Consider the following 72,089-nt stretch of genomic DNA (forward strand, 5'->3'; position numbering starts at 1 on the left):
ACTGCCTAGGAGAGAGCGCAGAGAAGCGTGTAAGACTGCGACTCTGCCTCCTGGTCTCAACTCCAGTTTGTCATGGATTAAGTCCACAGAGCCCTGAAATGTTTGCCGAAATAAGATTTGCACCTTCCAAAGTAGGATGAATGCCGTCTCTCTTAATCAGACCAGGTTTTCCCCAGAAGGCTGTCCAATTATTCACGAAGCCCACATTGTTTGCTGGGCACCACCAAGACAACCAGCGCTGAAATGATGACATGCGGCTATACATGTCATCATTGATCAGATTGGGGAGGGGACCAGAGAAGATTAGGGTGTCCGACATTGTTTTAGCATAACTACACACCGACGCCACATTAAGTTTGGTGCATTCTGATTGGCGTAAACGAACATCATTACCACCGACGTGAATAACAATCCTACTGTATTTACGTTTATTTTTAGCCAGCAGTCTAAGATGCGCCTCAACGTCGCCCGCTCTGGCCCCCGGAATGCATGTGACTGTGGACGCTTCGGTCTCTAAATTCACGTGTCTCATAATAGAGCTACCAATAACCAGAGTTGGCTTCTCAGCGGGTGTCTCGCTGAGTGGGGAATATCTGTTAGATACGTGAACGGGTTGGTGGGGACCTGCGGGTTTCGCGTTATGCCCCTTCTGAACAGTCACCCATTCTCCCTGCTGCTCGGGAGTTGCCGGGGGACGGCTAAGAGGAGCTACCTTTTGCCGGTCCGCACCGGCTAACATGGGCTTTACTGTAGCTGAGTTATTTTCTAAGATGCGGAGCCGGGCTTCTATGGCTATGATTCCCGCCTCCAACCTAACAATTATACTACATTTAACACATGTATCGGTACCAGTAAAGGAGGTAGGGGAGTAACCAAACATGAGACAGTTAGAGCAGGAAATAGCACCCGAGGGTGGGGAAAGAGCCATGGCTAGCTATCAAGCTAAAGTAGCTACCGTTAGCAAACCCGAAAAGAGTGTAGGCAACTGTGGAGTTACAGTCGCTAAGAGAAGGAGAGTTTGTGAGTGCTTAAGCTGTAGTAACGTGTGATTACAACGTCAGGCAGTTGCCGTGATCAAGAGTTTTAAAACGATCGATTAAGTTAAGATAACAAGCTATCAGCAACAGAACAGGCACACGGGATACCCGGAGATGACAACAACAACCGGAAGTTACAACATGCTTACCGCAATAGTGGTCCGTGTAGAAACGAGTGCTGCACTCATAAGATAAGATAAGATACATAGATAAGATGTATGTAGATAGTATAAGAAATGGGCAGAATATGACAGTTTAATGGTGGAGGTTGTTAGAGCTACACAGTCTTTTGCATATAGTAATTGTAGTTTGTCATTTAATTTGTTTATTATGATTTTGCTCACATTAGAAGTATATATTTGTGGTAATATTCTGTTAAGTTAATAATAATTTGTTTAGTTAATTTCTTTGCTTTATATGTTAGTCTTTATTTGGGTTAATTTATTTAGTGTGATTTTTGGTTTAGACACCTGGGGGTAGTGGTGAGCACAGGTAAGGGTGTATATAGGCAGGAAGTGGCAGACCACCTGTTTTTGCACCTGGGTAATGAGCACATGGTTTTTTACCAGCACGAGAGAGGATTGTTTGTACAAGGAGAAAGAATTGTTTGTGACCGAGAAAACAATAAAACCAGCCTCAACGACAGAACCCATGCCTGGAAATTGGTTGACTTTCTACACTGCGTACATTACCTGCCCAGGGTGCCAGAAGTGATCCGTTTGAAGGTTTTAACTTATTTTGAGTTTAAGTTTAGGACAAACGGCCACTACATCAAGTAAAAAACCCGCTCATGGATTAAAGAAAGAAGAACTTTCCTTGGAATACGATCCTGCGGACCTGCTATTGGAGTGGGCTTTCCGATGGGAAAGGAACTTGGATTGTTTTAATCATTTTTCATGGAGCATCTGCTGTTGAGAGACAAAGACCTGGTCCAGATCTAAGAAATCTCCACATGGTATGTACACTGTTTTAAAACGCCATATAGGAAGATGGTGAAAATCAGTATTTTATGAAAAGACTCAGTTATAAACTTGGACTGCTTTAATTCGCTGTGCGCTTTGTTGGATTATTGACGCAAGAGACGGCCTTCATTCATGAGAAGATAAAGCCTTGTGTAGGCCCAGCTTGTGACTTATGTGGATGAAAAAGAACTGTTCGTTTTAAACCAAGTTGTTTTCGATAGTGTTGCCACCTTTTGCTCGACTTATTGCCTGATTGCGGGACCGCAGTGTTATCCGCAAGTGTATAAGATGAGTGACGAGTCGGCGGCATCCGATGAGGAAAGGCCAGCATCAAGACGGTCAACTAAACTGACCGCAAAAGGAATATGCTTTTACATACAAAATTGTCAAGAGAAACGCACTGCAAAAACTAAGCAGGCTAAAAAGCTAATGGATAAAATACGTCCTCTACTAGAATTAAACGACAATGCCGATGCAGTAAACGCTCAGCTTGCTTTGTTCATTAAGTGTTACGAAGATGCATGCAGTTTGCACGAAGTGTTTATGGAAATGCCTCTACCAGAAAATGATCAAACACTTCAGGCAAAAACTACGAACTTTGAGAAAAAGATGAAATCATGTCGTGAATTTATTGAAGAGGTAAAGCAGTGGCTGTCTAAAATCGGTCGTCCATATTCGAAGCCAATTGAACCTCAACCTTCCGACGTAGAATGTGTTGATGAAATAAGACCTGAGGATAGTATTTCTAACATCTCAAGTGTAAAAGGAAGTTCTGTAAAATCACGTGCAACTGGTGTATCAAAGACGTCTGCAACATCCACAGCGCGCATTAAGGCGGAGGCCGAAAAAGCAGTTCTTCTCAAACGCTCTGAAGGTTTAAAAAAGATGCATCACATTGAAGCACAAGAGGAAAGTCTCCGCAGGGAAGAGGAAAGTCTCCGCAGGGAAGAGAAAAGGCTCCGTAGGGAAAAGGAGCAATTGGCGCTTGAAACTGATTTAGCGGCAACTAATGCAAAGATTCAAGTTTTAGAAAGGAACTCTTCACGGTGTGGGTCGGCTCGATCTGATGGAATGAACTCCTATTTGGAGAGAAGCAAAGCTCAAAGGTCCATCAGTTTAAATCCCCAAGCCAACACTTTTGTCCCACATGAAAATCATGTCCGAGCCCCCCTTGATCCTGCACTAGTTGTAAGGCAAAAAGAAAGATCTGCATATGTTGCACAAATGGATGAAAGGCCTGCTAAGCCAGAAGCTCCATATCTAGAAAGACAGACTGCTGGTAACAATCAGAATGACATGATGAGCATTATGCACAAACAAAACGAAATCACTGCATTGTTGGTTCAGCAAAATATGTACTCTGCTCTCCCTACAAGAAATCTCCCTGTTTTTGATGGAGACCCTATTCAATATGACTCCTTCATTAGAGCTTTCGAAAATGCAGTAGAGAAGAAAACCAACAATCAGAGCGACTGTTTGCACTTCCTGGAGCAGTACACTAGGGGGCAGCCTAAAGACCTTGTGCATAGTTGTCAGCATCTACCTCCAGATCAAGGCTATCAAAGAGCCAAAAGTCTTCTCGCACAGCACTTTGGAGATGAACATAAAGTTGCATATGCTTATATGGAGAAAATATTTAACTGGACCCCTATTAAAAGTGAAGATGTCAAAGGATTACAATCATTCGCTCTGTTTCTCCGAGGATGTACAAATCTAACAGAACAAGTGAGGTATATGAGGGAACTGGACTTACCATCTAACATGAGAAGCATCATTTAAAAACTTCCTTACAAACTGAGAGAAAAATGGAGGAATGTTGCATGTGATCTGAAGGAAAGAAGGGGGGAGAGGGCTACATTCATCGATCTCGTAAATTGTATTGAGAAACAAGTGAAAGTTGCCTCAGATCCAGTTTTTGGAAACATCCAAGACTCTCAACATAATATCCCCAAAGTCATCAAAAGCAGCCAGCCAGGAGACAGAAGGAAGGGAAGCAGCTACGCTACAAATGTCACTCCTATGAGGGAAGACGCTATGGCACGGCCTGCAGGATATACTAATAAAATCACCTCCACTCATTGCTGTCTGTTCTGCCTGCAGAGGAGCCACACACTGGATCAGTGCTGGCAGTTTAAGGCCAAAGTACAGCGGGAAAAGATCAGCTTCATCAAGGACAAGGGCATTTGTTTCGGTTGCCTGAAGGTAGGCCATACAAGCAAAGACTGCAGGAGTCGATTGGATTGTTATGTATGTCACCAGAAACACCCTGGAGTCCTCCACATTGAAAGACCGGATAAAGGCACATCCGAAAAACAAGCCAAACCTTCTCTGAGTCCTCCAAATGAGCCAAATGTAACCTCTCAGACGTGTGGCCACATTGGGGCCGGTGTGGAAGATGATTCCACCTTTTCAATTGTTGCAGTAAAGGTCAGAAGTAAACTGACAAACAAGACCATGCATACATATGCTTTCTTGGATCCGGGCAGTTCCGGCACATTTTGTACTGAAGCCATGGCAAAAAGACTGGATTTGCGGGGTAAGAAGACAAGCATCCTGTTAAAAACAATGGGACAACGAAAAGTTGTGGATACTCACGTTTTGTCGGGTCTTGAAGTGTCTGGTATGGGTGCTGAAGATTTTATAGAGCTTCCTGATGTTTTAACTCAAAGAACTATGCCTGTGTCTACTCTTAACATTCCACGACAAGCAGATCTTGATCCATGGCTGTATTTGAAGGATGTAAAACTCTATGACATTCATGCAAGTGTTGCCCTGCTTATTGGAACCGACGCCCCGAAGGTCTTGGAGCCGTGGGAGGTGATAAACAGCCAGAATGAAGGGCCTTATGCTGTCAGAACCAGAGTTGGCTGGGTCCTTAATGGTCCTCTTCATGGTGGAGGCTGCAGAAGTAAGAGTGGCTATTCTTCCGTATCAGCAAACCATATCTCTGTTGAACACCTGCAAGAAATGCTTGTACAACAATATAACCATGACTTCAATGAGAGGTCGTCAGAAGAGCAGTTGGAAATGTCCAGAGAAGACATTAAGTTCATGGATATTGTTAGTAGCACAGCAAAACTAATTGGAGGCCATTATTGCATTGACCTGCCATTCAGAAAAGAAAATGTAACTCTGCCAGATAATCGTTATGTTACAGAACAGCGCTTGGGTAGCCTGAAAAGAAAGTTTGATAGGAACAGTCTGTCTAAGGAAGAATATACTACGTTCCTAAGTGAAATGATAACACAGCAACATGCTGAACCAGTGCCTCTTGACCAGCTGACACAGAACAATGGGAACGTTTGGTACATCCCTCACCATGGGGTGTATCATCCTCAGAAGGGCAAGCTCAGAGTTGTGTTTGACTGTGCAGCCTCATACAAAGGAACATCACTCAACAGCCAGCTTTTGCAAGGCCCTGATCTTACTAACAGCCTCATTGGAGTTCTTGTCCGATTTAGGCAGGAGCCTATTGCAATTGTGGCCGACATCCAATCCATGTTTCATCAGGTTCATGTCTCAGATAAGCACACCAACTTTCTCCGCTTCCTTTGGTGGCCAAATGGTGACACCGCACAGGCACCACAGGAATACCGCATGAAGGTGCATTTATTTGGAGCTGCATCATCGCCAGGCTGTGCCAACTATGGCTTGAGGAGGACTGCAGAGGACAACGCAGAACACTTCCCTCCAGAGGTTGTGAGTACAGTGAAAACCAACTTTTATGTCGATGACTGCCTCCGTTCAGTGGCCTCAGAAGAGGAAGCTAGGAAAATGATTCATGATTTAACTGCACTCTTGCACAAAGGAGGATTCACTCTGTCAAAATGGGCCAGTAACAGTCGTGCAGTGCTACGCTCTGTCAGCGAAGACCAAAGAGCAAAGGACATGATGGACCTGGATTTGGATACAGATCAACTTCCTGTTGAGCGTACATTAGGACTACAGTGGCACGTTGAAACGGACCAATTTGGATTTAAGGCCTCTCTACAAGAGCGACCGCAGACGAGAAGAGGAATTCTTTCAGTGGTCAGCTCCCTCTACGACCCATTAGGCTTCCTTGCTCCATTCAGCATGATGGCTAAGATGTTACTGCAAGAATTGTGCAGAAAAAATCTTGGATGGGATGAAGCTATTCCCCATGTTCTCTCCAAGCAATGGGCTGGCTGGTTGGAAGATCTCCACAAGGTGGCGGAGTTCAAGATTGATCGCTGTGTCAAGCCTAAAGACTTTAGCAACCCTGTCACTGTTCGGCTTCATCACTTCTCTGATGCCAGTGAGGTCGGGTATGGAACTGTATCGTATTTAAGACTAGAAAAGGACAATAAAGTGCATGTTGCTTTTACTCTGGGGAAGGCCAGAGTTGCTCCACTGAAGCAAATGACAATTCCTCGTTTGGAGCTCACAGCTGCAGTGCTCGCTGTTAGAGTAGACCACATGCTACGAAAGGAATTGCAGATTAAGCTGGAGAAATCTGTTTTTTGGACCGACAGCACAACAGTCCTGAAATACATATGCAATGAAAGCCGGCGATTCCATACTTTTGTGGCCAATCGAATTGCAGTCATCAGAGAGGCAACTGATGTTGACCAGTGGAGGTATGTAGGGACTAAGGAGAACCCTGCAGATGAGGCGTCAAGAGGAATGAGGGCAGAGGACCTCCTGAATGGAAGGAGATGGATGATGGGACCTGATTTCCTCTACAAGTCCGAGGATGAATGGCCTAAATTGGACGTAGATGTTCAGATGATCCCTGGTGCTGACCCTGAGATGAAAAGGGACTTGACTGTGAATGCTGTTGTTAAAGACACAGACAATGCTATGAGCCACCTGATTCATCACTTTTCATCTTGGAAGAGACTGCAAGTAGCTGTTGCTTGGCTTCTTAAGTTCAAGGAGACTCTTGTGTTATTGGGACATAAGAGAAAGGAGCTTTGTGCTTCTGCTGAACTCAGTCAACAACAGGTTAAAAGCCAAATGAAGAGCTTTAAGTCTACACTTAAAGGACAGAGTCTGATACCTCAAGATGTGACCAGAGCAGAGCTGACAATCATCCAGTATGTGCAACATCAACGGTTCAAGGAGGAAATCACCTCGCTGCAGAGTGGTGTGAAAACCATATCCAAAGACAGTCCCCTGTACAGATTGGACCCAGTGATGGAAGGTGAGATCCTCAGAGTTGGCGGTCGGCTTAGCAAGTCCTCGCTGCCAGTTGAATCTAAACGTCCTGCTATTCTGTCCAAAGACCTGCATGTATCCACATTGATTCTGCGCCACATTCATCAGCAGCTAGGTCATGCTGGAAGAAACTACATATTGTCCAGATTAATGCGGAAGTATTGGATTATAAATGCAAACTCTGCTGCCAGAAAAGTCATATCAGATTGTGTAGTTTGCCGACGCCAAAGAGGAAGACTCCTTGAACAAAAAATGTCTGACTTACCTGTCGAGAGAGTGTTGCCTGATGAAGCTCCCTTCACTCATGTTGGCGTTGATTATTTTGGGCCCATTGGAGTTAAAAGAGGCAGGGGTCTTCTCAAAAGATATGGAGTGCTCTTCACATGTATGACCAGCCGCGCTGTACACTTGGAAGTAGCACACACGCTGGATACGGACTCCTGTATAAATTCAGTGAGAAGATTCATCTGCAGACGAGGCCCAGTCTCCACTCTCAGGTCTGACAATGGAACCAACTTTATTGGAGCTAGCCGTGAGCTCAAGGAGAATATGATTGCTCTGAATCATGACAAAATCCAAGGAGCCCTTCTTCAGGACGGCATAGAATTGAGATTCAACACCCCATCAGCTTCACATCAAGGTGGTGTTTGGGAGCGCCTGATTCGCTCAGTGAAGAATGTGCTTAACTCAGTCCTTAAACAGCAAACCTTGGACGATGAAGGACTCCAAACAATGTTTTGTGAAGTTGAGGCAATATTGAATGATAGACCTATCACAAAGGCCTCAGATGATGCGAATGACTTGGAAGCCCTTACTCCGAATCATGTTCTGTTGTTGAAAAACAAACCAGTTATGCCACCAGGACTGTTTGACAGAAATGATTTGTATGTTAGGAGAAGATGGAAGCAGATACAGTACATGGCGCAACTCTTCTGGAAGAGGTGGGTTTCTGAGTACCTGCCATTGATGCAACAGAGACAAAAATGGACAGCACTAAGAAGAAACCTCATACCTGGAGATGTTGTTCTTGTGGCAGACGCTACAGCCCCAAGAGGATCTTGGATGATGGGGAGAGTTTTAGAAGTCAGAGCAGATGTGAATGGCCATGTGCGCTCTGTGCGTCTCCAAACAAAGACCAGTATCCTGGAGAGGCCTGTGACGAAGCTGTGCCTGCTGCTGGAGGCAACACTGTGACCGCATGGACTCTCTATCTTTCTCTTTGCCTCTCTCTCTGTCTCTTTCCATCAATAACACCTTTCCTTCATAGGTTTGCCAGAGAAGACATCAGTGCCTGAGAATGCATGTTTAGTGTGTAGCTCCATGTTTTTTAAGTCTAGTAATTGTGATAAATGCCCAATTAGGGGCCGGAGTGTTAGAGCTACACAGTCTTTTGCATATAGTAATTGTAGTTTGTCATTTAATTTGTTTATTATGATTTTGCTCACATTAGAAGTATATATTTGTGGTAATATTCTGTTAAGTTAATAATAATTTGTTTAGTTAATTTCTTTGCTTTATATGTTAGTCTTTATTTGGGTTAATTTATTTAGTGTGATTTTTGGTTTAGACACCTGGGGGTAGTGGTGAGCACAGGTAAGGGTGTATATAGGCAGGAAGTGGCAGACCACCTGTTTTTGCACCTGGGTAATGAGCACATGGTTTTTTACCAGCACGAGAGAGGATTGTTTGTACAAGGAGAAAGAATTGTTTGTGACCGAGAAAACAATAAAACCAGCCTCAACGACAGAACCCATGCCTGGAAATTGGTTGACTTTCTACACTGCGTACATTACCTGCCCAGGGTGCCAGAAGTGATCCGTTTGAAGGTTTTAACTTATTTTGAGTTTAAGTTTAGGACAAACGGCCACTACATCAAGTAAAAAACCCGCTCATGGATTAAAGAAAGAAGAACTTTCCTTGGAATACGATCCTGCGGACCTGCTATTGGAGTGGGCTTTCCGATGGGAAAGGAACTTGGATTGTTTTAATCATTTTTCATGGAGCATCTGCTGTTGAGAGACAAAGACCTGGTCCAGATCTAAGAAATCTCCACATGGTATGTACACTGTTTTAAAACGCCATATAGGAAGATGGTGAAAATCAGTATTTTATGAAAAGACTCAGTTATAAACTTGGACTGCTTTAATTCGCTGTGCGCTTTGTTGGATTATTGACGCAAGAGACGGCCTTCATTCATGAGAAGATAAAGCCTTGTGTAGGCCCAGCTTGTGACTTATGTGGATGAAAAAGAACTGTTCGTTTTAAACCAAGTTGTTTTCGATAGTGTTGCCACCTTTTGCTCGACTTATTGCCTGATTGCGGGACCGCAGTGTTATCCGCAAGTGTATAAGATGAGTGACGAGTCGGCGGCATCCGTCTATTACCAACGTTCAGGGAGCTCTATGCAAGTCGGTGACGGGGAGGGGCCCTGACCGTCCGTCAACATGTGACGGGTTGGGAGTGAGAACATGTTGCTGTACAACAAATCACCTCTGGCTGGAAGAGAACTCTCTGCTCCATAGTTTCTCTCTTCACTTTACATTTGACATATTCAGTGTAATATTTAATATTCCATCTGTCACATAGTTATGTAAACATAATACCTTGCATATCTTGTTATTGCTCATTTGTAAATTCAACATGTATATGTGATGTGAATGTCCCTGCATGGGCACTGATTAACTGAACTGAAACAGGTGTGTTAATCAGCGGAGGGACTCACAGCTGGGAAACTGACAGCTGAGAGAGAAAAGGCAGTGGAGAACTGTGAATGGAGGTTGGAGGACGCTACATGTGACTCGGCACTCTTTTGGGTGGGAGGGTGTCGTTCGCAGCAGATAGAGCTGCCGACGACGAAGACAGCCAGACAGGAAAGACGTTCGAGTGTCAGGATCGGGAGGCCTGTTTACACCTCCTATAGATAGTCAGGGCCGGGGTTTTAGTGAGTGCGAGCCGCGATCCCTCCTTATGCACGGCGGTGCCCAAGCAACACGGACACCAGCTGTGACTTAGTTCACGTCGTTCGGCGAAGCCCATCCCCGGGGAGTTGGACGGCGTCCCAAGCGTAGACCCCAGGGGAGGGTCTCGCCAACTGGCGAGTTACGTATACTCATTTATATTGTTGTATGTCGGATTTCAGAAGTATTTTACAGTGTATGGAAGGAGAGCAGCAGGGGAGAGGCTACCACGAATTGGAGCTCTCGCCCTAAATGAAGTTCACAGTGGGTTGTCAGCAACGGCTAAAGTTAACTATATCTTGTTGAAAGAAGCGATGGCAAGATGTTTGGACCCGTGTGATAGTGACAACTGGAACAGGGCTACATTCTCTTCACGCCGGAGGTTACATAATGAAACTGTGCGAGAATTTGGCATTGCGCTGCGGCGGTTGGTTGTTAGAGCGTATCCCACGGCAGACCTTAACACACAAGGTCTGTTGGCCAAAGACCATTTTGTTGCACAGGTGGGAGGTGGAGATTTGCGCGTTAGCCTTCGCAGCACCAAGCCTGCTACACTGGATGATGCTATTAATCTTGCAGCCGAACTTGATCTTATCAGAGGCTTAGAGAGTGGTTACACAGCCCCGGATGCTAGAGTGCGCGTGGTTGCGGAGAAATCTGCCAGTGATGAGCGGGTTGATGCACTTTTGGGGGTTGTAGAGGGTTTGCGACAGGAAGTTAAATCACTGAAAGTTTCAGTACAGGCTCTAGTGGACCCAATGCAAGCTGTCCCTGTCAGTGGTGTAGTCTACTTTTTTGTAGTGGGTATACTGTAATAATTGTATTCATCCTGTCTCGAAGCAACACCTCATGAACACCATCACACTTACTAATGCATAGACTAGTCTTGAGACTGGTTATGTGTTATCAACATGTCAATGTATTATAAGCATTTGTATGTGACTTTTAACTGCCAGAGACATTAACAATAAAAAAGAACAAATGATGGAAAAAGCCCACTTATCTTCTAGGGTTGAACAATTAATCGACATTTTTATCAAAATCTCAATATGGCCTACTGCAAACACTGTCTCTGACACAGCTCTCACCAAATTTCCAACTAAATCCTGTCCACCCTTCTCCGTGAGCTCCTGGGCTATTTTGTGTGCTCTGGACGTCTCATGTCGTCTAATCTTGTTTCTCAAAGAGGCCAGAGATGTTGATCTGCTTGAATCTGAGGACTGGATCTTAAAGTGCACCCACTCCTCAGACATAGACACTCGTTGTTCTGTGAGGACACCTGTTGATTTTGTAGCGCTGCAAAGAGCACAACCTGGAAATAAACAAAACCATGACTAATTAGCATAATACAAGTTTTTACCAATAATATCTGCAGAAAAAAGCCAAGATTTACTCAAAAGTATTTAATAAACTGCTTAAAATATTTACATCATGGCTAACAAATGCATGAAAAGCAGATAAAAGGAGAAAAATGTTCCACTTTTTCAATAGCTAATTATTTGACAACTACTGATAACTAACATATAGTAATATAATGGTGCAAATGTTTTAAATGCACTTTTAACATGACCATGAATTAACTCTCATTTGCATAGTCATTGACTTTATGAATTTCTGTTGTTTAGATCAGCTTTCCTTTGCATGTGTGCTGACATTTACCTAACTTGCTGTCCCTCCACTCTAACCAAGGATGCCTGTTCTTACATTCCAGCTACTGTTACGTTAATGATAACCATGCTAATTCCACTTACCGGGTAAATTTGCGGTAGCGCCGGGCTCGTTCTCTGTCACCTTTAGGACAGCCGCCTGACCTGGCTCTTCTTCTGTAGTGGTAATAGGGGAAAACTTCGGAAAACATTAAAATATTTTCGTCTGTTTTCGTTTCATGTTTGCTTCCTGTTTAGCGCTCCGCGAACTTGAATGATGGAAGGATCAAATTCTGATAACGTTAGAGAAACGTGGGGTTTGTCAGAGCCGAACAAAGTGTGTTGCTGTTGCTTAGCAACAGGCCAAAGGCGACGGAAGCCCCAGACGTCCAAAAGTATTAACACAGAAGGGGGCGAAAGCGTGAAAGCGAAGTCACAAAATGATGTTGTTACGTATCATCGCTCATTTTTAAGAGGGCATACGGAAATCACTGGCATTTTCTAGTGGGTATACGGCGTATACCAGCGTATCACGTAGACTACACCACTGGTCCCTGTAATACCAGGGGTAGGCCCCTCCCCTCACCTAGGTCAAACACGTGTTTCTGCACCGAAGCAGGACGTTGAGCGAATGAGAGGATGTGGCTTTCTGTTACTAAAGGAGGGTGTGATTTGGGGAATTATACAGGCAGGGCTACGGCAGCAAATGGTGGGGGCATGCATATTGTGGGGTGCTGGCAGACTATGTGTCAATTTGATTCCCTTGCGCTTGTTGCAGAGTTTTTAGTCTCCGATATTCCGTCAGAAGAGATCCTGCTTGGGTTTGTTTTCTTATCGCAATATGGAGCTGTGGTTGATCTAGGAAAAAAGACTTGCCAGATTATGGGCAAGCAATTTCCCCTGGTTGATCTTAACGCATCATTAAAGCCTCAAGTGGTTATGGTGCAGTCTGAAACCATTGTTCCCCCACGTAGCGAGGCCATCATTTGGGGTCAGGTCCAGATCGGGTGGGGGGATTATGCGGAAGGGATGCTGGAACCCTCCACCTCTCTCCCTCGATACTGTGACATATTGGTAGCCCGAGTGGTTTGCAAAGTTGAACAGGGCCTGCTGCCAGTATGCGTTATCATTGTAAACAATGAAGCGCGAACATTAAAGAAGGGCATGACAGTGGGCGCGCTATTCACCGACATTGAGGTGGGGGATGAAGTGAAGCAGTGCGAAGACGGTGATAGCGGAGACGTACATCAGTCTTGGACAGTAGACATGCTTATGAAACAGTTTGGGGTGGAAGAGAAGGGCTTTTCCCCTGGGGAGCTTAGTGCAATCAGACAGTTACTGCACCACAACACCTCTGTGTTTAGTCGTGGGGAGACTGATTTAGGCAGGACTCCCTTGATCTTGCATGAGATTGACACAGGGGATGCCAAGCCTGTTAAGATGCACCCACGAAGAATTCCCCTCCACTTGCAGCAAGAAGTAACTGAACATTTAAAGCAAATGCTGGACAATGGCATTGTTCGTCCTTCCTGTAGTCCATGGGCAGCACCTGTGGTGCTAGTGAAAAAGAAGCAAGGGGGGCTTCGGTTCTGTGTTGATTATCGGAAACTCAATGATGTTACTAGAAAGGATGCCTACCCCCTTCCCAGAATTGACGATGCCTTGGATAGTCTTAGTCATGCTTGTTGGTTTTCCACACTGGATTTGGTGAGTGGCTATTGGCAGGTGGAAGTAGATCCTAAAGATCGCCACAAGACTGCCTTCATCACACGCCAGGGGCTGTTTGAGTTCAATGTCCTGAGTTTTGGTCTTTGTAATGCACCCAGTACTTTCCAGAGGTTGATGGACTTGATCCTCGCAGACTTGCAGTGGACTACTTGTTTGGTTTACTTGGATGAAATTATTGTGTTTGGCCGGACTTTTCAGGAGCATTTGACCCGCCTGGATGGCGTGCTCCAGAAGCTCCGGCAGGCCAATCTTAAAGTGAAACTATCCAAGTGTAACTTGTTCTCCACGCAGGTCCATTACCTCGGCCATGTCATATCTGCAGGGGGGGTGAGGCCAGACTCTGCTAAGATAGAAGCAGTTAGGGGGTGGCCTGTTCCAAAAACCCAGACAGAGGTTCAGAGTTTTTTGGGGCTAGCCTCTTACTATAGGCGTTTCGTAAAAGGTTTTGCGGACATCGCTCGCCCCTTGCATCAGCTCACAGAGAAAGGGAAGCGTTTCCGATGGAGTGAGGACTGTCAAAGTGCTTTTGACCGACTTAAGGCTAGTCTGATCACGACCCCTGTGTTGGCGTATCCTGACCCCAGTAAACCGTTTACCTTGGATACAGATGCAAGTGATGTTGGAATTGGGGCAGTGTTGTCTCAGGAGGAGGGAGGGCTGGAGCGAGTTATTGCATATGCTAGCAGGGCCCTTACAAAGCAAGAAAGTAAATATGCAACTACCAAAAAGGAGCTGTTGAGCATGGTGATCTTTACAAAGCACTTTAAACACTATTTGTTAGGTAAATAGTTTGTTTTGCGAACCGACCATAATTCTCTGCGTTGGTTGCACAATTTTCAGGGCTTGGAGGGACAGTTGGCTCGCTTGATTGAACAGCTAGCAAATTTTCAATATAAGATCATCCATCGTCCAGGCAAGCTCCACAGTAATGCTGATGCTCTTTCCAGGCTACCAGCTTTTCTAGAACAAATGCCACATTGTGATCAGAATCCCTCCCAGGGAGGCATAAGCATGGTAACCCAATATGTGGGTGCAATACAAGAGACCCCTTCAGCTTCAGCGCCATGTCAGGCAGAAGAGATGGATGAATTGGCTCAGGCCCAGATGGATGACACCGAGTTGCGGCGGATAATTTACTGTAAAAAGCGGGCTGACTGTCGTATGCCAGAAGACCCTGAACTTCAGAGATATTCCCCTGTGTGGAATCAGCTTCAAATGCAGGGTTCTAGACTAGTGAGAATTCCACCTTTATACTCTGATGCTGCGTCACAAGTGCAAGTCGTCCTGCCTCGGTCCATGGTGCCGAAAGTTTTGGAACAGCTGCACAATGTTTCTACTGGAGGTCATTTGGGAGTGCAGAAACTCCAGGGAAAGGTTAAGGACCACTTTTATTGGCCAGGATGGTTTAGAGATGTTACAGTATGGGTCAAGGAATGTGTGGATTGTGCTTCGCGTAAGACTTCAGGAAGGCTACCATGTGCTCCGTTACAGCCATCAGTTATGGCTAGACCATTTGAACGGGTGGCACTTGATATTCTTGGTCCTCTCCCAGAGACGGCTAGTAAAAATAAGTACATTCTGGTTGTTGGTGATTATTTTTCAAAGTGGACAGAGGCTTCCCCACTCCCCAATTAGGAAGCACGCACCATTGCCAAGGTTTTGGCAGAAGCATGGGTTTGTCGCTTTGGTGCCCCACGAAGTATCCACTCAGACCAAGGACGCAACTTTGAGTCCACACTCTTTAAGGAATTATGTGAACTGTTGCATATCCATAAGTCCCGCACATCCCCATATCATCCCCAGTCAGATGGGTTGATTGAGCGTTTTAAATCGTACTCTTTTGTCTATGCTGGCCCTGTTTGTGGAGGATAATCAGTTAAACTGGGACACTCTGTTGCCTTATGTGATGTTGGCTTACCGCAGCAGTGTACATGCTAGTACCTCTTTCACTCCATATCAGGTATTATTTTGACGGGAAATTGTCTTGCCTGTTGACATCATGCTAAATGTGGACAACCAAAAGTCATTTGCTTCAGCGAATGAGTATGTGTCTAAACTGAGGGAGACGTTGTCTACTGTAATAGAGGCAGTAAAGAAGCACCAGGCTAAGGCATCAGAACGACAGAAAACATCCTATGACTTCAGGGCTAATTTCCAATATTATTCTGAGGGGGAATTGGTCTGGCTGCGGAATAAGGCTAAGAAGCATGGGTTGTCTCCGAAATTGCAGAGGAGGTACAAGGGTCCATTTAGAGTGGTGGAGAGGGTGACCGAAGTGCTTTATAGGCTTGTGCCAGTAGAGGGGGGCCCAGAGGGTGTTGTCCATTTCAATCGACTTAAGCCCTTTACCTCTTCTTTAACAGCACCATCACCTCCAGCTTCTGGGTCCAGAGTCAAGGGACAGATGAGTCCCCAAGCGGGGACCAGTCGGCGTCCTCGGGTCCAATTCGGTGCCAGTTGGTTCCACTTTCGCTAGCCCACCCTGGAGGCCCCTGCAGGAGGGAGGACACCACTAACAAGTCGGGAGGACAGGAACCCTGTGCGGGAGGACCGGAATCCTGTTGGGGAGGACCAGAACCCTGTGGTTGAGGACAGGAACCCTGTGGTTGAGGACAGGAACCCTGTGGTGGGGGACAATGGACGAATTGCAGGAGCTTCGCAAGGAAACCTATCCACCGAGGGACCAGCCTCTCTTTCCGGGGGCCTGCCTGGTCCCCCAGTGACTTCAGACGCGGTGGCTGTGTCTGAGTCTCCAAGGGAAGAGTCGGTAGCAGCGTCGACAGGGGGTGGACGTTCGGGCCAACAGCGGAAGCTACCGGTGTGTTCTCGAGATTACGAAATGGCACCGTAGTGACTCGAGGACGAGTCTTTTTGGACAAGAGGGGGGAAAGTGTGATTTGAATGTCCCTGCATGGGCACTGATTAACTGAACTGAAACAGGTGTGTTAGTCAGCGGAGGGACTCACAGCTGGGAAACTGACAGCTGAGAGAGAAAAGGCAGTGGAGAACTTTGAATGGAGGTTGGAGGAGGCTACATGTGACTCGGCACTCTTTTGGGTGGGAGGGTGTCGTTTGCAGCGGATAGAGCTGCCGGCGACGAAGACAGCCAGACAGGAAAGACGTTCGAGTGTCAGGATCGGGAGGCCTGTTTACCTCCTATGGATAGTCAGGGCCGGGGTTTTAGTGAGTGCGAGCCGCGATCCCTCCTTATGCACTGCGGTGCCCAAGCAACACGGATACCAATTGTGACTTAGTTCACGTCGTCCGGCGAAGCCAGTCCCAAGCGTAGACCCCAGGGGAGGGTCTCGCTAACTGGCGAGTTACGTATACTCATTTATATTGTTGTATGTCGGATTTTAGAAGTATTTTACAGTGTATGGAAGGAGAGCAGCAGGGGAGGGGCTACCACGAATTGGTGCCCTCGCCCTAAATTGTTGGTTGTGTCACAGTCCAAACTGTGTCCCTGTTTGTTCCCCTGTGTGTGTGTGTGGAGAGGGTGTGGTGTCCCTTGCAGGCAGCAGCCTGATTGCTCTCACCTGGCCGTCCGACTCAGCTGTCCCTCATCATCTAATCAGGAAACAGCTTATCTACTCCAGTCTCCCAGCAACTCACCGCCAGATTGTTTTCTACACCAGTGGTATTACATCCTCCTGGCTGCCCATTCAGTTATCCTGTCTGCGTGTAAATCCGTACTCTTTGTAACTAGTTTCTCTTGTGTTTCCAGTGCAATCCCTCGGCCATCATCCACCAGAGCTTCCAGCCAACCTGCCTGCTTCTTCCTGCATCCTACCTGCCTGCCTTGTAATCAGTCCAGCCTCTCACTGCCTACCTCCACTCCGGACCTCCATAATCACCAAACCTGCCTGAGTCTCCGAAACAATAAACCATTTAAACATCTTCAGTCATTGCCTGCGCCTGGGTCCTGTTTAAAACATAATCCTAACAGGTTGGGTCATTGCAGTGTGGGTGTGCTGTGTGTGTTCATAATTGCCTCGTTGTGTGCCTCCGGCAGAGGGCGTTTGCATGCCATGTTCTTAGTGTGGTGTGCCGCGTTAAATGCTAGTAAAACTAGCCCTGCTGAAGTGTATTTAAAAGTGGACTCCACAGTCTAGTGGGGGTTTCTGGAGCCTCGTGGACTCGCTTCCTCTTGTTCTCTCCTCTCCTCTTACCAGTGAACTGTTGTGGGTAAAATAAAGATTGTCCTATATTTTGTACAAAGCTGCCTCTGTATTTATTAGAAAGTTCTGACAAAGTGTTTCCTGCCACACCTGAGCGAATCCAATATATATTACATATATGTTCTTCTTTATTTCTTGTCTTTTTATTTGTATTGTATAATGCCATGTGTTTTAATGCTGCTGCAACGCAAATATTTCCCAAATTGGGATCAATAAAGTTCTATCTTATCTTAAACCAACAACCAGAGTTCCGGATGAGGATCATCTCTTTACAAAAATATTCAAGTGCTAACCCATATTGTTACTTCTAAATGAATTTATTTACAAATGCATTATAATGCAGTGTAATGTAAATAACAAAGTAGCAAAGACGTATGCTTAATTTATATTTATTCATCAACCAACCACATCAATAACATTGTTTTTAAAACAATAAAATGGTCCTCTCTGGCAATGGTTTACTTATGTGTTTCACCACAATACAAGTAAAAGGCCACCATAAGGGTGTATGTCTTGACTCTAGAGCATTGGTGTTAGTCTAACATGAAAAGCATGGACAACAGAACATAAAATCAAGTTATGCAAATGGTTATAACATACAGTATTAAGAAATCATACAACACAACCATTTTTTTATGATTTAACTATGTATATGAAACATGTACATTCTATGTGTAAATCAAATATAACAATTTATAACAATGTATTATTTGGTTTTGAGAATAACAATGAGGTGATTCACCAAATAAACTATTTGTTGTTTATCTCAATGTCCCTAATTATACATCCTAAAAGACTGTGAATCGTACATGTTGATTGAAGTACTTCAATCAATCAGGTTAATAGCTGGAGACCAATAAGGAAATATAACTGACAAAGCAATTAAAGCAAGTAACGCAAAAGAAACAAAAATGAACAATTAGAGGAAAGCTGTTATTGGCCTGCGGTATAACAGGTGCAGTCATATAAAGTTAATGACAGGTAAATCCTATAAGAGATCGAAAATAATAATGCATAGGCATCCCGTTCTGGGAAAAAAGGGAAAGACCTCCTGCTCTTGGACAATGATGTGCTCACCAAGTTGTATGGTAACCAGCAAGATATACTTGGAGATTTAGGAATTTACATTCTAGTGTTTCAAAAAGGATCAAAAGTGAAAGGTTCATTGCTCAGGATGCATTCCAGGGACGCTGAGCATTTTCTTCAATACAATTTAAGTTGTGTACAAGTGAAATGTTTGGCCTGATGCCGCATATTCAAGGGTGATCTTCCATTGAGGAGTATGAATACAATCTCTAAATATAAAGTCAGTAAAGTATTTACATTTCTGATAGCACATCAAGTCTTGGCGGATATTCGTGCTTGAGAGCAGCAGCAATCTGGGGAAATACAGAGAAACAAAAAAGAGGGGCAGATCAGAAACCAAATTTGAGGTTTTTGAATACACAATGTATGTTTAGCATTAATGAATACAAAAGTAACAGCAACATGTCTAGGTTGAGGCTAAATCAACAAAGATACTGTACATTAATTCATAAGTAAATTACCTAAATTATGTTTCTTTCTTCATCTTCAATGGTGTCTGGACTGCTTAGGCCACTTTGACTTTCCTCTTCATGTTGAAGGAAACAAGCATCAGGACCTAAAGCAGTCTTGTACTGCTGCAGTACCACCTGCAAGCTCTCCAACGCCTCAGCATTCTTAGGGTGCACCCAAGTCGTCCATTCCCCTTGTCTACATCTGAAAATACACAAAATATTGTTATATGGACATACTATAAAGTAAGATTGCTTCACGAGGCCAGAGCACTTCAATGGAGTATATTCTCTCCCATGTACATATAAAGATGATTGTCAAGGTCAAGGGACCTCATTATGTAAAATGGCCGGGTCGAATGGGCAAAGGCCATTATACTCCATCCAATTTCTGTGACCAAGAATGATTTGGGCTGACTTTTTTTCCTTTAAAACTCATACTTTACAAGGTAGGTTAAGTTTTGCTTTCAACTTACCTTCCTCAGCCACCTTATCTTTTAGAGCAACTGCCATGTTCTGCAACCATGTGCAATGCTGCGCCATCTCCCACAATAGGATGCCTTTCTCCTCTTGCAGTCTCCGTGTAAGCATGACTTGATCAAGTATCTTTTTCTTGGCTGTAAAGTTAGCTAAAATCCAATCACAGTTATGTATATACATGAATCACATTTTCATTATAGCATAACAATATGTTTAAAACTCCAAACATGTACTTTCAAAATAATCAAATGTATACACAATAAGAAAACTTAAGATATACCCTTAAACTAAATGATCGTTATAACACTCTACATGATATGTGCATAACTCAGCAAGGTATACCTTCATATAACAGAACTTCAAATTAATTATTATGAAATATCTGAAAACTGACCCATGCCATAAACTTCCCATGGCCACAGCGCGGACATGATGCTCCCTCCAGAGAGGGAATGCTCCACCGCAGCAACATCTATGCCTCTGGCAGAGTCGTGTACCAGCTGGTTGTACTTCAGTACCTCCTGATTAAGGCGCTTTTTGTCGTCTGCAAGCTTCCTTCGAAGTCGATGGCGGAGCTTGCTGCTGTCTGAAAAAGACATGAAGTAGTGGGATAGGGATATGTGACAAACTATATTTGCAAGTGCAAAAAATATATATAATTCAGTAGGTTGAATCTGCAACCTAAAACATTATATTGTTATACCATTCTGTCGGTAAAGGGATTGCTTCCGCTGCCTCACACTTAGGTAAAGCCCCTCAATGCTTTGCTGCAGTGCTGTTTGAAGGATGTCTTCAGAAGTACCCGATGTTTCTGATGTTCCTGTAGAAATAATATTGGCAGTAAAATGTACTGTTACACAACACGTAACGGTTTTGAGAAACAAAGTTGATGGTACGACTATGGAAACTGGCACATATCAGAGATAAACATGGACACATAGTTGGCTTGCTATTGCTTGAAGATTATGTCCCTGTCTACTGAAATCCAGTGAGGGTCCCATTACATGGCATGAAAAATCAGCCTTATTGCCTTAAAATTGGCTGCTCTTTAGGATCAAATCTGTAAATTCAAACAGTCATGGACAATGATATGTAGCTTGTGTTATCTCGTCGTGCTTACCAGATCCCCATTCCTTCATGTCGGAAATCCACGTCGACACCATGTCATCTGAGACACAATGTAGCTCCGTCTTGAGTTCCTCAAGACTTGCAGTCTCTTCCAGGAGCCTCTTACTAGTCTGATAAACAGTAGACGATGGACATTTATCAAGATTAAAACTTGCTATGATTAACAACAAGCCATCTGCAAATGAAAAAGGACACAACAACACCTTTAATAGGAGGCTCACCTTCACATATCTTGTGGAAAGTGCCTGATGAAGGGAGTCACCTTTTTTCCTGTTCCATCCCATTGCATGCACTGTGAGCATGTCCAGTCGTGCTTTTGAAAGCAATAATGAGGTTATGATGTGTCATCTAAGAAAATATGCAATAATAGGGCAAAACCTTCCACTCACCTGCTTTGGACATGTATTTTGTTGTCAGGGCACAACGGGACAGGTAGCTGTTGACCTGCTCCACCTCTTCCCCAGCGGTCATCCCTGCTCCCTCCTGGTTCTTCCCACTCCATATAATCTGATGGTAAAAGGTTGCTGGAATTGTTGTGCAAAGAGGCTACATACTACTATACTAAACAGTATAGCTTAGATATTTACTACTTCAGTATTATAAATATAAACAATATAAATGTACGTGATACAAAAATATTTCACATACCTCGCATTTGGTAGCATGGGCTCGAGCATGCATTACACTGAGGAATAGCTTCATGGTGGTCAGCTCCTGGAGAGCAGGAAGGACACTTGCAGCTTTCTCCATGTACGGCCAGTACTTGCAAGCCACATCCATGGCGAAGAACTTGGCTTTGGCTGGCATGAGTTCCTTTTGAAGATACAGGGGGTAGGCGAATATCTCCCCCCTGTAAATATTTAAGGCCTTCAAAAGAAACCCATGGCGACATACAGCCACCTCCATCCCTTCTTCATCCAGCTTCGAAGCCCTCCTTGACGTCTCCCTCGCTGCTGCCCACTGGGAGTCCCCACGTGTGCCTCTTCCCTGGGTCTAAGACACACATTACATCATGACAAATCAGTTAAAAGCAATGGAATCACGATCTACACCATTTGTTCTAATTATCTGATTTTGGAGTAGATGGTAAGGAGAAGTAGCTGAATTTGAAGAAAGTCAGGGTCGGATATACATGGCTATTTTTGTGATATACCTATAAGGTAAAATGACGAATAAAAATTTGCATTTTTCAGTGATCTCTGTATTTTGTCGACAAATGCAGCCACCGCGCTGTCTTCTGCTACAAAGAGCCCATTAAAAAAGGCGCTGCCATCAGAACTGAGGAAAAAAAGATTAGCAAATATATCCATGAAATATAAACGGTAATCAAAAAAGTTAAATAACAACATTGTAAAAACAGCACCTTCCACTTCGCCGAAAGCGATACAGCTTCCTGTTTCCATCGGCAGAAACAGCCAACATCTCCGGCGTGCAGGCAGGGCAGATGAAAGGAGCACCACAGCAGAGTTGGTCTTCCTCATACGAGGCATAGGAGAACTCCAAAAAGCTACGCTGCAGTGCATCTCCGTTGACAGGTCCAGACTGGAAGATAATTACATATATTGCTGTGATTTTGTCTATTTACGGAAATGTTATAATGTATAATATGGTAAAGAATATTTACACTCATTCTTCCTCCACACTTTGTGCGATGCTCCAGCAGCTTTGCAAAGGCCTGTCTGGAGAATCCCGGAGAGATGACCTTGAGCTCTTCAAAGGAGCTCAGGAGGTCCAAGGTATAAAGTGTGGAAATACTGACCGAAGCTGGCCAGTATTCACTCTTAAGGAGGACTTTCAAGTCGGGGGTCCACTGCTGCTGGCAAGTTTGACAGACATATAGTGGCAGATGCAAGTCATAACGCCCTTGGAACAAGTAAATAAACATAATTAAGACACATTTTACAAAAGTTCCATCTACAAATAGTCAAAGATGAACAGATATTACATTAAGGTTTTACTCCAAGTGGAAGCACAATGCCTCAGCCCACAACAGTAAACATATAACAACAATTCAATAGAAATCCAAATATATATATATATATATATATATATATATTTGTTTACCATTGATGTTAATTAAAATCACTGGTTTGCCTGGTACCACAGTGAAGTTTGTGCCTTTACAGGAGCAGTTGGGTGCCTTCACAGTTGGCAATATGCAAGCTGTCAAAAAAAAAAGAAAAGCACTAATTACCATTATATGCTGGCCGAAGAGACATGTGAACATCAAAATACAAGTATGAGAGAGCATACCTTGGTCATGGGTGTCATATCCACCTTCCACTCTAACAACACACGTTGTTGGACTAATTGGTTTAAAAAAACATTCATTAAACTGTCCCTGTTGTGGAGTGGCTTCTTGTGATGAAGTACATCAGTCTCCACAGAACCACTCCTCGGGGAGACACTCTCTACACCTTGGGAGGAAATACAAAATTATTCTAATATCCTAGAATTACTTTCATTTTCATGTGGGTTTTCTCTAGGTATCCAGTTTTCTAACATCCCAAAAGTCATGCATGTTAGCTGAAATAGCAGGGCACTGAGCATTAATACTGAAAAATTACAATTAGGTTAAGTAATTTAAATAAAGGTAAATGTTATCTCACCTAATAACAGCCGGCTCGTGGCAGAGGCCACACAGGGGATGACCAACAGCCTCTTTTTCTAGAAGGCATTGTAGGTGGTGTGGTTTCGCTTCTTTCCAGCGCTCTGAGGCTTTCTGCTGCCGAAAAGACCAGGATGAGGCAGAGCTTTTTTGAGGCTCAGGAGGAGGACATGAGGAAAGAATGTCAGAGAGTCTCTCCATATTATTTGCTGTGAACAGAATGGGAAACTTTAACTGTAAATGACTATATTTAAGATGAACACTAAAAATCAAGGATCATTTCTTTGCTCAGTATGGAACTGGCCAATATCTTTACTGAATTACATTCCTCGTTCGAGTCCTGAACTGTCAGTTGTGTATAAGGTTATTTTCTCTCACTAACACAATTTATTTAAAAATTGATTTTAGTTTTAAACTTAAAGCCATTTTTGTGATTTACCAGATTCGCAGAACCTCCACACTGGAAGACTGGAAGCCCTCAGTCGGGGGGGATGTGACTGTAAAACATCACACAGAGGGTTAACAACAGATAACTGATGTTCAATCAGGAGAGACGTGATGTATGGAATACATGTTTATTATCGGGTCACATTATATAAATGAACATAAAGATGACAGTTTATAACAAGTGAATGAAATGGTGTTTGGCGATTAGGCCCAGGTTTTGTAGGATGTCATTCGGGAAGGGAAGAACCGTTTCCGATGAACCCCCCTGGGTTCTAGACACTGGTGGTGGTGACAAGTGGTTAGGTCCGGTTGGAAGGGAGAAGGTTGAGCTTGGCCCTGAGTTGGAAGCAGGAGGCGAAGGGGTGGAGGAGGGTTGCGCGTTGACACCTGGAAGACAGCTGATGGAAAAGGGGAGAGCATATATAGAGGGATTAACAGGTGCGATGATTAGGCTTGTGAATGGAGGGAAGTGATATGTTAGCTGAGTAGTGGCGCTCCCTATCCTTTAGTGAAGGGAGCGAGTATTGCCATGACGCGCAATACGAAGTGATAGGTCTTCCTGCCTGAACTTGCGCTGAGCTTCATATTTGTATTATCTACCTATCGTTTAAAAGCTTGTGATAGTAAATAAAGCATAGTTCTTATGACACCACAGTGGGAATGTCTCCGACTGTAGTGTCACTATGCGTTTATATATTGGAAGTATTATAGACCCTCAACAAGCAATTACTGTGTTTTAATTCGATTTTCCAACCATTTACAGATGGAGCACTGAATTTCGGACTCCAGCTTACAACTTCCTGCCTACCACCAGCCAAAGACCAGTATAGAGGAATGTTAAGCCCTCCCACTATTTTCCAAGAGGGCGTTGCCAGATTTTCAATTTCAGGTTTTAACCAGGAGATGGCGCTTCATTCACAAATACAGAAAGACAAGTTTCATGGACTTTCAGTTGTGTTTTGAAGAGCACATCAATATTTTAGATCAACTAAAGTATATCTAATCTTGTAATTCAATAATATATAGTCTTTATATATTAAATAATCATAATTATAATGTAAATGTTTACATTACACTTCTTTATTTGTTATGCTCATACTTTAACCTTTACAATCGTTTGCTTTAATATGCAGCATATTTTTGTGTTTGCTTCCTCCTGCTCCCTTTCGGACACATACTGTATGATTTATTATTATTATTAATATGAAGATATTATTAAGATAAGATAAGATGTTACTTTATTGATTGAACATTTTAGTTTAGAATGTGCTGTCCCACGGTAATTCAGAAGGCTCACAGGTCACATTCCGACCATTATTTAAAACAATAGGTGCTTTCACACCTTCTACAGTTTGATTTGTATAGAGGGAGCTCTGTCAGTTTTCGAATTACCCATTTGCTTTCGGGGAGCCCTATTTTTCAGAGCACATCCTGCTACTAAATATGTCACACGCACGCTCTGTTGACTGGCGCAGCAGCGCGGATGCGATCAATTGCTATAAAAACACTCTTCTACTAATACAGACGCCGTCATTATGCCGGCGGATGTGGCCGTTGTTGAAGCCTCTTCAGGCTCCGCATCGGCAGGCCTCTCCCTCGGTTTGGAGCTGTCAAACTCGACCCTAATACCGCTTACAGCCGGCCAACTAAAAGTTGTTTTCCGTTCACGTTGTCATTTTTAGACTCCTTCGCTTCTTTGCTTGTGAATCCAAAAGCTGTGACGCTTGGCTGTTTTTGTTTTGCCATATTTTTTTATTACACAGCCAGAGTTAAAAAAATATCAATATGAACATTTCGAATACCGCGCCGGCATCACCGCCATAATCATAGCAACGTAAGTAAGAATGCAGCGCCGCCACATACAGATGGCAACACCCAGACATATTCACAAATATAAAACAAATATTCAGAAACTGTAATGAACAATAACTATTATTTATTTCAAGAACTGTTATTTACAGAAACTCAACATTTCTAATCTGTGTGACACAAATATGCACGACTGTTTTGGGCTCCCCCTATTTATCTCAAAGTCAGCCTTCAGGGGAGCTCCCTCCCTCTTCGGGGGAGCCAAGCTCCTCCTAGCTCCCCCCCATTTCGAACAGTGTCTGTGGCTGAATGGCCAGCGATTAGGTGCGGCGCATTTGTCATAGGTGATCAGAGCTAACTGCCTGCCGTCAGATTTCATTTAAAAAACAGATCTGATTTTAAGACTATTTCTGCGCTCATAAAGAATGATAAGAATAAGAATAATGCGTATTGAACTGGTTTCATTAATTAGTGAGTTTATTTAATACTAGAACCGCCAATCGGGTCAATTTGTGTGATGTGTTGTTGTGTGTGTGCAATGTAACTTTTTTTCAATAAAATATTAAAGTCTCCCATTCCCTGACTTTTCCTGAAAGTGTGTTATGTAGCACCCTATGTTGTTAAAAATTGCATTCTAATAGCGGGATTTGACGGGTTTAGGTAGGCCTATACAAAAACCTCTGGCGGTTCTAGTGTTAAGGTAATTAGGTACAGTAGAAGCCCTTTTTTTATCAGTAACGAATATAGCAGTTGAACATAAAATTCAACTAACTGAGGGTCACTTTCAATGACAGTGTTGTGTCTAACTGTAAGCTTGTCAATCAGAGTAACATACCGTTAATTTAGCTGCTGGAGAAGAAAGATCAAGGGGGGAGGGGGGGAGAGAGCTGTGGTTGATGGGCCATTAGTTGTGTAAATACACAGCTGAGAGCTGCCGTTTCATTCAGACTGTTTAAAAAACTGTAACAACGGACTATTTTTCTTAGCGGATGCATGTCAATTTAAATCAATACATACAACTATTTTTTAAATCAATACATACAACTATTTTTTAAATCAATAAAAAAAATTCTAAATCCATAAAAGCATTTCAATTAATATTGGGAGTCATGTTGTTACTTTGTTGAGAATTTGGCCGTGTAATAAGCGGGATAATTTGCAGCGACTTGTTCCTTATGGGGAAAATAACACCCGTCATGTGTGTGTAGTAGAGGTGTGTGTGGTTAAAACACTTTCATGAAGTGAAGGAATTTCCTTCTATAAAACAGCTGTGGGCAGCAGTGAGTGTCACGGACATGAATTCATAGATCAAGGCAGACTGGTGCACACACTCTCCTGTCCTGCCAGGCGACACGCCCGTTCTAAGCCGTGTCCCTCACTCCTCACATCCCAAGCATCCCCACAAGTGTATTATGTTGTTATATCGTTTCAGATGTTATGTTTCAGTTGTGCTCTGTCTATGTTCAGTGATGCAAACTTGTCACCTTTTGGCGAAATTCGCCGTTTTGAATCCAAAATAAGTCGTTTGTGTGATTCATGTAGATCTGCAATACAAATATTTTTGGGGTATGGGGGGGGCTGGGACCCGGAGTAATCTGCGGCCGTGAGCTGTTATGTGCCATCATGACACGCATGGTGTTCTTTTTTTATATATTATAATGAAGTACGAGCTGTGTGCACGAGTCTTCCTGCCTGTCGGCTCTGCTCATGGATGTATAATAAGGCTCTGCTGCTCCGAGATGATGGTCTAGCTTCAGCAGCTACATTACCTACGGGTGCGTTCGTTAATATTAACTGTGCGTCCGGAGTCACTGTGGCACAGACTGGACCGCTGGTGAACAGCTGTTAGAACGGGCCGTTCAGGTGTTCAGAGCAGAGCTCCCTGTCGGAGCGGCAGAGCGTGATGTGAACTGAAAAGTTTTTCTGTGGCAATATTATTTAAGGAATCGTTGAGCTAGCTAGCTAGCATACATTGTCACTATCTGCTAACGTTAGCTTTAGGTTTCTATTTCTAATAGTTTTTTTCATAGGCTATAAACAGAGGTGGTATAAGTATATATATTGTACTTGAGTAAAAGTAGAAGTACTCAGATCTTGTACTTGAGTAAAAGTAATAGTCCCAGAGTGTAGGAATACTCTGTTACAGTAAAAGTCCTGCATTCAAAATGTTCCTCAAGTAAAAGTAGAAAGGTATTATCATCAAAATATAGTGAAAGTAGCGACAGTAAAAGTAGTCATTGTGCAGATTGGTCCATTTCAGAATAATAGATATGATATGTTTTATAATGATTGATCATGAAAGTGTTCTCAAAGCTGCTAAAGGTGCAGCTAGTTTGAATGACTTTGTATACTGCAGGGTAGCTTGTGGATTTACTCCAGGTGGAACTAAAGTCTGATAACACTTGATTATATTTCACTTAATTAATCCAGATCTGTGAATTAACTAAAGGTATTAAATACATGTAGTGGAGTCAAAGTACACCATGTACCTCTGAACTGTAGTGGAGTAGAAGAACAAAGTAGCAAAACATTGAAATACTTAAATAAAGTACAAATATCTCAAAATTGTGCCCAAGTATAGTACTTGTTGAGTTTATGAACTTAGTTACTTTACACCATGTGGCTATAAAGATAAAAAGACTTAAGCCTTGCACAGAGGCCTGAAAATACATTTTCTCAGCTCAACAGTGCTGCCAAAATTATAAACTGACTGCTCCACAATTTAAAATACATGCTTTTTTATATTTCTATTAGATGTGACTCTTTGGCGTTTCTGTTATTATTAACACTGCTGCTTTAGTTGTTCTGACTGCTAAAATCCTCTGTCATTCCGTGGGGTGGGGGAGCCGGGGGCTCGGATCCTTGTCACCTTTTTCATACCTGATGAATTAAGGTGACTGAGGCTTTTTAACATACAGGGATGTATGTTAAAAAGCCTCAGTCACCTTGATTCATGTAATAAAAACATCTCAGGTCAGTAACACTCAAAGCTAAATGTGCAATACCATGTTCAGCTATGTTACTATTTATAATGTTATTGTTGTTACATCAGAAGATGTACATATTGAAATGATTTCTTAACTTACAGTAGGCTATTTTTTACAATGTGTGTTGGAAGGATTTATTCAATGACAATGAATATTGTCATTGTTGAAGGCTTTTAGAGAAGGGTGAACTATAAGCCTGAATTACATAACATTTTATACCTAAAAACATAAAAGCCACAATAAATAAGTCACAATTATTGTAGTTATTTTTACCTCCCGTATTGCTTTCAACCCAGCAGCTTTTATGGTGTTGTTACGTCACTAACTGTAAGCTTGTCACATACAGTCTATGGTCACTCAGAGTAACCTACTGTTAATTTAGCTGCTGGAGAAGAAAGATCAGGGGGGGAGGGGGGGAGAGAGCTGTGGTTGATGGGCCATTAGTTGTGTAAATACACAGCTGAGAGCTGCCGTTTCATTCAGACTGTTTAAAAAACTGTAACAACGGACTATTTTTCTTAGCGGATGCATGTGAATTTAAATCAATACATACAACTATTTTTTAAATCAATAAAAACATTTTCTAAATCCATAAAAGCATTTCAATTAATATTGGGAGTCATGTCGTTACTTTGTTGAGAATGTGGCCATGTAATAAGCGGGATAATTTGCAGCGACTTGTTCTTTATGGGGAAAATAACACCCTTCATCCAGATGAGGATCCCTCCGCTACACTTTGGGATCCTGATCGACCGACGAAACTCCATTAAAATATACATATTTTTGGTGAATTACTGAGTTTAGGCACGTTAATAACGTTTTTATGAAGTTGAATACAGTATATTCATATGTGTCAGTGATTTCATGTCAATTCGGCGAACATAAACATAAATGATCGTGGTGAGGATGATGATTAAATTAGGATTAAAAATCGAGAGCCGGGCTGCATTTCCTCCCGTTCGTTTTTTTCGAATAACAAAATTATTTTGTTGAAAAACAACATGTTGATGTTTTGTAAATGATTACATGTCTCTTATTTAGCACAGAGTATGATATCCGTGACATATGGATCTTAACAAAGTTCCGCTGTACATCCAGCGTACTGTATCTGACTTTATAATCACGGCCCTCGCGTTTCAAACTGTCCGAAATGAATCGCTCCATCTGTACTTAGTAAATTCATCAAAATGTAAAATAATTGGGATTTCAACCTGTAGCTGAGTCTTGGCAGAGCCCTCCACGCCTCCCTCTCGGCTTGCCACGTCCTACACAGCCCCTTTTAGGGGACTGTAAAGTGTCTCCTACAGAGCGTGCCCGTTTCCTCTCCTCAGCTGATTTCTTTGACCAAGTAACGACTCATGTAAGGTTGATGTTGCTGATAAACTGATACCATATGACAGTGGACAAATAAAAGTAAATTCATTCACTTGAAGAACATTTTTGCTTCAAGTTTTTCCTACCATATACAACTAATGAAGTAAAACAAGTTGAATACGCTTTATTTAGTAAGCCTCTGCCCCCCATGTTGTAATGATGAACCGTTTTGCAAAGGCCCTATACATTGATCATTAATCCAGTTACTCTTGGCCTGTTCAGCATTTTTTGGATAACAGATAGTGCCAAATTCAAGTGGGAAATGAATGAGGTCATATGGGTTAAAACACCAACCTTAACTTCAGCTAGCATGTGTTCATGCTTCAGCTCAAGAGCCATGCGTTTCCCTTCTTTGGATGTGGGATTATTGGGGTCTGGGTTGTGTTTTGTTGCCATTGCAACACAGCCAGCCAGCCAGCCAGCCAGCCAGCCAGCCAGCCAGCCAGCCAACCAGCCAGCCAGCCAGCCAGCCAGCCAGCCAGCCAGCCAGCCAGCCAGCCAGCCAGCCAGCCAGCCAGCCAGCCAGCCAGCCAGCCAGCCAGCCAGCCAGCCAGACAGCCAGACAGACACAACAGATATGCAACAGCTGCTGTATGAGAAACAGAGATAGAGAGACAGATTCTAAGATTGAGATGGATAGATGAAGAAATAGATAATGAATGATAGAAAAAGATAGAGACAATAACTATAAGAAAGGTAGGTAGATAGACAGAGAGATAGGTTGAGTTTGGCTCTTAAAAGTGCCGTTGGTTTTATGATGGTGTAGATCAGTGTATGGGTTTGTGGTGTGGGTACGGGAGCTGCAGGAGAGAACAGAAAAAGTGAATTATGTAGTGAAACTAGCTTTTTTAAATGCAAATTGTGACGGTTTGACTACTTTAGACAGACTGAGTTCATTTACGTGTTTCCTGTTTCATACGCGTAACAAGCACATGGACGTGGACTATGCCCCTCCCCCCCAAACATATATTAAAATGTCGGTCAGCGTTAGTACTGTCATGTGTAAAACAAAAGCGATTAAGATAAAGTATAACTCACACTTTAACACCGACGTATGTAGCCGTAATTAAGACAAATATTTTTCACACACCACTTATGAGCTGATATAAATGTAGCTAAACTAGTTTAAGCTTATGTTGAACGTGAGCTAGCTAGCTAGCCGCCCGCAAGAATAATTTCACATTAATGTTGCTTTGCTGATTATGGCGAAAGCATTTCTTAGACTTAGAACAGTTCAGTATGTATGATGAACCATGCGAGTAAAGGCTTAAAAAAAAGCCCTAATTATTAAATCTAAGCAAAACATGTATCAGACTTTAGTGACCCAACTTACTTTGTCAGAGGATGGATCGCAATGCCGGTGGCAGCGTCTTTGGCCAATAGGTGGTGCTCTGAATGATGTAATTTCCTGTACCGATTATACAATAAAATATTAATACATTTCCTATATTTTGACACGATAACTCTTTAATAAACTAAGTAGCCTACGGACAAAAACAAAAAAGTATATATTGCCTTATAAAATGCAGAAAAGTTTAAACATGATAATAATAAATAAGAAATAATGATATCTTAAACCAAAATAAATAAAATGGAAAATTAACCGACAACAACAATTTAACATAAATAAAACAAGGATTAACACAAGGATAAGTTTGACTCAATGTTGTGTAAAGTACCCGTTATGGTTAAAAAAAAAAAAATTATTTTTATTTTTTGAAAATAATACAGCTTCCAGCTTCCCGAGACACGAAGAGGAGACACGAACAATTCTTCCACTTGAAATGCGTTTAAACTGTGTCAGAGAGATGTTTAATCGGTTCATTTTAATTGGTTTAATACTGGCAACTTCTAATTGTTGTGGGGGGGGGGAGTTCGATCCAGTTTCGATTCCGTAACCTTGGCGCACTGCCACTCCAACATCCAATTCCGACTTGAAGTTTAATCACGGGGATTGTAGTCCTAAATGATAGCTGGGGATTATGAGTAGTGTAGTGTCTTCGGCCATCCTAAACTCGATGATGCTCGAAATGTCCCTTATAGGCCTTGTTGAGGCAGAATCTCTGCTTCACGCGTTCCTCTATGAGTTTGTTTTAAAAGAAGGAAAAGTCAAAGCACCAGGATAAGGGTTAAACAATAATCTGCTTTGATGGTAGAAACATACAATACATCACCCAATCACCTAATCACGAAGCACTCTGCAACAGCAGCTTCAGAATGCAGAATGCTCCGGCTCTGGTTCATCCAGCCGGAAAAGGACTTACCATTTCAGCAACAGGGGGAAAAAGAGAATGAACTTAGAGAAAACACAGGCTTTCATACTAAAAACACAGGAGGAGGTGTCTGGATGCTTCCCCCAGAGGTCATCTTATTGGGAGAGACCAACACATGGCCTGTCGTACCCAATCAGCGCGACACAGCAGAAGAAACCCGGAAACAAAAAGTCTCTTTCAGTTTGACGAAAACCAGATACCTTTTGGTGTCTGGAACGAACCTGCTCTAAATAACAAGTTTCCTTATCTTATTTCACATCTTGCAGCCAGCACACACACATATTCCTTTATGGCTCTTTGTCTCTGTGGCCATCTTCCCCCCCTCAGTTGTTAAAGCACCTTTCGTTTCACCTACTCTTGGCATCTTTTAAGATATAGTTGGATTATACAAATATCACATGTGAGTTAACTTAATATCCACAATACAGAGGAAAACATTACTGCTATTCTTGATACAAAGTAATTAAACACACACATATATTTAAGACAAGTAGATTTCCCTGATATCTGACATGCTGAAAATCTTAAGAAGAATGCTTCTCTTCTCTGTCCTGAAGAGCTGCTTTCCACTTTATATAGAGTAATTAAACAGGTTTAAGCTAATTTCTGCACAATGTTTGTAGCATTTTGGAGACATGCCCAAATAAGGATGTCCCCTGCTCACATCCCCCTCTAAACCCAAAGACTTCACCTCTCTATATTGGGGAGGAAAAATATACTTTGTCCATTCAAAATTTAACACACCCGAATATATAAGGTGGCATTAAAATAAATATCACACAGCCTACGTCTGTTTCCGGTTATTTTTATTTTGAAATTCAGTTCCTGAAGGACGGCAAAAAAGCCAGAGATTATAGAATTAAACAAATAAATAAAAACAAGGATAATTGTGTGTTATTGTTGACTAAATAACAGTGTGTTATTTTGAAAAGAATAACAAATTAAAAGGAAAAATGAGCCCCATTTATTTTCCTCACAGACAGCAACAAAAGTCCGAAATGATACGATTTTAAATAAAAGCAATAATCGTGGCTTGATATTGAGTAAGAACATGTTTTTATGAACCACACAGCTTCCGGTCTTCCTATAACACGTAATGCCGTGAGACTACCAACAGAAATACATTGCTTTTAAAATCGTGCTGTGCAACACGAAAAAAAAGGGAAAATCGTGTTGATGAACACGAAATGCCGTGAAACCGGGTTGTGTCACGTGATCTTCACATTTCTCCCTGCAGAAAAAAAAAAACGGCCGAACTTCGTTTTATTCTTGGTGTAAAATGCCTATTTTAAAGTTAGTTTGGCCATTAAAATGCGTTTTGATTTCATTTGATGCGAGAAATATGAGTTGTTATTTCAGATTATGTGTGCAGTGGAAGTACATGATCTTTAGTTTGCTAGTTATTACGAAGATTACTTCAGGAAATTGTGTCTATACAATGTTTTCATTGTTACCAAGGTGGTTGCTAGGGACGCTGCTATCGATATTATTTCTGTTATGTTGTGTAACTGTTTAATGGTGTTATCTTTATTGCTACCCCCTTCCCCGTAAATGTATAGTGTTGGTCCACAGCGCAAACGTATTAGTTTAACAAAATCTACATCTAAAATGGTGCCATAGATACGTTATTTTTCCCTGTGCAATTCCAGTCTCACATCTCACATCTCACATCACATCGTCATAAACAAATACCGGAAACAGACCGAAAATACTTTATTCCGAGTGTGCTTGCTTTTTCTCTTTGGAGGTCATTACATAAGGGCATTGTAATACACGGTTCGGCTGCATTAAATGTTAAATATCTGCTGTAATTCTCTATTTATAGAGCCTTGATGAGAATACTTCTAGACAAACATGAGGAACTGCCGCCAACACTGAAAACGTGACGTGGATCAGCAGGGGCGGAGCTTCCTACAGGCAATATAGGCGGTTGCCTAGAGCGCCACCCAGAGGGGGGCGCCAACAATTGCAACAAAAAAAATAAAAAATCTTTTTTTTTTTTTTTTTTTGCTTGGCGCAGTTTTGGCGCCCCCCCTCTATATCTGCAACCATTATTCTTACATAAAAAAAAAAAATTCTAACATAAGGGAAAATGAGCCAAAAATCTAAAAGTCGGTCGGTCCAAGAGCCTCGGCTTTAGGTGTTCACAGTCAGAACATGCTAGAGCGCTGTGCATTGATGGGTATCGGTCAAGTGTTTATAAAATTGAGCGTTGAGGAAAGAAAGACTAACGTTAGAGAACTATGAAGAGGCAAAAGCCATCTGGGGCGCAGTATAAAAACAGAAGAAAAGAAGAAGAAGAGAAACGTGCCAAGGTGAAAGGTATGCAATTTTGATTGTATTGTCAACATTAGCGAATGGATCATGTAATCTTGCTAGTTAGCCAAGCCAACGTTAGCTAGCCAGTGTTTGTTATTGCCATTCAGTCGAAACTGTCATAAGGCTATTTTCTTTGTGTCATGAAATAGAAATATTAGTAATAATAACAATGTTAGTTTTGGTGTAGCGAGCTAGCCAGTGTGGTGGAATGTTAGTTAGTTGGTAACGTTAGCTAACATTAAGTTTACCTCAGAAAGCACATTGACTATCCGAGTCAAACATTTGCCAAATTCAACCCTGTCATAATGTGCGCTAAAGTTAGCTAACTAGCTCAGTGGTTCTCAACTCCAGTCCTGTTGAATGTTTTCGTTCCAACCCAGAACTAACACACCTGATTCAACTGTTCTAATAAGATAGGCATAGCTCTTGATTAGTTGAATCAGACCTGTCAGGCTGTCCTAATGCTTACTAACTAAATAATAGCTACATTTAACAAATGGAAATTATTCAATGTTGATAATACACATTTTGTTATATCATTTTAGATTCACTTTTAAAATATCTGGGACCATCTGCTGCATCAGTTGACAAGGAACCGCCATGCACCTCAGCTGTGCCGGCTTCCTCAGGTGAGTGCAATGTGTCAATAGATGTTCCTGATGATAAATAATTTAATGTGAAATCCAGTCAATATATTTGCTCTTGTGTGTTCTTTCTATATTTATAGACCTAGAACCACATGAAGGAACGTCAGAACAGCAAGCTGCTCATCCTGATGAGATGACCACTGATTCCACCCTGCCACTGACCACTGTGTCTGTTTGTTCTGGTGAGTACAATATGTCAATAGATGTTCCTGATGTGATGATAAATAATTGAATGTAAAAATGACTGTCGTGCCATTTCTAATCCAGCCAATATATTTGCTCTTGTGTGTTCTCTATATATGTATAGGCCCAGAACCACTGCAAGGAACGTCAGAACAGCCTGCTGCATCTCATCCTGATTGCACCACAGATTCCACCCATACACTCTTCTGAGGTGTGTGCCTGATGAATGTAAAGATGTTTAGCTATAAACCTAATTGTCCTCATGCTTTCAAATAATTGCTTTCTGTTTTTATTTACATTTTACACACTGTCCCAACCTTTTTGGAATTGGGGTTGTGTGTGTGTGTGTGTGTGTGTGTGTGTGTGTGTGTGTGTGTGTGTGTGTGTGTGTGTGTGTGTGTGTGTGTGTGTGTGTGTGTGTGTGTGTGTGTGTGTGTGTGTGTGTGTGTGTGTGTGTGTGTGTGTGTGTGTGTGAAGATATTGTGAATATGAGGTGAGAAAATGTGCTTCACATGCCCTCCAGATGCAGCAAAGACAGACGATCCACTACCAACCGATCCTGCTGACTGCCCTTCACATCTCACAGACACAATGAGGACAGAGTTTGTTCGGAGAGGACCATATCAGATAACACCTGATTTCATTTTCCCAAGGAGAGATGATGGGAGAAGTTGCCACCACCAGTACTTCAGCAGGACCTTAGTAAATGGAGAAAGGATCAAAAGAAGTTGGGTGACATATTCAAAAAAGAAGAACAGTCTTTTTTGTTTTTGTTGTCAACTTTTATCTCCAAAACAAATTCATTTAACAAATGCAGGACTGTCGGATTGGAAAAATGCAAGTGCTGCTTTGACCAGCCATGAAAATAGTCCGGAACACCTGAACAATTTGGCGTCATGGAAAGAATTGGCAGTTCGATTAAAACAAGGTACAACAATAGACAAACAAGAGCAGGCCCTCCTTGAGGCAGAGAAGAGTCGGTGGAGAGCAGTGCTGACACGACTGGTTGCTATTGTACAGTCTCTGGCAGGGCGAAATATGGCATTGAGAGGAAAGACAGAAATACTCCACTCTCCTTCAAATGGAAACTTTTTGAAAGAGGTTGAGCATTTGGCGCAGTTTGACCCAGTGATGAAAGACCACATCCACAAGATTAAAAGTCAAACATCCCACCACAGCTACTTGGGCAAAACCATTCAGAATGAGTTGATTGAATAAATCAGTGGAAAGATTCTATCAACAATAGTGCAAGAAATAAAGAAATGCAAGTACTTTTCCCTCATTTTAGATTGCACCCCGGATGTTAGCCACACTGAACAGCTGTCAGTAGTCATCAGAATTGTGACACTGGAAGAAGACCCCCAGATTAAAGAGCACTTCATGGGATTCCTAGTAGCAGAGGAGTCCACTGGTGAAAGTTTGTCCGCCCTGATTTTGAAGAGGCTGGAGGAGTTGCAGATTGCCTTTGATGACTGCAGAGGACAGTCATATGACAACGGCGCAAATATGAGAGGGAAGAACAAGGGAGTACAGGCCAGGCTACTGCAGTTGAACCCAAGAGCTTTGTTTGTGCCTTGTGGGGCACATACACTCAATTTGGTCATTGCTGATGCTGCCAAAAGCTCCAAAGATGCCATATCATTTTTTGGCATTGTGCAGAAGCTATACTGCCTGTTTTCTGCCTCTACACAGAGATGGGCCATCCTCAAGAAACAAGTCAACCTTTCACTCAAAATGTGGTCAGAAACCAGATGGGAGAGCAGAGTGAAAGCTGTGGAGCCTCTGCGATATGAAGCCGCAGCTGTGAGAGAGGCACTGCTTGAGGTGAGAAACCGGCCAAAGACCCAATCATCAGGATTGAAGCCCAGTCTCTGGCAGAAGAAGTGGGGTCATTCCGCTTTTCACTGTGCACAGTGGTCTGGTATGACATGTTAAGTCAAATTCAGCAGGTGAGCAAAGTCCTGCAGTCCCAAACAATGCAAGTGGATGTAGCAGTAAGTCTACTGAAAAAGACTGAAAAAGCTCTCAAATCCTACAGAGCCACAGGCTTTGTGGCTGCACAAACATCAGCCAAGGACATGTGTGAAGACATGAATGTGGATGCAGTCCTTGTGCAAAAGCGGCTGAAGTCAACAAAGAGGCACTTCTCATATGAGTCTCCTGATGAGCCATTGAGGAATGCCTTGCAAAATCTGGAGGTAACGTTCTTTAACGTGGTGGTAGATGCTGCAGTGTCAGCACAAAAGGAGAGGTTTACCACTCTTGAACATGTGCAAGACAAGTTTGGCATTCTGTACAACTTCCCAGACCTGCCACACCAAGAGCTGATGAAGCAAGCAGAGGCACTTGCACACACCTTAAGCCATGGAGGGCAATCTGATTTGGATGGGAAGGAGCTGGCTCAGGAGTTGGAAAATGTACCTGACTTGCCATCAAAGAGCATGACAACTCTTGAGTTGTTGAAATTCATACACACAAAGCAGCTCACCGAAATATATCCCAACTTGTGTATTGCTCTGCGGATCAGTGCAACGCTACCAGTAACAGTAGCTTCAGCCGAGAGGAGTTTTTCCAAATTAAAACTCTTGAAAACATACCTGAGGTCCACCATGGCTCAAGAACGCCTCAGTGGTCTGGCTGTAATCAGTATTAACCATGAGGTTGGTGGTCAGATTTCATATGATGATGTGATTGATGACTTTGCAGCGAGGAAGGCCAGAAGGATTGCACTGTAAATGGAAACCAGTAGGAGCTAATATGTAGGCCAACCTTGTGTGATGATAGGGAGTGGAATGTAAATAGTTCTTGAGACAAAGTGAATTTGTAATTTTTATGTATTTGTTTGTTTATTTAGCATATTATATTTTGATTATTTGACATGTGTAACATATTTTACAATACATAATTTTCTTTTAAAGCAAATGTGCACGTTATTTTATTGTTTGTTATTGTTATTATTATTATTGTTTGTTAGCTAAGTTGTTTGTTTTAATTCTTTAGTGTGCACTCTACATTTCTTCTTAATTTTCTTTGAAAGCAAATTTGCACATTCTTTTATTGTTTGTTATTGATATTATTATTGTTTGTTAGCTAAGTTGTTTATTTGTTTTAATTCTTTAGTGTGCACTTTACATTTATTCTTAGCTCTTGTTCTTGCTTGTAATAAATAAAGCTGCAGTACTTTACTGTATAACTGTTAAGATGTTTTGATATTTTTTTTGGGGGGGGCGCAGTGGTGAAGCTCGTCTAGGGCACCAAATGTGCTAGGTCCGCCCCTGTGGATCAGCAATTAAACAACATCTTACATTTATTTTCACACAATACATCTCCTTGCAGTATCAACACTAATTCGGCTGACTTTTATATTTTATCCAATTGATAGATAGGCTGTATTTACACCATAAACATGCACTCCTGATATAAAGGGACACCTAGTAGTTAAAGCATGTTATTTTTAATTTCATTATTTTTATTATTAGATATTAATAGGATCCCTATAAAGTATATTCATTACTCGTTATTCTCTACTAATAGTTCATTAAAGACTGTATATAATGACTATTTTGCACATCCCTTTCAAGATTTCAAGATTTTCTAAGGTTTATTGACATATCATTTACACAAACGGGTGTAGTTATGCAATGAATGAAAAACTTTGTGTATACCTCCAGCAATGTTAACTATGTTGAAGCACTTATTTTAACTGATACTATACATATGTATTATACTCTTTTATAAGATGTATGTAGATAGTATAAGAAATGTGTAGAATATGACAGTTTAATGGTGGAGAAATACACAAATATTGATAGATGTCTTGTGATGAACTGTTGAGGAACCTGCGACCCAAGTTTTTCATTTCCGGCCTTGTCAGGTATTGAACAATCAATAAATAAATAACACAGAATTATTAAATATAAAACACAGAATTTGTGTGATTATACTAAATGATTTACAAATAAACACCACTGCATATTTACAACTATGTACATTCCTGGAGGTTTAGGGGATAGGAAACACTCAAATTTAAAACATATCATTAATAATTGGGTGAAAATTGCTTGTGCCCATAATGGGCAGCATTAATATATATACCCACATGCCAGCTAAGGTCAGAAGAGCTTTATTTAACAGCTGGTCTTATGTCTGTGACCCCTCCTGTTGTTCATTGATAAGCCTGAAACATGCACTTAAGATAAGATATACTTTATTGATCCCAAGTTGGAAACATTTGCGTTACATCAGCATGTGTAACAGTTGTAAATATGCAGTGGTGTTTATTTGTAAATCATTTAGTATAATCACACAAATTCTGTGTTTTATATTTAATAATTCTATGTTCTTTATTTATTGATTGTTCAATACCTGACAAGGCCGGAGATGAAAAACTTGGGTCGCAGGTTCCTCAACAGTGCATCACAAGACATCTATCAATATTTACAACGATGTACATCCCTGGAGATCTAGGGGATAGGAAACACTCAAATTTAAAACATATCATTAATAAATGGGTGAAAATTGCTTGTGCCCATAATGGGCAGCATTAATATATATACCCACATGCCAGCTAAGTTCAGAAGAGCTTTATTTAACAGCTGGTCTTATGTCTGTGACCCCTCCTGTTGTTCATTGATAAGCCTGAAACATGCACTTAAGATAAGATAATTGATCCCAAGTTGGAAACATTTGCGTTACATCAGCATGTGTAACAGTTGTAAATATGCAGTTGTGTTTATTTGTAAATCATTTAGTATAATCACTCAAATTCTGTGTTTTATATTTAATAATTCTGTGTTCTTTATTTATTGATTGTTCAATACCTGACAAGGCCGGAGATGAAAAACCTGGGTCGCAGGTTCCTCAACAGTGCATCACAAGACATCTATCAATATGTGTGTATACCTCCACCATTAAACTGTCATATTCTGCACATTTCTTATACTATCTACAGATGTAGCGATTCATTTCAGACAGTTTGAAACGCGAGGGCCGTGATTGGTACGTGATCTGCCCTCGCTCAAGGGAAAACCTCCAGCTTGACTTGAGACCGCCCCCGTGATAGATAAATGTAATTATAATGAAGCCAGCTGCAATGGATCATTGATCCACCAGGGTGTGCAGTGGGGTTCCACACTGGAGCTCATGTGAAATAAAGTCAGATACAGTACGCTAGATGTCCAGCGGAACTTTGTTAAGATCCATATGTCACGGATATCATACTACTGTGCTAAATAAGAGACATGTAATCATTTTCAAAACATAACCATGTTGTTATTTAACAAAATAATGTTGTAATTCGAAAAAAACGAACGGGAGGAAATGCAGCCCGGCTCTCGATTTTTAATCCTAATTTAATCATCATCTTCACCATGATCACTTATGTTTATGTTCGCCGAATTGACATGAAATCACTGACACATATGAATATACTGTATTCAACTTCATTAAAATGTTATTAACGTGCCTAAACTCAGTAATTCACCAAAATATGTATATTTTAATGGAGCTTCGTCGGTCGATCAGGATCCCAAAGCGTAGCGGAGGGATCCTCATCTGGATGAAGTGTGTAATTTTTTCCCATAAGGAGCAAGTCGCTGCAAATTATTCCGCTTATTAGATGGCCACATTCTCAACAAAGTAACGACATGACTCCCAATATTAATTGAAATGCTTTTATGGATTTCGAAAATGTTTTTATTGATTTAAAAAAGAGTTGTATGTATTGATTTAAATTCACATGCATCCGCTAAGAAATAGTCCGTTGTTACCGTTTTTTAAACAGTGAGAATGAAACGGCAGCTCTCAGCTGTGTATTTACACAACTAATACCCCATCAACCACAGCTCTCCCCCCCCCTGATCTTTCTTCTCCAGCAGCTAAATTAACTGTAGGTTACTCTGAGTGACCATAGACTGTATGTGACAAGCTTACAGTTAGTGACGTAACAACACCATAAAAGCTGCTGGGTTGAAAGCAATACGGGAGGTAAAAATAACTAGAATAATTGTGATTTATTTATTGTGGCTTCTATGTTTTTAGGTATAAAATGTTATGTAATTCAGGCTTATAGTTCACCCTTCTCTAAAAGCCTTCAACAATGACAATATTAATTGTAATTTAATAAATCCTTCCAACACACATTGTAAAAAATAGCCTACTGTAAGTTAAGAAATCATTCCAATATGTACATCTTCTGATGTAAAAACAATAACATTATAAATAGTAACATAGCTGAACATGGTATTGCACATTTAGCTTTGAGTGTTACTGACCTGAGATGTTTTTATTACATAAATTAAGGTGACTGAGGCTTTTTAACATACAGGGATGCAAACTCATCAGGTATGAAAAAGGTGACAAGGATCCGAGACCCCGGCTCCCCCACCCCACGGAATAACAGAGGATTTTAGCAGTCAGAACAACTAAAGCAGCAGTGTTAATAATAACAGAAATGCCAAAGAGTCACATCTAATAGAAATATATAAAAACATTTATTTTTAAATTGTGTAGCAATCAGTTTATAATTTTGGCAGCACTGTTGAGCATTTTGAAAATGTATTTTCATGCCTCTGTGCAAGGCTTAAGTCTTTCTATCTTTATAGCCACATGGTGTAAAGTAACTAAGTTCATAAACTCAACAAGTACTATACTTGGGCACAATTTTGAGATACTTGTACTTTATTTAAGTATTTCAATGTTTTGCTACTTTGTTCTTCTACTCCACTACAGTTCAGAGGTACATGCTGTACTTTTCCTCCACTCCATTTATGTAATACCTTTAGTTACTTTACAGATGTGGATGAATGATGTGAAATATAATAAAGTGTTCATTCCGACTTTAGTTCCACCTGGAGTAAATCCACAAGCTACCCTGCAGTATACAAAGTCATTCAAACTAGCTGCACCTTTACCAGCTTTGAGAACACTTTCATGATCAATCATTATAAAACATATCATATATTATTCTGAAATGGACCAATCTGCACAATGACTACTTTTACTGTCGCTACTTTCACTATATTTTGATGATAATACTTTTCTATTTTTACTTGAGGAACATTTTGAATGCAGGACTTTTACTGTAAAAGAGTATTCCTACACTCTGGGACTATTACTTTTACTCAAGTACAAGATCTGAGTACTTCTACTTTTACTCAAGTACAAGACCTGAGTACTTCTACTTTTACTCAAGTACAAGACCTGAGTGCTTCTACTTTTAACCCAAGTACAAGATTTGAGTGCTTCTACTTTTACTCTAGTACAAGATCTGTGTGCTTCTACTTTTACTCAAGTACAAGATTTGGGTACTTATACTTTTACTCTAGTACAAGATCTGAGTACTTCTACTTTTACTCAAGTACAATATATATATACTTATACCACCTCTGTTTATAGCCTATGAAAACAACTATTAGAAATAGAAGGCTAAAGCTAACGTTAGCAGATAGTGACAATGTATGCTAGCTAGCTAGCTCAACGATTCCTTAAATAATATTGCCACAGAAAAACTTTTCAGTTCACATCACGCTCTGCCGCTCCGACAGGGAGCTCTGCTCTGAACACCTGAACGGCCCGTTCTAACAGCTGTTCACCAGCGGTCCAGTCTGTGCCACAGTGACTCCGGACGCACAGTTAATATTAACGAACGCACCCGTAGGTAATGTAGCTGCTGAAGCTAGACCATCATCTCGGAGCAGCAGAGCCTTACTATACATCCATGAGCAGAGCCGACAGGCAGGAAGACACGAGCACACAGCTCGCACTTCATTATAATATATAAAAAAAGAACACCATGCGTGTCATGATGGCACATAACAGCTCACGGCCGCAGATTACTCCGGGTCCCAGCCCCCCCCATACCCCAAAAATATTTGTATTGCAGATCTACATGAATCACACAAACGACTTATTTTGGATTCAAAACGGCAAATTTCGCCTTAAGGTGACAAGTTTGCATCACTGAACATAGACAGAGCACAACTGAAACATGACATCTGAGATGTAACAACATAATACACTTTTTGGGGATGCTTGGGATGTGAGGAGTGAGGGACACGGCTTAGAACGGGCGTGTCGCCTGGCAGGACAGGAGAGTGTGTGCACCAGTCCGCCTTAATCTATGAATTCATGTCCGTGACACTCACTGCTGCCCACAGCTGTTTTATAGAAGGAAATTCCTTCACTTCATGAAAGTGTTTTAACCACACACACATCTACACACACATGACAGGTGTTATTTTCCCCATAAGGAACAAGTCGCTGCAAATTATACCGCTTATTGCACGGCCACATTCTCAACAAAGTAACGACATGACTCCCAATATTAATATTAATTCCCTCCTGTTTTTATCTCTCCCCAGGGTCCGGCCTACGCTTCTGGTCGTCCGGCACCACGGGGGGCTCCTCAGACGTCAGGGCAGGATTGCTGGCGGTGCGGGCAGCCCGGCCACTTCCGACGGGAGTGTCCTCTCATGGAGGTCGGACAGCTGGTTCGGGTTGCAGAACCGCCAGTTGCCTCCCCCGATTTGGAAGGGACATACCGTATACCGGTATGTATACAGGGGGGTACACACCAGGCTCTGATGAACACGGGCTGTAATCAGACGATGATCCATCAGCACCTGGTTCGGCCTGGGGCATTGATTGAAGCATCGTGGGTTAAGGTGAGGTGTGTGCATGGGGATATTCACCAGTACCCGGAGGTGACGCTGGACATTTCTTATAAGGGGAAAAAGCATAGAGTCAGGGCTGGAGTTAGCACTCGCCTTACGCACCCTCTGATTTTGGGAACGAATTGGCCGGGGTTTGCTAAGCTAGCGGGGGCTATGGGGGTGCGTTCACGGACGGCAGGGAAATGTGAGTTGTGTGCTGTGTTTAGTGGAGAGTCGGAGGCGGCTGACGACATCGAGGGGGAAACGGACACGGAAGGGGCCGCGGAGGTCCCTCTGGACCCGCTGGTGTTTCCCGTGGAGGATTTCCCCCTCGAACAGTCGAGGGACGAGACCCTTCAGCACGCCTTTGGCCAGGTGGTGAGTATTGATGGCTCCCAGCTACACCCAAACGCAGCACTCACCCACCCACACTTTACGGTGGTTAGAGACAGGCTGAATCGTGTAAGCCGTGACACACAGACAGGAGAGATAAATACCCAGTTGTTGGTGCCAAAAAGCCATCGGGAAATGGTTTTCCAGGCGGCTCATTATAACCCCATGTCAGGTCACCTAGGGTACGACAAATCACTACACCGGATAATGGCCCGATTTTATTGGCCGGGCATTCGCGCAGATGTGAAGCGGTGGTGTGACTCTTGCCGTGAATGTCAGCTGGTTAACCCGCCGGCCACCCCCAGAGCGCCTTTGCGCCCGTTACCATTGATTGAGGTGCCTTTTGAGAGAGTTGGTATGGACCTCATCGGGCCATTAGACCGGAGTGCACAGGGATATCACTTTGTACTAGTCCTGGTGGATTATGCGACGCGATATCCCGAGGCAGTGCCGCTGCGTAATATCTCTGCAAAGAGCGTCGCGCAGGCACTGTTTCACATTATCTCCCGAGTCGGGATCCCGAAAGAGATCCTGACTGACCAGGGCACACAGTTTATGTCACGCACACTACGCGAGCTGTATGAACTATTGGGCGTCCATTCAATACGGACTAGTGTTTACCATCCGCAGACCGACGGCCTGGTGGAACGGTTTAATAAAACACTAAAGAACATGGTTCGTAAGTTTGTTCACGAAGATAGCCGTAATTGGGATAAATGGCTAGATCCTCTGTTGTTTGCAGTGCGGGAGGTGCCCCAGTCCTCCACGGGATTTTCTCCCTTTGAGCTATTATTTGGTAGGAAGCCCCGGGGTGTTTTGGACCTAGTTAAGGAAAACTGGGAGGAGGGTCCAAGCACCAGTAAGAACAAAATACAGTATGTTATGGACCTGCGAGCAAAACTCCACTCACTGGGGCAGATATCACGGGAGAATTTGCTCCAGGCTCAGGAACGTCAGCAGCGCCTGTACAATAGAGGGTCGAAACTGAGACAATTTTCACCGGGAGATAAAGTGCTTGTATTACTCCCATCCTCTAGCTCTAAACTACTCGCCAAGTGGCAAGGACCCTTCGTGGTCACACGACGAGTGGGGGACGTAGATTATGAGGTGGTGTGTTCTGACAGGGGGGGAGCAACACAGATTTACCACCTTAACCTCCTGAAAGCATGGAGGGAGGTGGCGTCGGTTTCTCTGGCCACCACGGTGATGGAGAGAGATGAGTTGGGACCGGAGGTCATTAAAAGCAACAAAGTGGCCCCGGTCTGTTGTGGCGACAATCTCTCACCGGACCAGAGAGCAGACGTTGCTTCGTTGCAAAGGCAGTTTGTCGACGTGTTCTCTACGCTGCCAGGGCGCACCTCTCTCATACACCACCGCATAGAAACGCCCCCGGGCGTGGCCATTCGTTCACGGCCCTATCGGCTGCCTGAACACAGGAGGAAAATTATTCAGGCGGAGCTTCAAGCTATGCTAGAGATGGGAGTGATAGAAGAGTCCACCAGTGACTGGTGTTGCCCCGTCGTGCTGGTACGTAAGTCCGACGGGTCAATCCGGTTCTGTGTGGACTACCGCAGGGTGAACGAGGTGTCCAAATTTGATGCTTATCCAATGCCCCGGGTCGACGAACTCCTGGATCGGCTAGGCACTGCTCGCTTTTACACGACGCTGGATTTAACCAAAGGCTATTGGCAGATTCCCCTTTCTCCAGAGTCTAAGGAAAAAACGGCCTTCTCCACTCCGTATGGTTTATACCAATTCATCACACTTCCTTTCGGGTTGTTCGGAGCTCCAGCCACCTTCCAGCGGCTCATGGACCGGGTGCTGCGTCCCCACTCTGCATATGCTGCTGCTTACTTGGATGATGTCATCATTCACAGTGAGACATGGGAGCAGCATATGCAGCAGGTGGGGGCGGTGCTCGAGTCCCTGAGGCAGGCGAGGCTCACGGCCAACCCGAAGAAGTGTGCGGTTGGACGGAGGGAGGTACGGTATCTGGGGTACCACTTGGGCAGCGGGCAGGTGCGGCCACAGATAGAGAAAACAATCGCCATTTCAGCCTGTCTGGCGCCCAAGATGAAAAAAGAGGTCAGGAGGTTCATGGGGCTGGCCGGCTACTACAGGCGGTTCATCCCGTCCTTTTCGGAGCTGACCAGTCCCCTGACCGACCTGACCCGAAAGGGTGCTTCAGATCCGATCCAGTGGACGGAGCGGTGTCAGCTGGCGTTTGAGAGGGTTAAAAAAGCCCTCTGTGGTAAGCCGCTTCTGTATTCTCCTGACTTCTCTCTCCCTTTTGTGTTGCAGACCGACGCCTCGAACAGTGGGGTGGGGGCCGTTTTGTCCCAGCACGTAGAGGGGGTTGACCGCCCCGTACTGTACATTAGCCGTAAGCCCGCCCAGAGGGAGGTGAACTACAGTACAGTGGAAAAGGAGTGCCTCGCCATACGGTGGGCGGTCGGCGCCCTGCGGTACTACCTCCTGGGGCGCCCTTTCACCCTCTGGTCGGACCATGCCCCGCTCCAGTGGCTCCACCGCATGAAGGATGCCAACGCTCGGATCACTCGGTGGTATCTGGCGTTACAGCCTTTCAACTTCAAGGTGATCCACAGGCCAGGTAACCGGATGGTCGTGGCTGATTTCCTCTCTCGCTCGGCGGAGGGGGGGGGAGAGTCAGCTTGCGGCCGGCGGGATCCCGGTCTGAGTCGGGCGGTGGGGGTATGTGGCAGCGGGGTGTGGTTTGGGCGCTGGCTGCCGGAGTGAAGGGAGTGGCTCGGCCGGAGGCCAGACAGCTGATCGGAATCAGGTAATCAGTGCCGGAATAAAAGCATGTCGTAACCTGGTTCTGGTCTGTTTCGCAGTAGGCGGGATCCTGGAAGGTCGCCAAAGGACCTGGGAAGGTTCCCACCCGGGCAACGTTTGAGACACGCGTATATTTTTGTTTGCAGTTAATAAACGCCTGTGTTCAACCAACCTGCTCTTTCCGTCCCTATTTGAACCCTGTGTGAGCGGAGAGGCTCACATTGAGTTTCTGTAAATAACAGTTCTTGAAATAAATAATAGTTATTGTTCATTACAGTTTCTGAATATTTGTTTTATATTTGTGAATATGTCTGGGTGTTGCCATCTGTACGTGGCGGCGCTGCATTCTTACTTACGTTGCTATGGTTATGGCGGTTATGGCGGTGATGCCGGCGCGGAATTTGAAATGTTCATATTGATATTTTTTTAACTCTGGCTTTGTAATAAAAAATATGGCAAAACGAAAACAGCCAAGCGTCACAGCTTTTGGATTCACAAACAAAGAAGCGAAGGAGTCTAAAAATGACAACGTGAACGGAAAACAACTTTTAGTTGGCCGGCTGTAAGCGGCGTTAGGGTCGAGCTTGACAGCTCCACACCGAGGGAGAGGCCTGCCGATGCGGAGCCTGAAGAGGCTTCAACAATGGCCACATCCGCCGACATAGTGACACCGTCTGTATTAGTAGAAGAGTGTTTTTATAGCAATTGATCGCATCCGCGCTGCTGCGCCAGTCAACAGAGCGTGCGTGTGACATATTTAGTAGCAGGATGTGCTCTGAAAAATAGGGCTCCCCGAAAGCAAATGGGTAATTCGAAAACTGACAGAGCTCCCTCTATACAAATCAAACTGTAGACGGTGTGAAAGCACCTATTGTTTTAAATAATGGTCGGAATGTGACCTGTGAGCCTTCTGAATTACCGTGGGACAGCACATTCTAAACTAAAAATGTTCAATCAATAAAGTAACATCTTATCTTATCTTAATAATATCTTCATATTAATAATAATAATAAATCATACAGTATGTGTCCGAAAGGGAGCAGGAGGAAGCAAACACAAAAATATACAAAAAATATACTGCATATTAAAGCAAACGATTGTAAAGGTTAATGTATGAGCATAACAAATAAAGAAGTGTAATGTAAACATTTACATTATAATTATTTAATATATAAAGACTATATATTATTGAATTATAAGATTAGATATACTTTAGTTGATCTAAAATATTGATGTGTTCAAATGCTCTTCAAAACACAACTGAAAGTCCATGAAACTTGTCTTTCTGTATTTGTGAATGAAGCGCCATCTCCTGGTTAAAACCTGAAATTGAAAATACGGCAACGCCCTCTTGGAAAATAGTGGGAGGGCTTAACATTCCTCGATACTGGTCTTTGGCAGGTCGTAGGCAGGAAGCTGTAAGCTGGAGTCTGAAATGAAGTTCTACATCTGTACATACATCTTATATAAGAGTATAATACATATGTATAATATCAGTTAAAATAAGTGCTTCAACATAGTTAACATTGCTGGAGGTATACACAAAGTTTTTAATTCATTGCATAACTACACCCGTTTGTGTATATGATATGTCAATAAACCTTAGAAAATCTTGAAATCTTGAAAGGGATGTGCAAAATAGTCACTATATACAGTCTTTAATGAACTATTAGTAGAGAATAACGAGTAATGAATATACTTTATAGGGATCCTATTGATATCTAATAATACAAATAATGAAATTCAATAACATGCTTTGCGTTTATATTGTAAATACAGCCTATCTACCAATTGGATCAAATATAAAAGTCAGCCGAATTAGTGTTGATACTGAAAGGAGATGTATTGTGTGAAAATAAATGTAAGATGTTGTTTAATTGCTGATATATTTATGATCCACGTCACGTTTTCAGTGTTGGCGGCAGTTCCTCATGTTTGTCTAGAAGTCTTCTCATCAAGGCTCTATAAATAGAGAATTACAGCAGATATGTAACATTTAATGCAGCCGAACCGTGTATTACAATGCCGTTATGTGATGACCTCAAAAGAGAAAAGCAAGCACACTCGGAATAAAGTGTTTTCGGTCTGTTTACGGTATTTGTTTATGACGATGTGATGTGAGATGTGAAATGTGAGACTGGAATTGCACAGGGGAAAATAACGTATCTATGGCACCATTTTAGATGCGGATTTTGTTAAACTAATACGTTTGCGCTGTGGACCAACACTATACATTGACGGGGAAGGGGGTAGCAATAAAGATAACACCATTAAACAGTTACACAACATAACGGAAATAATATCGATAGCAGCGTCCCTAGCAACCACCTTGGTAACAATGAAAACGTTGTATAGACGCAATTTCCTGAAGTAATCTTCTTAATAACTAGCAAACTAAAGATCATGTACATCCACTGCACACATAATCCGAAATAACAACTCATATTTCTCGCATAAAATGACATCAAAATGCATTTTAATGGCCAAACTAACTTTAAAATAGGCATTTTACACCGAGAATAAAACGAAGTTCGGCCATGTTTTTTTTTTCTGCAGGGAGAAATGTGAAGATCACGTAACATAGATGCCAGCCATTGGAATGAATCGTAAACAAAAACGTAGGGATCTTAGGCGTTTTTGTAGAAATACTACCTCCTACGTTGTGGACCAACGTAGTGATTACACATTTTTTTATGAGACTGGGTTGGTTAATCTCGTTCACTTCAAAGATTTGTTCAAAAAGAACGAATCGTTCGCGAACGACCCATCACTAGTGGGAACATAGGGATGACCCCAGTATTAACTGCAGAGAGTAATGACAGAGTAATTCCTGCAGAGAGTAATACCAGCACAGAGTATTGTACAGGGAACACCATGTAATGTCTCTGGCAGCTAGTAGATTAAATAGCGCTCAGTAGTTCAAATAGATTCCTGGCTTTGGGCCCTTGTTAAGATAAAATAGGTGAAATACATACATGAGAGTAGATCTGGCTACATGAAATATGCTCTCTTTTAAATAATGAATAACTTCTGTCAATTTCACTTTCTGTGCGGCTACTTAGCCCCATACAGTCACGATTCCCCTTTCAATTATTTCCAGTTTGGAAAAGCTGTGGTTTAACCTGTGCTGTGCAGAACAGCCACAGCAGGCTCTTCAGAACTCCGGCTTCCAAATGAGAGCCACTTGTCACGGGCACACTACAATACGTTATTAATTTGTCAGCTGACAATAACTTCCTGGGGTCTTCCCCACCATCTTCATTAGCACAGCTCAATCTCTTGCCATTTGTGTTTACAGAAATCAGCAGCATCAGGCGCCTGCAGACAGCCAATTGAATATTTCGCCCCCTGCATCTTTTCAAATGACCATGTAATGCCACCGCTGTTGCTTAGATGTGATCAGGAAGATATTTCTTAGAGAGTTAATGAACACAACAACGCCTGCAGATGAAATTGCCTCATCACATTGTGTCTCCAGTCTGCAGTACTTTGTATTCAGGAAAGGCCACAAAAGCATTTCTATCATTCAGTGTAAAGTACAATATAATAACTACAAAGCATAAACTCAGGGTGTGAAAATGTTTTATTTTCCTTTCCTGTTTCTTTATTTAAAGCCCATGCCAGAATCAAACCAAAAAGTGTAGAGAAAAAGACGAATGGTTTAATGCTGTGTAAAAGCCTCAAGAGGCTGCAGGGTCCATTACACACACCAGCGGAAAACAAGCCAACGGGGGGGCCGGGACATTTACTAGTGGCCTGAGGGCCGGTCTGACCAACTTAGCAACTTATTAATATTATTTTTTTAACTTTCACACTTCAAATGTGTTTGCTTGTTCGCGTTGAGGGTCCGCCACATTAAGTGCTGTTCCAAACCAACAAATGGGGAGGTGTTACAAAAACACCATTAAAGAATTTTCAAGTTTATATATGAATTATTATTGATTATATATTGTCAAAAAGATGCTAATGAAACCGTTGTTAGGAACAGTTACGGCATTTCCTGTTTCTGTCGGAGAGACGAGAGTTTGTGTTCTCCTCCCCCCCCCCTTGAAAAGAAGGGTGACTCATTCCGCTACGAGTGTGTCTACAGACGGAGTTCACTCTTTGGGTAGGGGCCAGGGGTCAGTTTGGAATTGTGCCCTTGTTTACGATAACATTTTAGTCTCCTGGCAAAACGGAAGATTACGATTGTCAGAAGGTGTAGCAGAGAGGAAGAGGACAAAAAAAGATAGGAGTCCTAGTTACAGTTACAGCTAAGCGAATTTGTGCCAGGAATGGTCCAGGACGTTCATGAACGCATAATACACTAGCTAGCTATCCTCATGCTTAGCAACATCAGTTGCTAACATTGGAGAAACATAGCGATGATGATGTCATGACTTGTTGCCATCCTGTAAAGGATAAGCGGATACAGATAATGCGTGATCCACACAAAAATATGTGGTTTATGTTTTAATTTAATATAATGTTTGCTTTAGTATATGTTTTGCTCAATGAGACAAATATGTAAAACCTGTTTGTTACTATGGCAAGGCAAGTTTATTTATAGCACATTTCAACACAAGGCAATTCAAAGTGCTTTACAAAAATGAAAGACATGAAGAGCATTAACAAACATTAAACTACACACCTACGCAATGATTACATTGAGGCACACTTTAGAATACAACCTCTTTGGACAATTTATATACTTATTAAAAACAAGCTACAAAATGTAAATGCCGTTTAATACTTTTGAATAGCCTTAATTTTCACTAAATTGATTGATCAACTTTTAAAGGTCCCATGTCATGGCCATTTCCACTGATCATAATTCCATTGTTGAGGTATACTAAAATAGATTTATACTGTGACATTTTCCAAACTCACATTGGTTTCTCATACAACATCTCTGTAAAGTATGTGTATTCACCGGTATTCACTCTCTGTCCTAAACGGCTTGTTGGAGCTCTTGCCCCCCCCCCCCTCCATGTGAGCCCAGTGTGCTCCGATTGGTCAGCTCGGCCACTCTGTTCTGATTAGTCAACCAGCAGAGAGGCTCCGCCCATGTCTAACAGTGCTTTTTTCGGCTCGCTCTGAGCGGAACATCAGTCTTACAATGGCGTCGGTACAGCCGTATATTTTATACGCTAACTAACCAAACTGCAGTGGCGGAGCCAGGACATTTTCAGTGGGGTGGCCAGGATGGAACCAGTGATCATTTTGGGGTGGCATTGAAATCACTATTATATGAACATAAAAATAAATCTCACTATAAAATAAGGGGTTATTTAAGGCACCTACAACACACCTCTACATTATTTGGGATTAAGCTAGTGGTGGAATAGATCAAATAATATTCAGTATATCAAACTATTTTTTTCTTATTCCCACAAGCAAAGTAACAACGAAGCTTACATTGTACAAATGTAATGCAATATACAGACTGTTGAGCTTATGGTGATCAGCAACCCTATGAGCTCATTCTCTCAGTGTATCATCAGGAATACAGAGACACACACACATCATTTAAATAAGAGTTTTTAAATTAAATGATTGTTTAAGAATAAACATCTTAAAGTAAATAACAATAAACAATAGCCCTTAACCCTGTAAGGCCCCCGGTTGTAATTTTACAACATTACCTTAAGGCTTAGCTATCCAAAAAAGTCAGTAAATGTTTTTGTTTTTTAAAAGACTATACAGTAAAAAAAAGAAGTTTTTTCACAGAAATGTACTGTATTATTTTACAGACCTTTCTTGTTTTTATTAAGTGTAAATACCATAAAAATACAGTAAATCACTTTTATTTAAAATAAATAAAGGTTTTATTCTGTAAATTGGTTTGATGAGAAATTATCGTTTTTTTACAGGATAATTCCATTGTTTAATTGTCTTGAATGCTAAATTACATTGAATTCTATGTAAAAACACATAAAGCTGCTGAAGCCAGCCAGTGACTCCTCATCAGTCTCTCCAGGCAGCACCCAGCTATTCTTCCATCTTGCAGATGAAAAGACTTTGATATGTGAGTAATCACTAACTTGTGTCTAACATAATGCTAATAATCCTGCTCATCGGTCCCTAGCCCGCTAGCTAGCTAGCATTATCGGACCTAGCAGGCTGCTACCTAGATGCTCCTCGGCTCCCTGAAGTCTGCCGAGCTAACAATTCTGTCTCCACCCCAACTCCACCCTAACTCCAGCCTAACTCCACCCTAACTCCGCGGCTCTTCCCATCCCGCTGCGATCAGCCGGCTTCCCCGCTGACATCGTCTCTCCCTGCCGCCTACAGCCGGTGGCTATCAAGCTAGCTAACAAGCTAGTAGGCTGGTCACCCGGCTCACACTCTGCACCAGGCTGTCAGCCCCTCCTACGATTCTCCTCCAGAAACCACTGGAATCATTCTCCTGATATGCTGTGGATTATCACTTTCATTTTATCTGGACTCACACCGCTTCTTCTTCCACGGTCATCCGGCTCCTGGTCTCTGCTACCCGGGTCCCCAGCATTAGCTAGCTCCGTGCTAGCGCCACTTCACGGGATCATGCCGCCGCTCTACTCCCTGTCAGATCTCCACTCCTTTAATAACCGCCTGCCTCCGGACTGCATGGACATCCTCGCACATAATGAAATACTCCGCAAACGCCGTCCTCCACACAGAGGCTCTGGCCGTAAGTTTTTATTTCATTCCACGTCTCCACACTCCATCCCGTCCATTCGGTCCTGTCACGCGCCCACACTACACCATCACAACAAAAAACACGTGAATCTGACCAATCTCCTTCCACTTCCCCGGTCCACACAACCCCCCCCCAATGCAACGTCACCTCAGAGCAGCCCTGCTCAACACACGCTCCATCCACAATAAAAGCCACATTCTGAATGAATTCATTAAAGACAATAACCTGGACTTTCTGTATCTGACCGAAACATGGAAAAAGCCCCTGGACTATTTTTCTTTAAATCAAATCACCCCAGCAGGATTCACATACATTGACAAACCTCGCCCACAAGGGCGGGGTGGTGGTATAGCTGCTATTATCAGAAAGGAAATAAAAGCTACCATAATCCCCATCCCTGATGCTTCTTCATTTGAACACCTGATCTTTAAACTCTCTGGTCCCACTCCCCTGGTCACAGCCATCATCTACCGTCCCCCGAAGCCAAACCCCTCCTTTCTCTCCGACCTCTCTGACATTCTCACTCAGCTTTCTGCCATATCCCCATCTGTTCTCCTCTTAGGTGATTTTAACATTCATGTTGACGACCCGACCTGCAAATATGCCTCTGAATTTAAGGAAACCCTTCATTGCTGCAACTTCTCTCAACACATCAACTTCCCAACACACAGCCGTGGTCACATCCTGGACTTGGTCTGCTCCACTGGTCTCACCATCCATCATCTGTCCAGCCTCAATCTCCACGTCTCTGATCACCTGGCCATCATCATGGACATCAACAAACCCATCCCCGCCCAAAAGCAAAACGCACAATAACCTACAGAAACCTCAAATCCATCTTACCTTCACCAATCACTGCCTCCATTACCTGCAAGATGTCTGTCTCCCCCCCCCCACTTTCTGAAAACCCATCTGAACTTGTGGACTATTATAACAGCACCCTCTCCTTCTGTCTCAATGAACCGACCCCCACAAAAACTAAAAATGTCTCTTTCATACACTCCGCCCCCTGGTATACCCCCGAACTCCGCCAAATGAAATCAAGGAAACGTCAACTTGAACGCCAACACAAGAAAACCACACTAACAGTTCATCTTAAAATCTACAAAGACTATCTTCAGCAGTACAGTAATGCACTCAAAGCAGCCCGGTCTAATTACTACTCACAACTCATTCAGTCTGGCTTCAGCAACCCCAAGCGTCTCTTCTCCAAGATCAGCAAACTCCTCAAACCCTGTGACAACGCCACCTCGTCCTTCACCACCGAACAGTGCAACTCCTTCCTTTCGTTTTTCCAAACCAAAATCAGCAACATTTACAGCAATCTGACACCCTCATCAGCACCCCCCACCTCCTCTCCTGGCTCCCCCCCCCCCCCCTTCACCTCACAGCCCCTGTCCCACTTCTCCCCTGTGACCCCCATGCAACTGTCCCACTTCATGACTGGAATTAACTCCACCTGCACACTTGACCCAATGCCCTCCAAATGTGTTAAAGAGAGCCTCCCTGCCATGTCCCAGCTCATCGCCACCATCATGAACTCCTCCCTCAGATCTGGATCAGTTCCCCACTCTCTCAAACTGGCTGCTGTGACACCCATTCTCCAAAGACCTGGACTCATACCTGACATCATGTCCAACTTCTGGCCCATCTCAAATCTCCCCTTTCTGTCAAAAATACTTGAACGTGTCATTGCCTCACAACTGAAATCCCACCTCAGCTCCAATGACCTCTTTGAGCCATTTCAATCCGGTTTCCGATCAAAACACAGCACAGAAACAGCTCTTCTGAAAATCACAAATGACCTGCTCCTCTCCTCTGATTCCGGCAACCTGAACATCCTCATCCTCCTCAACCTCACCGCAGCATTCAACACCATCAACCACACCATCCTGCTGTCCCTCCTCGAATCATCACTCAACATCACTGACACTGCACTCTCCTGGATGAAATCCTACCTCACCTCATCAGTTTATCAACATCAACAACTGCACCTCCTCCACTGCTCCTCTGTCCCAAGGCGTCCCCCAGGGTTCGGTGCTTGGCCCCTCCTCTTCATCCTTTACATGCTCCCCCATGGCAAAATAATTAGTCGCCACAACCTTCAATTTCACTGCTACGCCGATGACATCCAACTTTATATCTCAACAAAAACCATCACCCCCACAACACACTCCACTCTCACCAACTGTCTCTCAGAAATAAAAGCATGGATGCAAACAAACTATCTCCAACTGAACAGTGCCAAATCAGACATCGTCATCATCGGCCCCCCATCCCGTATCAAAGACATCCAGAATTTCAACTTCACCATTGACAGCCACACTCTATCTCCCCCCCCTCACATCCGCAACCTCGGAGTCATTTTCGACAGTCAGATCAAATTCAACCACCACATAAATCACATCACCAGGACCGCCTTTTTCCACCTCAAAAACATTGCCCGTCTCCGCCCATCACTCTCCTCCTCTGCTGCTGAAACCCTGATTCATGCATTCATCACTTCACGACTCGACTAGTGCAATAGCATCCTCTATGGCATACCATCCAACCTCCTCAATAAACTCGAACATATCCAGAACTCTGCTGCCCGCCTCCTCACCCACACCCGCTCCCGAGACCACATCACTCCCATCCTCCAGAACCTCCACTGGCTCCCCGTCCGTCAAAGAATCCACTTCAAAGTCCTCCTCATTACTTACAAAGCCCTCAACAACCACGCCTCCCCCTACCTCACAGACCTGCTGCACCACCACACCCCTTCCCGCTGCCTCCGCTCATCAGAAGCCAACCTCTTATCCATCCCCACCCGCACCAATCACCGGACCTGGGGGGACAGAGCCTTCTCCGTCGCTGCCCCCTCCCTCTGGAACTCACTCCCACAACCCATCAGAGACTGCACCGACCTCACCACCTTCAAAAAACTCACAAAAACTCACCTCTTCAATCTGGCTTTTCATGTGTGATTGTTTTTGTATTATTTGACTTTAACTTTAACTATATATTTATTTGTTGTTGCTTTCTTCTCTTTTCTTTTTTCTTCACTATTATCTGTAAAGCGTCTTTGAGCACCTGTAAAAGCGCTAACAAATTAAATCTATTATTATTATTATTATTATTATAATATTGAATGTCAGTGTTTCCCCTAGGTTTACTGCTGATATATTCTTTAAATCCTCTGGAGCAGAGAGAGGAGCTGTGGATTATTGTTATTGATTAATGCACTAACTTAAAATGAAAGCCTTTAGTTTATTTAATAAAATAGCTAATGTGAAAAGGGACCGTAGATATAGATTAGTTGCAATTTGGTGCTATATATATTAAAACAAATAATAATAATAATAAAAAAATATATATCATTTTTTTTTTAAACACCTTGAATTTCAGGGAGGGGGCCAAGGGGCTCCGTTGGCGGGGCGCAGCTCCCCTCCAAGACTATGGTAGGGGAAGCACTGAATGTGGTTTAGTAAAGTATTTCAAAATACCCCACATTGTACATGTACAGGACAGTCAGACCTTGTTCAACAAAAATCATCAGACAAGCAGCAGAGTCTGAGTTTGAAGAAATCCCTAAAATGTTATTTAGTGTTGTTTAATCAATCAATATTTACTGGTCTTGAATTTCCTCACTGGATTACAAAATGCTCAAATCTTATTGTACAGGGACATTATGCAGATTTAATCACCTGAAGATGAAAATATAGATTCAGCGATATGTACCATTTTAAGGAAATAGACTGTTAGTGGTATTGACCGAGGCTCCACAGCTGTAGCTAGGCACTGCTAATGAAAACTCAAGTGCTCCATTTGTTGGTTTTTCTTTTTTATTAAGAATTGAACAAGCATACCTTCCTCTTCGAAATCCCAGTTGTACTTCGCTAACACGCAGTGCCTTTGAGGGTGCGTTTAATGGTTCACACCCGTAACACATTTATGGACAAGGTCATGTTAGACAAGCAATCCAGTGGTTAGTTTTAGGGTAAGCTCCACTGTTTTTTTATTTTATGTATTCACTTTAAGAGAAAGGGATTTCAGAAACAAGTCGCACAAGTTTGGCTCGAGGTAAAATTAACAAAAGGTAACTGTTGTTAGACTATGTTCCCCCCTTCTAAACTTATGAAATAATGAGAAAAATATGAACGACTCTTCATAGAGCATCGTCCACACAGCTTTAAAGTTGTAGGAAGCTGAAGCATTACATTCGTGCCAATGGCTAGTTGTCGTTTCTAAGGTATTAGAAAGTTGGTGTTCTGGAAGTTTTAGCATAGGATCAATGCCCTTGGGATGCTCTTAATAACTGTTTTACAATTTTGTGTGTGTGTGTTTTGTGTAACCCTGCTTCAAAGGTCCATCATACAAGATGTAGGGGATCTATTGGCAGCTGCTGATAATAACATCCATCATTATGGTTTACTAATCACTTCACTTCCTCCTCCAGCACCTGGACACAGCAGGAACCTGCGCCAGGATCCTGTTTGTGGTCTTCAGCTCCGCCTTCAACACGATCATCCCGGCTCTGCTGCAGGACAAGTTCTCCCAGCTGCACGTGCCCGACTCCACCTGCAGGTGGATCACAGACTTCCTGTCTGACAGGAAGCAGCACTTAAGGCTGGGGAAACACGTCTCTGACCCCCAGACCATCAGCACCGGGTCCCCTCAAGGCTGCGTTCTTTCCCGTCTGCTCTTCTCCCCTCTGCTCTTCTCCCTGTACACCAACAGTTGCACCTCCAGTCACCAGTCTGTCAAGCAACTGAAGTTTGCAGACGACACCACCCTCATCGGACTCATCTCTGGTGGGGACGAGTCTGCTTACAGGTGGGAGATGGACCATCTGGTGACCTGGTGTAGGGACAACCACCTGGAGCTGAACGCTCTCAAGATAGTGGAGATGGTTGTGGACTTTAGGAAGAACGCAGCCCCACCCGCCCCCATCACTCTGTGTGACTCCCCAGTAACTGCTGTGGAGTCTTTCCGCTTCCTGGGCACCATCATCGCCCAGGACTTCAAACGGGAGCAGAACATCTGCTCCCTCACCAAAAAAGCACAGCCAAGGATACTCCATCACCATCTGGTACGCTGCAGCCACAGCCAATGATAAGGGCAGGCTGCAGCGTGTCATCCGCTCTGCAGAGAAGGTGATCGGCTGTAATCTGCCATCCCTCCACAACCTGCACGCCTCCAGAACCCTGAGGCGGGAAGATAGTGGCCGACCCCTCCCACCCTGGACACAAACTGTTCACCCCCCTCCCCTCTGGCAGGAGGCTGCGCTCCATCAGGACCAAAAACCTCTCTCCATCAGGACCAGAACCTCTCTCCATCAGGACCAGAACCTCAGGACCAGAACCTCTCTCCATTAGGACCAGAACCTCAGGACCAGAGCCTCTCTCCATCAGGGCCAAAACCTCTCTCCATCAGGACCAAAACCACTCGCCACCTCAACAAGGCCCGCCCCCCCACTGACACTTTACCTCAGCCACAACGCAGACTATGCATTACATAATGGAGATCACAGGATGGTAAATAATGCAATGTTTAAATATTGCTTACTGCACATATTTTATATTCTATAATTGATTGCATTCTATTTCAATGTAAATTACTGCTTTATTTTATTGCTATCTTACTATATTTTTATTAGTGTTCTTAATATAGTTCGCTATCTCTGTACTTTTTTTGATTTTAGTTTTTGATTTGTATGTATGCACCACGACTAGGGATGTCTCGATCACCTTTTTTGGTCCCGATCCGATTCCGATCATTTGATTTTGACAATTTGCCGATACCGATTTTTCCCGATCCGATCTTTATGCAATGCATTAAGAGAAAAAAAAGCATTCAAGTTGTCCCTTAAGGTTATTTTTTTATTTAAATTGGATATTCTATCCAACATGGATATAGCTTCTTTCTTTCACAGCAGCATTGGATCAGTTCAGTTGTGCAGCATTGGATCAAAACAAAATAAAGCTTTCAGTACTCGTTAGCTTACTGCTACAATTAGACACTGCGCCCTGCCCACTCTGTTGCCAGATTTGAGAGAAATAAGCAACCAGGTCTATGAAAACAAGCCCCAAAGAAGCAACACATACATGATGTTGGGCCTCAGGATGACTTTAAGACTTGAACATGGTCATTTTTGTTTTGTAAAATTAAATACAAAATGTAAAAAAAAGTATTTAAAAAAAAAAAAAAAAAGTCCCGATCCCCGATTTTTTTTCTCCCGATTCCGATCTTTTGAAAATCACGTGATCGGCTCCGATCCCCGATCACGTGATCGGATCGGGACATCTCTAACCACGACACCGAGTCAAATTCCTCGTACGTGTGAACCTACCTGACAATAAACCTGTTTCTGATTCTGATCATTTTGTCCTCTAGGTTGCACTGCCACGTCTACAGTAGCGCAGAATGGACAGAGGAAACATGATTGGGCCTCAAGTTTTTTGCACCAAATATACATTCTCCTACAAACTTGGGATAGGAGGGTGAGTGAACAAGTTATCCATTGGTTGAAACCTACATCCCCATTGTTAGACGTACTAAATCCTGCACACTGCTCCTTCAAATTGACAATGTGAACATATGTTGCCATTTTGTAATTCCTGTTATTTTCAGTTGAGAATGTTTCAAAGTCATCTTAAAAAATTCAACTTACTTTTTGTTTCTAAGTATGATGTTTAAATATGAAATGTTGCATTAATTAGTTGTACTATAATTCTACAAATAATTTATATTTAAAGTTTTCAGAGTAATTGTTTCCTACATAACATTTTGTGATGTCATTTTATTGAACCTGTTTGATTGGAAAATAACAGTATTCTAGCTGTAGAACTTTAGGTTCTGTATTTATTTTAGTGTTTGATCATAGAAATCTAAAAGAAAAAATGTAAAAAACTGTTTTTCTCATCAGAACTTTATTTAAGGTATTTGAATGTAACATTTTAAGACAATGGATTTTGAAAAGAGAGGAAAGTGTTTTCCTGTAAAATCTTTAAGGACAATTCCTGTATATTAATTGCTTTTGCACTTTATTTCAGTTAAAGTATTTTTACTTTAATTGTATGGTTTTTGTTTGGCAGCCTGCTGCTGCCAGTCATTTGACCGTTTTTTTACGGGGGTTTTGCCCGTAGAAGTTTTAGTGCTGTACTTTTATTAAAGGTTATTGACTGTACAAAGAGCAGATAAACCTGTAAAATTACAGTGTTTCACTGCTGAACTTTAAGTTATGTCACTTTATTGAAGGTGTTTGACCGTAATAATTTAGGATAAAACTGTAAAATAACTGTATTTCACTGCTGAACTTTAAGTTCTGTCACTTTATTGAAGGTGTTTGACCGTAATAATTTAGGATAAAACTGTAAAATAACATTTTTTACATGCTTAACTCTAAATTATGTCCGTAATAAACAAGGGAAGATACCTGTAAAATAACAGTTTTTCTCTGTAAAGGAAATTAATTATATTTAATGTGAATTTACGTTTTTGTTTCCCATTATTGTAATTAGGGTATTTCACTGTAATTTGACGTTAAGTTTTTGGAAGCACCAGCTGCCAGATTTTTACAGTTTTTTTACAGTTTTGTTTTTTACAGTGTACATTTAGTCAAAGGTCCTTTTTGTTCAGCCTCACAATGCTGGAATACAATATATATATATATATATATATATATATATATTGTATTCCAGTCTCCCTTCAGATATGTTAAGTGGCATGTCATTCAACACAATGCTGCTCACCTCCTTCAGTTGGAAGAAAAGCTGGTTCAGGTTCAGCATTATGTGGGGACAGGGCTGCTGAGCCTAGAGATGGATATGTTGGTCCTGGCACCAGAAGGAGGGACAACTGATTTAGTATGAATAGCTGCTAAAAAGCTACCTGCATTTGTTAAATGTCAGCTAAAAGAGCAGTGAAATTAAAAACCTCTGCATTTTCTTTATAGATATTAACAGAACTTCATGTCAGCTTAGTAAAAAAAAACAACATCAAAATTATTATTTACAATGGACTACGCTTAGCTAACAGACTAATTTCCACCACTCATGGACCACACCCACCTTTTCTCTTGAAAAACTGGGTGACATACTGTTGCCCTTTAGTCCCTCTCTCTTGTCTTTCTCTCCTTTCTTTTCTTTCTTGAAAGCCTGACTTTGTGAGTCGTTGAGACATGGCACACACGTAAGTACTAGCATCTAGTGATGGGTCGTTCACGATTCGTTCTTTTTGAACAAATCTTTGAAGTGAGCGAGATGAACTGATTCCTCCCACAAAACGATTTGTTTGTTTGAGTCGCCGCCTTCCGCCAAAAGCTAAAGATAAGCAGTTCTATTTTGTATATGGCTTCGCCCTCTAAGGCTATCGCTATTGGGTAATCCCCCTGCGCCCCCGCGCAGCACTGAAACACTTGTAGTCCACGCCCACCCGCAAGGTGGGCCCCACCCGCAAGGTGGGCCCCACCCTCGGGCTTCCTTCCGGTATAAATAGGAAGGAGGCCCGACAATCTGCTCCCTCTTTTCTTCAGCAAACCAGCACAGTTACTGAAGCACAGAAATTGAAAATTCATCATGATTGTCCCTCGTGTGGCTTGGGATATATCATGAGTTATGACCAACACGCAATATGCAAATCCTGCCTGGGGCCAGAGCACGCGGACGCGGCTCTCAGCCAGCAGGTCGCTTGCTCACATAGGGTTAGGCAGGCCAACTTGATCGCCGGACGGCGCCCTACGTTGGCCTCCCCCAAGGACCAGTATGTCACCCGCCAGGCTGACCGGGCGCACCAGTGTGCGTTTCAGGCGTCGGGGGCGGCAAACAACATTGCGTTGCTGTCCAAGTCGGTGGTGACGCTGGTGGAGCGATCCACCACCTTGGCACCAGAGGAGGTGGAGGAGATCGGCAAGGCGGCCAGCACGGCGCTCACGCTGTGCGCGTCCGTGGCTGCCTCCCAGGCGAGGATCGCTGCGTGGATGACGCAGATCCAGCGCCACCTCTGGCTGCAACAGGCGGCTGTCACAGAGCCAGCCAGGAAGGTTTTGCTGGACGCTCCGATCAGCCCGGACGGGCTGTTTGGACCCCAGTTCCGAGCCATGGTGGAGTCCATGAAGGCGGCGGCGGAGCAGGCAGACGACATCCGCAAGCACGTTGGCTGGCTCCAGTCTACGGCGAAGTCTCAGCGGCACCAGTGCCCGCAGCAGCAGCAGCGGCCAACCCGGCCACTGCGGCAGGCGGAGAAACGCCCACAGCAACCGCAGCCGAGGCGTCAGACTCGTCCGTCTGCGGCGGCAGGGGCGCCGTCCCGCACCTCCGCCCCCCACCAGTGGGGGGTCAACGGGGAGTGTGGTATTCCCGCTCGTCGTCTGCTCCACGAGAGCCGCCGAGGAAGCAGAGCAGGTCTTGACGGTTTGGGGGGGATTGTGAAGGAAATAAAGAGAAAGAAAGCTCATTTTCCAACCTTTTGTCTGAGTCATCAGTATCAAATGTGTCTCACATATCCCCCACTCTGTGTGAACCAGCTGCCTATAAACTATCGGTTAATAGCCAGCAGGGTTCGTTACAAAAGCCTGCAGGTTTTAATCTATCGGTTAATAAGCTGCAGAGCTCGGTAACTAAACCAGCTGCCTCCAATCTATTGATTAGTAGGCAACAGGGTTCGCTGCAGAGGCCTGGTGGTTATAACTTTTCGGTTATTAAACCACAGAGCTCGCGGCATTCCTCTGTCCGAGATACGCCACCTACACACGGTCACAATAAGCCCATGAGCGCCGTGGTAGCGCCTCATGTGGACGTCACTGCACACACCTCCACTCATCCTCTGAGCGTGTATGCGCCTCATGATGAGAGTTGGAGTGAAACGCAGCGTGTGGAGGCCTCTTCACAGCCCTTTCGCTCGAGGCCCACCTTGGATTGCCTCACGGACAGCGGCGGCAAGGGCTCTGGCGTGGCTCGTCTTCATGACGACCACAACACATCTCGAGCATGTGCGCCCGCTCTCAGAGTTTTTCTCAGAGTGGCAGCGCGTGTATCTGATGGACAGATGGATCAGGCTGATCAGCAGAGGGTACACCCTGCAGTTCGCCTCCCCCCCCCCCACAGTTAAATGGGATACAGGAGACACGCCTGTCATCCCGAGAACAGTGTCTTGCGCTCCAAGCGGAGCTACGGGAACTCCTGTTGAAAGAGGCTATTTCCAGGGTTCCTCAAGGGGAAGAAAATCAGGGGTATTACTCCCGCTATTTTCTTATCCCGAAAAAGACAGGGGGAATGAGACCCATCCTCGATCTATCAGCTTTCAACGAGGCGATAATGAAAAGGCCTTTTCAAATGCTGACGATCAAAAAGGTGCAAGAGTGTGTTCACCAGGGAGACTGGTTCACCTCTATAGACCTGAAGGATGCATAGTTTCACGTACCCATCATCCCACAACACAGGAAATTCCTGCGGTTTTCATTCCAGGGAATATCGTACCAGTACAACCGTCTGCCGTTCGGTTATTCCCTGGCTCCTCGCACCTTTTCAAAGTGTGTAGAGACAGCGCTGCAGCCGCTACACAGAGTAGGGATGAGAGTACTGTTTTACCTGTATGACCTACTGCTGATGGCTCGCTCCAGGGAGGAAGTGGCTTTACAGACGGTACAGCTCATATCCCATCTGTCAAAGCTGGTTTTCATAATAAACTGGAAAAAGAGCTGTCCTCTTCCCTCCCAGAGTATTGTTTACCTGGGTGTGGAATTAAACTCAGCCCGCATGAGAGCGCGACTCTCACGGCAGAGAGTGGAGACACTGACAGCTCTCCTTCGACGCGTCACACCCCGCAGCGTGGTGACAGCCCTCTCCGTGATGCAGCTGCTCGGCATGATGGCAGCCGGTCACGTGGTGATTCCCCTGGGTCTCCTTCACATGAGGAGACTCCAGAGGTGGTTTATTCGCCTACGCATCGACACCGTGCGATAGCAGAGGCGCATGGTGGCCATCCCTCTTTCCGTGGGTTCAGACCTAACCTATTGGAAAAGTCCCCACGTCTTGTCAGCGGGTGTGGCCCTGGGCAGAGTTACGTCACACATCTCGGTGTTCACAGACGCAACTCTCTCAGGGTGGGGAGGAACATGTATGTCGCAGGCAGTGGGGGGAAAATGGCCGGCTCACATGTCCCTCCACATAAACGTGCTGGAATTGCTCTCCGTACGGAGAGTAATTCAGCATTTTGCCCCGTTGCTGCAGAATCAGCATGTATTGATTCGCACAGACAACATTACATTACATTACATTGCATTTAGCTGACGCTTTTATCCAAAGCCACTTACAATAAGTGCGTTCGACCAACAAAGTACAAACTTGAAGAAAACAGAATTATATTAGTACATCAGGTTTCATAGAGCTAAAACATTTCAAGTGCTACTCAACTGGCTTTAGATAAGCCAGTCCTTTATTAGTATACAAGTGCTTTGTTAATAGTTCTATCGCTCGAAGTGGAGTCGAAAGAGATGAGTTTTCAGTCTGCGCCGGAAGATGTGTAAGCTTTCTGCTGTCTTGATGTCAATGGGGAGCTCATTCCACCATTTTGGAGCCAGGATAGCAAACCCACGTGTTTTTACTGATGGGAACTTGGGTCCCCCTCGCAGTGCGGGTGCAGCGAGCTGTTTGGCTGATGCAGAGCGGAGTGCACGTGCTGGGGTGTACGGTTTAACCATGTCCTGGATGTAGGAAGGGCCAGATCAATTCGAGCATGGTATGCAAGTACCATTTTCTTGAAGTGGATTCTAGCAGTTACCGGAAGCCAGTGAAGGGAGCGGAGGAGCGGCGTGGTGTGGGAGAATTTAGGAAGGTTGAAGACCAAACGAGCCGCTGCATTCTGGATGAGCTTCAGAGGTCGGATGGCACATGCAGGTAGACCAGCCAGGAGGGAGTTGCAGTAGTCTAGGCGTGAGATGACGAAAGCCTGGACCAGAACCTGCGTCGCTTTCTGTGTCGGCTGGGGACGTATCCTCCTGATGTTGTAAAGAGTGTATCTGCAGCAGCGGGTTGTAGCAGCTATATTTGCAGTGAAGGACAGTTTGTTATCTAGGGTCACACCTAGATTCCTTGCAGTCTGAGTCGGGGAAACAATCGAGGTGCCGATCTTGATTGTTAGGTCAAGAGTGGGACAATCTTTTCCCGGAAGGAAAAGCAGTTCAGTCTTGTCAAGGTTGAGCTTGAGGTGGTGAGCAGACATCCACTGAGAGATGTCAGCTAGACAAGCAGAGATGCGTGCGACGACCTGGGTCTCTGAGCGGGGAAAGGACAGAATTAATTGGGTGTTGTCAGCGTAGCAGTGGTATGAAAAACCATGCGGGCTAATGACTGATCCGAGCGAGTTTGTGTACAAGGAGAAGAGGAGGGGACCAAGAACAGAGCCCTGAGGGACCCCTGTAGTTAATTGACAAGGGTCGGACTCGGACCCTCTCCAAGTTACCCTGTAGGTGCGGTGTTTGAGGTATGAGGTGAGGGGGGATAGTGCAGAGCCTGAAACTCCAAGTTCTTGGAGAGTGCGAAGGAGGATCTGATGATTCACCGTGTCGAATGCAGCAGACAGGTCCAAAAGGATGATGACAGAGGAGAGGGAGGCTGCTTTAGCCGTGTGCAGTTCCTCAGTGACAGCAAGGAGGGCAGTTTCTGTTCAGTCACCTGCCTTGAAACCAGACTGGTGCGGATCCAGAAGGTTTTTTCTGATGGAGATAACAGGAGAGTTGTTTAAAGACAGCGCGTTCAAGTGTTTTAGACAGGAACGGGAGGAGAGAGACAGGCCTGTAGTTTATAACATCAGACGGGTTGAGAGTGGGTTTCTTTAGGAGAGGGTTTACTCTTGCCTTCTTGAGACTGTTTGGAAAGTGACCAGAATTTAGAGAAGTGTTGATGAAATGGGTGAAAAACTGTAGAATATCAGGAGCGATAGTCTGAAGGAGGTTTGAAGGGATAGGGTCCAGAGGACAGGTGGTAGGACGGGCAGAGGTAACGAGGGTAAGAACCTCACTTAGAGAGAGAGGGGAGAAGGAGGTCAGTGTGTGAGTGAAAGGTGGGTCTGGTGCACCAGCGGTGAGTAAAGGTGAGTCAGAAAAAGAAGAGCGAATATCATCAACCTTTTTTTCAAAGTGGTTAACAAAGTCGCTTGACAGAAGGGAGGAGGGGGAAGGGGCTTTGGGGGGGTCCAAGAGGGTGGAGAAGATGGAAAATAGTTTTTTGGGATTGGAATAGGAAGATTGGATCTTATCTTGAAAGAAAGTGCTTTTTGCCTGAGAGATGGAAGCAGAGAAAGAGGAGAGGAGAGCCTGATAGGTTAGGAGGTCGTCATGGTGTTTGGATTTCCACCATTTCCGCTCTGCTGCCCGAAGGATGGTTCTTTTAGCACGCAGTGCGTCATTTAGCCAGGGAGCCAGAGGGGACTGACGAGCCTGCCGAGATGTGAGAGGACAGAGAGAGTCCAGAGAGAGTCCAGAGAGGATGAGAGAGTAGAGAGGAGAGTTTCTGTCACAGAGTTTGGAGGCAGGAGTTGGAACGAGTCAGAGGAAGGGAGGGCTGAGAGCACCAATGAGGCAAAGGTAGAGGGGGAGAGGGAACGAAGGTTGCGGCGGACAGGTGCAGAATTAGAAGAGATTAGTTCGTTATGTTTGGAAAGGGGTAGAGAGAATGAAATGAAGAAGTGATCGGATGTGTGGAGCGGGTTTACAGAGAGGTTAGAAGTAGTGCAGTTCCTTGAGAATATGAGATCAAGGACATTGCCAGCGTTATGAGTTGGTGGGGATGGAGACAGTGAGAAAGCAAAGGCGGTTAATAGAGATGTTAGTTCAGCTATCTTCCCTGTCTGGAGGTTGAAGTCTCCGAGAAGTACAGCGGGAGGGCCAGTTTCTGGAATGTGTGAGAGGAGATGATCTAATTCCTCCAAGAAGTCCCCCAAGGCGCCTGGTGGACGGTAGAGAACAACAATGGTTAATTGTAAAGGATGGGTTACTGTGACGGCATGGAATTCAAAGGTGGAAGGAGTGAAGTTAGGTAGCTTGAAGAGGGAAAAGCTCCATTTGGGAGAGAGCAGGAGACCAGTGCCACCTCCTCTGCCAGAGGGTCTGGGTGTGTGGGAGAAGGAATATGCTGTGGAGAGAGCTGCTGGGGTGGATGTGTTGGATGGAGTAATTCAGGTCTCAGTGAGAGCAAGGAAATCCAGAGACTGCAGAGAAGCGTATGATGAAGTCAGCCTTTGGAACAGCTGACTGGCAGTTCCACAGGCCACCTGAAACTAGATGTTGGATCTCAGTGGAGCATGTGGGATAGACGAGAGCAGGCCCGTTATATCGATTAGGAGATACACGGGGCCAGTGATAATTGCGGGAAGACACATAAACAGGAATGGAGAAAATACGCATGATTATAGCATGAGGGGCGAATAAAAAACAAATAAAATAAAATACTAGAGATACTTAGCTCAATCAAAGTAGATTTGCCTCCTCTTTGCCTCCCTCGTGACTCCAACAGGACTTCTTTGTCAGTCTTTGTCTGACTGACGCTGGAGCTAACGCTCCAGGAAAGTGCTGCCTAAAATGGACACCTGATTGCTGAGTTCTCGCAGCTGTGGGGCCACGCCCCTTTAATTAGTTAGCTCTCTGCAGCTGGTTGCCCTCAAAAGGAAATCTAGACTGGCTCCCTCCTGAGTTGTTATTGTATTTTCAGTATCACAATGGTTTTCCAATTACAATAAACCCTAAGTTATAAAGTTATGAGTTTAACCCTTAATACAGTTACACCTACTCAATAAAGCTCTTAGTATTGTTTAAATCAAAGTTTAACCCTAGCAGTCAGTTAGTTCAGTTTTAAGGTTTCAGTCAAATTACTTGTCCCAAGTTTCTGCCTGACAGATACTGTAGCGGTTTTGAGATTTAAAATCACAATTTGAGTCAGATCAACAACAGAGCATTTATATAGAGTATACACACTGAAACAGAGAAGTCTAAAAACAGAATGTTACTCACACAATTCTAGAAGTCACCAGTTGTTATTCTGTCAAAATCGAGTTGCACACTGGCAGGTCAGTGACCAGGATGAGACTTAAATTCAGTGTCTGGGGGAGAAGTGGCCGCAGATCAGCTGATGGGCCTCAATCGAGACTGGCTCCCTCCTGAGTTGTTATTGTATTTTCAGTGTCACAATGGTTTTCCAATTACATTAAACCCTAAGTTATAAAGTAATGACTTTAACTCTTAATACAGTTACACCTACTCAATAAAGCTCTTAGTATTGTTTAAATCAAAGTTTAACCCTAGCAGTCAGTTAGTTCAGTTTTAAGGTTTCAGTCAAATTACTTGTCCCAAGTTTCTGCCTGACAGATACTGTAGCGGTTTTGAGATTTAAAATCACAATTTCAGTCAGATCAACAACAGAGCATTTATACAGAGTATACACACTGAAACAGAGAAGTCTAAAAACAGAATGTTACTCACACAATTCTAGAAGGAGCCAGTTGTTATTCTGTCAAAATCGAGTTGCACAACAGAGCCGCGGCAGCCTACATCAATCGCCAGGGCGGAGTACGCTCAGCTTCTGAACACAGCCAGGCGGCTGTTGATCTGGGTGCGTGCACATTTGCTCTCCATCAGAGCAATGTATGTGCCCGGCGAATTAAACAAAGGGGTAGACCTCATGTCCAGAGGAGGTCCTCGCCAGCAGGACTGGAGCCTTCATCCCGAGCTGATCGCCCAGGTTTGGAGCCGGTTCGGGAGGGCGGAGTTGGATCTGTTTGCCGCACGCGGGAATGCGCTCTGCGCCCTCTGGTTCTCCCTGTCCCTGGAGGGGGTGGACGCGTTCGCATATCGTCCATGGCCCAGGGGACTGTTGTAAGCTTTCCCACCAGTCCCGCTGATCCCTCGGTTCCTGGATCGAGTGCAGGAGGAGCGGCTGTCAGTGATCCTAATTGCCCCGGAGAGCACGGGCGCTTCCTGGTTTCCATGCCTACAGCGTACGCTGTCAGGCAGGCCGTGGGAGATTCCGTGGCGCGGGGACGCTCTCTCGCAGGTGGAGGGAGCGATCACCAGTCACCCAGTGATAGGCCAGCACTTATAGGCATTGCCCCTGAACGGGAACACTTAGAGGGGTTGGGTCTCTCTCAAGATGTTGTATGTACAATTCAAGTAGCCAGGGCCGCGTCTACCAGAGCGTCCTACACAGCCAAGTGGGCAGCGTTCCAGCGTTGGTGTGTAGAAAGAAGCCTGGACCCCATTACGTGCCCCCTGCCTCACGTGCTGTCATTCATCCAGCTGTTGTTAGACAGGAATTTGGCTTTCAACACAATCAAGGTATATGCGGCTGCCATATCATCTTGTCACGTGGGTTTCAGAGCAGGGACGTTGTTCAGTCACCCCCTGACGAAACGTTTTCTGCGAGGAGTACGAAGACTCAGACCGGTATCACACGCACTTGCGCCTCAATGGGATTTGGCTTTGGTGTTAAGAGCACTAAGCAAAGCCCCATTTGAACCTTTAGAGCAGGTTCCCCTTAAAATGTTATCAGCCAAAGTAGTACTGCTTTTGGCTCTAACATCAGCGAAAAGGGTGAGTGATTTATCTGGTCTCTCTGTGGCTCCGTCATGCCTCCGGATCCAAGGAGATGGCAGTTCGGCTTTGTTACGCCCTAACCCAGCCTTTATGCCAAAGGTCATCACAAGCTCTTTCAGGTCAAGAGTAATCACCCTGGATGGTTTTTTTCCGCCTCCTCACAAATCGGAGGAAGAAGCCACATGTCATCTCCTCTGTCCGGTGCGCGCGCTGTCTTGCTATGTGGCGCGCACGGCGGCCTGTTGCCGTTCTCAGCGCCTGTTTGTGCACTATAGAGAGCGCTCGATCGGGCAACCTCTGTCTGCACAACGGACTGACTGGCTGTGTGAGGCTGTGTCACAGGCATATGTCTCCTCTGGGGTGGAGCCCCCGGAGAACATCAATGCGCACTCCACCAGAGGAATTTCCTCCTCCACGGCTTTGAACGGAGGAATGTCAGTGGAAGATATTTGCACTGCTGCATCTTGGTCTTCCCCCTGTTCATTTATTCATTTTTATTTGAGGGATGTCTCCCATTCCTCTCTGACACACCCTGTACTGGGTGTCCTGTCGGAGTGAGTGACGTCAGGGATCCAGCTGTGCGCCTCTCTCCTGCCTCTCGGCACGCGGAGAGCTGCCCCTTTTCCCTCTTATAGGAGGGATGTTCCATTTTCCTCTGACACACTTTGTACGGAGTGCCTGGTCAGAGTGAGTGACGTCGGAGATCCAGCTGGGCGCTCTCCTACCGGTCTGACACGCAGAGAGCTGCTGTTCCCCCTCTATGATCGCTGGGCAAGGTGGGACCTTCGTCTCTACTTTCTCACAGCGGCTAGTATGTATTGTTCCCAGCCTTCACCCCGTCAGCGAAGATAGGCATGTTTTGCTATGTTCCAGGGACGGTGATGCGCCATTACGCATGGCACAACAGGCAGGGGGTGTTATTGAGCAGCAGTGTCTGTGCTTCTAGTGCCAGGCGGACCCAGTGGGGCGCAGACTACATCATGCTTCGCTCTTAACCCAATAGGGATAGCCTTAGAGGGCGAAGCCATATACGAAATATAACTGAGGTTACCTATTGTAACCCCAGCTTCTATGAGTAAATGGCGTAGCCCTCTAAGTGCTGGGCCCCACTGGCTCTACGAATAGCTGAAGAAAAGTTATTTTGTGTGGGAGCAGATTGTCGGGCCTCCTTCCTATTTATACCGGAAGGAAGCCCGAGGGTGGGGCCCACCTTGCGGGTGGGCGTGGACTCAAGTGTTTCAGTGCTGCGCGGGGGCGCAGGGGGATTACCCAATAGCGATAGCCTTAGAGGGCTACCCCATTTACTCATAGAAGCTGGGGTTACAGTAGGTAACCTCAGTTTGCGAACGACAAACTTAAAGAACTGGCGGAAACAGTTCAGAACTGTTTCCTACAGTTCTTTTATCTTATATCCCTTTCTTTCAAGAGGAGGGTCTCGTTAGGGCCCCTCCGAAATACTGGATGTTCCATACACAGAGTTTGACTTAGTTAGACAACTACCACAAATACAATGAAGTACTTTACTGTTGGACTCAGTACTAGTTGGAC

General features: G+C 43.8%; 1 protein-coding gene and 1 long non-coding RNA gene across 4 annotated transcripts; one reads left to right on the forward strand and one right to left on the reverse strand.

Annotated features, from left to right (window-relative positions):
• The first annotated feature begins 7,797 nt into the window (after positions 1-7,797).
• On the forward strand, positions 7,798-17,665 carry LOC307016077. Its single transcript, XR_013801752.1, has 3 exons — positions 7,798-9,233; positions 15,872-17,145; positions 17,233-17,665. It is a non-coding gene; the product is annotated as an uncharacterized lncRNA (long non-coding RNA).
• Positions 17,666-18,059: 394 nt separating this feature from the next.
• Positions 18,060-24,428, reverse strand: LOC307017211 (uncharacterized protein). Of its 3 annotated transcripts, none has more exons than XM_079646762.1 (16): positions 23,877-24,428; positions 23,439-23,646; positions 23,083-23,135; positions 22,894-22,992; positions 22,454-22,692; positions 22,193-22,371; positions 22,014-22,107; positions 21,478-21,822; positions 21,219-21,336; positions 21,051-21,121; positions 20,822-20,939; positions 20,405-20,521; positions 20,096-20,287; positions 19,698-19,850; positions 19,234-19,426; positions 18,060-19,065 (listed from the first exon to the last, which is right to left on the reverse strand). In XM_079646762.1, exons 2-15 carry the CDS (start codon positions 23,636-23,638, stop codon positions 19,329-19,331), a joined length of 2,076 nt encoding a protein of 691 aa, XP_079502888.1. In that variant the 5' UTR covers positions 23,639-23,646; positions 23,877-24,428; the 3' UTR covers positions 18,060-19,065; positions 19,234-19,328. The 3 variants fall into 3 exon arrangements, with proteins under 3 accessions (XP_079502888.1, XP_079502887.1, XP_079502886.1); XM_079646761.1 differs by having other exon boundaries at positions 21,051-21,142; positions 22,014-22,095; positions 23,877-24,413; XM_079646760.1 differs by having other exon boundaries at positions 21,051-21,142; positions 23,877-24,411.
• Between the last annotated feature and the right edge of the window lie 47,661 nt (positions 24,429-72,089).

Source organism: Notothenia rossii (assembly GCF_949606895.1).
Source record: "Notothenia rossii genome assembly, chromosome: 8".
Classification (NCBI taxonomy): Eukaryota; Metazoa; Chordata; class Actinopteri; order Perciformes; family Nototheniidae; genus Notothenia; species Notothenia rossii.

Excerpts from the sequence above, each read along its gene's own strand:
- LOC307017211 (XM_079646760.1), bottom strand. The coding sequence starts at position 23,638 with ATGGAGAGACTCTCTGACATTCTTTCCTCATGTCCTCCTCCTGAGCCT. Across the intron at positions 22,372-22,453 it reads AGTGTGGAGGAAGAATGAGT|TCTGGACCTGTCAACGGAGA; the intron begins GTAAATATTCTT and ends ATTATCTTCCAG. Across the intron at positions 21,823-22,013 it reads TACAGAGATCACTGAAAAAT|ACCCAGGGAAGAGGCACACG; the intron begins GCAAATTTTTAT and ends TGTGTGTCTTAG.